At 41.9% G+C, this 71,328-nt stretch overlaps 2 protein-coding genes across 2 annotated transcripts; both read right to left on the minus strand.

Moving 5' to 3' along the window:
* Positions 1-8,129: 8,129 nt before the first annotated feature.
* Positions 8,130-29,781, minus strand: LOC136139178 (myosin-1-like). The gene is given in 42 exon segments (XM_065898065.1): positions 8,130-8,134; positions 10,148-10,289; positions 11,085-11,180; positions 11,281-11,385; positions 11,470-11,640; positions 11,731-11,853; positions 12,180-12,383; positions 12,471-12,779; positions 13,167-13,291; positions 13,383-13,548; positions 13,831-14,014; positions 14,762-14,958; positions 15,121-15,236; positions 17,027-17,147; positions 17,748-18,137; positions 18,217-18,307; positions 18,559-18,652; positions 18,655-18,700; positions 18,783-18,959; positions 19,047-19,289; positions 21,434-21,689; positions 21,785-21,921; positions 22,010-22,133; positions 22,424-22,541; positions 22,622-22,709; positions 23,771-23,841; positions 23,936-24,239; positions 24,366-24,536; positions 24,650-24,799; positions 24,890-25,008; positions 25,212-25,299; positions 25,302-25,352; positions 25,506-25,588; positions 25,591-25,608; positions 25,704-25,802; positions 26,451-26,514; positions 26,653-26,745; positions 26,832-26,946; positions 27,719-27,746; positions 29,068-29,221; positions 29,335-29,478; positions 29,578-29,781. Coding segments are annotated over 42 exon segments (5,784 nt in total).
* A 5,989-nt stretch (positions 29,782-35,770) lies between these two features.
* LOC136137948 (myosin-2) lies at positions 35,771-59,712 on the minus strand. The gene is made up of 38 exons (XM_065896360.1): positions 59,509-59,712; positions 59,276-59,419; positions 57,606-57,762; positions 56,615-56,642; positions 56,417-56,531; positions 56,238-56,330; positions 55,548-55,611; positions 55,330-55,428; positions 54,772-54,875; positions 53,966-54,104; positions 53,177-53,295; positions 52,939-53,088; positions 51,650-51,820; positions 51,214-51,523; positions 50,670-50,749; positions 49,726-49,813; positions 49,517-49,634; positions 48,743-48,866; positions 48,518-48,654; positions 46,431-46,686; positions 44,631-44,873; positions 44,341-44,517; positions 44,113-44,258; positions 43,939-44,029; positions 43,464-43,853; positions 42,187-42,313; positions 41,376-41,494; positions 41,038-41,234; positions 40,128-40,311; positions 39,881-40,046; positions 39,654-39,778; positions 39,180-39,488; positions 38,889-39,092; positions 38,435-38,560; positions 38,174-38,344; positions 37,986-38,090; positions 37,771-37,866; positions 35,771-35,923 (listed from the first exon to the last, which is right to left on the minus strand). The coding sequence occupies exons 1-38, from the start codon at positions 59,710-59,712 to the stop codon at positions 35,771-35,773; spliced, it is 5,829 nt and encodes a 1,942-aa protein (XP_065752432.1).
* Positions 59,713-71,328: the final 11,616 nt, after the last annotated feature.

Consider the following 71,328-nt stretch of genomic DNA (forward strand, 5'->3'; position numbering starts at 1 on the left):
TTATCTTCCAGGTCACTTATCCGTTCTTCTGCCTCAGTTATTCTGCTATTGATCCTATCTAGAGTGATTTTAATTTCATTTATTGCATTGTTCATCGTTGCTTGTTTCATCTTTAGTTCTTGTAGGTCCTTGTTAACTGTTTCTTGCATTTTGTCCATTCTACTTCCAAGATTTCGGATCATCCTTACTATCATTATTCTGAATTCTTTTTCAGGTAGATTGCCTATTTCCTCTTCATTTGTTAGGTCTGGTGGGTTTTTATCTTGCTCCTTCATCTGCTGTGTGTTTTTCTGTCTTCTCATTTTGCTTATCTTACTGTGTTTGGGGTCTCCTTTTTGCAGGCTGCACTTTCGTAGTTCCCGTTGTTTTTGATGTCTGTCTCCAGTGGCTAAGGTTGTTTCAGTGGGTTGTGTAGGCTTCCTGGTGGAGGGGACTAGTGCCTGTGTTGTGCTGGATGAGGCTGGATCTTGTCTCTCTAGTGGGCAGGTTCTCGTCTGGTGGTGTGTTTTGGGGTGTCTGTGGCCTTATTATGATTTTAGGCAGCCTCTCTGCTAATGGGTGGGGTTGTGTTCCTGTTTTGCTAGTTGTTTGGCATAGGTTGTCCAGCACTGTGGCTTGCTGGTCGTTGAGTGAAGCTGGGTGCTGGTGTTAAGATGGAGGTCTCTGGGATATTTCCACCGTTTAATATTATGTGGAGCTGGGAGGTCTCTTGTTGACCAGTGTCCTGAAGTTGGCTCTCCTACCTCAGAGGCAGAGCCCTGACTCCTGGCTGGAGCACCAAGAGCCTTTCATCCACACAGCTCAGAATAAAAGGGAGAAAAAGTAGGGAGAATTAGTAGAAGTATGAGTAAAGAAAGAAGGAAAGGAGGAAAGGAAGGAAGGAAGAAAGAAGCAAAGAAGGAAAGAAAGGAGGGAGGGAGGGAGGGAGGAAGGAAGGAAGGAGGGAAAGAAGGAAAAAAGACAGAAAGAAAGATGATACAGTAAAAATAAAATAAAGTATAATATAGTTATTGAATTAAAAAATATTTAGAAAAAAAAAAAAAAAAGGGACGGATAGAACCTTAGGACAAATGTTGGAAGCAAAGCTATACAGAGAAAATCTTACACAGAAGCATACACATACACCTTCACAAAAAGAGGTAAAGGGGGAAACATCATAAATCCTGCTCCCTGAGACCACCTCCTCAATTTGGGGTGATTCGTTGTCTAAAGGAGGGAAGGAAGGAAGGAAAGAAAGAAAGAACGAAGGTAAAGTATAATAAAGTTATTACAATTAAACTTAATTATTAAGAAAAAGAATTTTTAAAAAAAAGTCATGGACGGATAGAGCCCTAGGACAAATGGTGGAAGCAAGAGTATACAGACAGGATCTCACACAGAAGCATACACGTACACATTCACAAAAAGAGGAAAAGGGAAAAAAATCATAGATCTCGCTCCTAAATTCCACCTCTTCAATTTGGGATCATTCCTTGTCTATTCAGGTATTCCACAGATGCAGGGTATATCAAGTTGATTGTGGAGCTTTAATCCGCTGCTTCTGTGGCTGCTGGGAGAGATTTCCCTTTCTCTTCTTTGTTCTCACAGCTCACAGGAGCTCAGCTTTGGATTTGGCCCTGCCTCTGCGTGTAGGTCGCTGGAGGGCGTCTGTTTTTTCGCTCAGACAGGACGGGGTTAAAGGAGCCGCTGATTCGGGGCCTCCGGCTCACTCAGGCCGGGGGTTGGGGGATGGGGGTAGGAGGGGCACTACGTGCGGGGCGGGCCTGCGGCGGCAGAGGCAGCGTGACGTTGCGGCAGAGGCCGGCGTGATGTTGCACCAGCCTGAGACCCGCCGTGCGTACTCCCGGGGAAGTTGTCCCTGGATCCCGGGAACCTGGCAGTGGCGGGCTGCACAGGCTCCGCGGAAGAGGGGTGTGGAGAGTGACCTGTGCTCGCACACAGGCCCCTTGGTGGCGGCAGCAGCAGCCTTAGCGTCTCCCGCCCGTCTCTGGGGTCCGCGGTTTTAGCCGCGGCTCGCGCCCGTCTCTGGGGTTCGCGCTTTTAGCCGCGGCTCGCGCCCGTCTCTGGAGTTCCTTTAAGCAGCGCTCTTAAACCCCTCTCCTCGCGCACCAGGAAACAAAGAGGGAAGAAAAAGTCTCTTGCCTCTTCGGCCGGTGCAGGCTTTTCCCCGAACTCCCTCCCGGCTAGTCGTGGTGCACTAACCCCTTCAGGCTATGTTCAAGCCGCCAACCCCAGTCCTCTCCCTGAGCTCCGTCCAAAACCAAAACCCGAGCCTCAGCTCGCAGCCCCGCCCGCCCCGGCGGGTGAGCAGACAAGCCACTCGGACTGGTGAGTGCCGGTCGGCACCGATCGTCTGTGCAGGAATCTCCCCGCTTTGCCCTCCGCACCCGTCGCTGTGCACTACTCCGCGGTCCCGAAACTCCCCCCTCTGCCTCCCGCAGTCTCCGCCCGCGGAGGGGCTTCCTAGTGTGTGGAAACTTTTCCTCCTTCACAGCTCCCTCCCACTGGTGCAGGTGCCGTCCTTATTCTTTTGTCTCTGTTTTTTCTTTTGCCCTACCCAGTTACGTGGGGAGTTTCTTGCCTTTTGGGAGGTCTGAGGTCTTCTGCCAGCCTTCAGTAGGAGTTCTGTAGGAGTTGTTCCACGTGTGGATGTATTTCTGGTGTATCCGTGGGGAGGAAGGCGATCTCCGCGTCCTACTCTTCCGCCATCTTCAAGGTCCCCCCTAGACATTTTAGATAATATGTTGTAGCAACTCTGGGTACTGCCACCATTCTCAGGGCTTGTTAGTTTTATTTGCTTATTTATTTTTTTTAACTGGATGACTTATTTTAATGAAGTTTATTTCCTACCGATAGTCTTAAACCTCTGATGTTACTCCCCTAGAAGTGCAGTTTTGGTATGCCTACAGTCACCTTAGGATGGCAGTGGTTTTGATAAAGCTCTTTTTCTGTCTTTTCCTGACCACATCTGGCTGTTAAACTCCACTAATTTCTGGCTGATTACTTTATTGTTTTTAATAATGCCCTTGGCATAGATTGTTCTACAGATTAATCCAATAAAATTCTGGCTCCTTTAAAAAAAATAGTTTCTGAGGTCAGTGTTTGATATTTATTCTTACACCTGTAGGATTCCTCCTAACTAGTATTCCATAGTGTCTCCTGAATGCTAGCTGGCCTACAGGTTAACCTGTATCATGCATCTTTCCCAGTTTCCTTTCACAACTTCTGCTGTCCTTGAGAGTGAAGTTAGGCTTGAACTTCTCTGCCCTCTTTTGCAAATGAAATCAGTTCCTTTGGGCAAATATTAGGAGCTCTCTGTTTTATGACCTGCTTCTCCCCTCAGGCAGAGTCTCTGAGCCAAGGCTTTGGAGCTGGTGGTAGGCACAACTGTTAACTTCTCTCCTAGTGACACTCCTACTCTAGGAGCTGAGCACTTGCTGGTGCCTGAGGTCCTCTTGGCTTATCCCTCTTGGAGTGGAACCAGCACCTTAGAAAGCAGATGTAGGTTTAATCAGGGCCTCAGTGCTCTAAGCACACTGGATCCGTGAAAGAGCCTTTATTCCATGAGGGATGGCTGGGAAGGAGAGAGCCCCCACCTCATGACTGCACTTTCCAAGGAGTTAGCCTCAGAAACATGTGGCTGGAGGGAGAATGAGAAATACTGATGTCTTGTCCTTCCTGGGAAGAAAGTGCTCTGTCTGGGAGCAGCCTGTGTTCTTCTTGGCTTTAGTAATTGGGAGTGGAGTCCCTTTTTCTCTGAGCTGGGAGGGTGGAAGAGAGGAAGTGACCTTGATTCAGATACTGCAGACCCTTAGGGACTTCCCTGGTGGTCCAGTGGTTAAGACTCCACACCTCCAATGCAGGGGTTGGGGAACTAAGATCCCACATGCTGCGTGGCAAAAAAAAAAAAAAAAGTCACAGACCCTTACCTTTCTTACAGAATTTTTATAGATTTTCTTGATAGACATTTCTTCATTTGCTGTTTTCCCTTAGGACCATTTCCGAAGGCTTTCAATATTGTTGTTTTTAAAGTAGTTTTCACCAGTTTCACTGGGCAAAGGGTCAGTGGGACTCCTCAGGCTGTCTTGCCAGAAATTGGTCCTTCCTATAGTATTGGTGTGTGTGTGTGTGTGTGAGTGTAGGTGTGTATTTCTTTGCGTGTCATTTTTGTAGTTGCTTTAGCTATGTATATAGAAAACTTACCATTGTCTTCTTTTGTTGTCATATTATCAGTTCAAGTGAAATATAGAAACTTTACCTCCCTATAAGTCCCTTTACTCTCCCTTATTTATTGATACAATTGTCTTAAATATTTCCTCTCACATATATTTATAGCCACATCAGACAGTGGTATATTTTTGCTTCAATCATTAAACATAACCTAGAGAACTTAAGAAGAGAAAGCCTGTTGTATCTACTACTATTTTTGATTCCTGTGTTCTTTCCTTTTTGATGTTCCAGGGTTTCTTCCTTTATTGTTTCCTTTCTATTTAGAGGACTTTCTTTAGCCATTCTTTTAGGGTAGGTATGCTGATGACAATTTTCTTAGTTTTCACTCTTCTGAGAATGCCTTGATTTTCCTTTCATTCCTGAAGCATATTTTCTTTCCTGGGCACAAAATTCTGGGTTGACAGTTCTTTTCTTTTAGCACCTGAAAAATATCCTATCACTTCTTTCTGGCCTCCCCAGTTTCTGGTGAGAAATTCTCGATTATTTGAATAAATGGTACCTTTGGCTGCTTCCAGGGTATTTTTCTTTGCTTTTAGTATTCAGAAGTTTATGATATGTCTTGCTGTGGATTCTCTGAGTTTATCCTATTTGGATAAACTCCTTATTAAATCTGTAGGTCATGTCTCTTGCCACATTTAGAACTTTTCAGCCATTATTTCTTTGAGTACTTTTTCACTCTCTTCCTTCTCTTTATCTAGGACTCTGATAACATGAATGTTATATTTTTTTGTTATGGAGCCACAGAGCCCTTAGGGTCTGTACATTTTTCCTTTCCATTTTCTTTCAGTTCTTTAGATTGGGTTATTTCTGCTCTGTATTCCAGTTCACTGATTCTTTCCTCTGTCCCCTCCACTTTTCCATTGAGCCCATTTATTGAGTTTTAAAAATTTGTTATTTGTCATTGTTATTTATTTTTCATTTCTAAAATTTCCATTTGTTATTTTTAGATCTTCTGTTTCTTTGCTGAGACTTTATATTTTTACATTTGTTTTAAGCAGGTTCATAATTGCTCCTTGAAGCATTTTTATTGTAGATACTTTAAAATCTTTGTCAGATAATTCTGATATCTCTATCATCTTGATTTTGGCTTTTTTCATTCATTTATCCTTTTTCATTCAGTGCGAGATCTTCTTAAATGGTGAGTGATATTCAACTGAAGCCTGCACATTTTTGTATTATGTTCTGAGATTTTGGATCCTATTTAAACCTTTTATCTGGTTTCCTGTGACATTGTTCTGTCAAGGTAAGGGGGGTGGTGGCACTTCAGTACTTCCAGGTACAAGTCCAGGTTTCCTTCTGTTGACACCTGAGAGGGAAGTCTCCTTATTATCCTGAGTGGGGATGGGTGGCTCCCATGTGTTCTCCTCTGACACCACAGTTGGGAGGTGATGGCCTCATTACCACTGGGCAATGGTGAAAATGCTGACTTTCTACTAGGCCTCCTCTGACAGTGAGAAGGACAAGAGGTGCCTTGTTGTTGTCTGGTGGTTGAGAGTCAGGGATCCCCATGTCATTTTTTTTTTTGAAAAATATTTGGTAGCATGGATACATGTTCACAACACAATCTTAACTGAAAAACACAGCATATAACATTTTTTTCTTCCTACTATAATGCCTGCTCACTGTAGTAAGTCACATCACATGTTGTAGTAAGTCAGTATCACCCCATGACCCAATTAATGTAGTCAGTGTTAACAATTTGGTCAGTTTCCTTCACACCTTACTTCATGCTTATATAAACATATACACAATTATATACATATATACAATATGTTTTTAATTTTATTAATCTATTTATAGATTTTAAAAGTACTGGGTGGAATCCAGTACTGTATGGAATCCAGTACTTTTAAAATCTATAAGTAACTTGGATGGAATCCAAGTTATTTCTGAGAAATTGGATGAGGAAATATTTTTTTATTTTTCTGTATTTTCCAAATTATCTATATAGAACATTAAAAAAACACTGAGTGAAGCCATACCTGAGTTAACCAGGTATTTTTTGTTTTGTTTTGTTTTTTTAACATCTTTATTGGGATATAATTGCTTTACAATGGTGTGTCCGTTTCTGCTTTATAACAAAGTGAATCAGCTATACATATACATATATCCCCACATCTCTTCCCTCTTGCATCTCCCTCCCTCCCACCCTCCTTACCCCACCCCTCTAGGTGGTCACAAAGCACCGAGCTGATCTCTCTGTGCTATGTGGCTGCTTCCCACCAGCTAGCTATTTTATGTTTGGTAGTGTATATATGTCCATGCCACTCTCTCACTTTGTCACAGCTTATTATCCTTCCCCCTCCCCGTATCCTCAAGTCCATTCTCTAGTAGGTCTGCGTCTTTATTCTTGTCTTGCCCATAGGTTCTTCTGACCATTTTCTTTTTTTCTTTTCTTTTTTTAGATTCCATATATATGTGTTAGCACACGGTATTTGTTTTCCTTTTTCCCATGTCATCTTTACTGGCACCATTTGTGGGGTCCCATTACTGGCTAGCAAGCATGAAAGTCTCATCTTCCTTGAATGCTGTGAAACTGTCTAACTTCCTCAGTGCTCTTCTGGGCCTTTCTTTATACCACTGTTGGAACCCTGCTTTCATTCTGCGTTCTTATTAATTTCTGTCATTGTCATCTCTAATGTGGGGCTATAGTACATCATATGTAATTCCTTTGTGAAATACTTGGTCATGATATAGAGCTGTGGTTTTCAGAATGTAGTCCCTGGACCAGCAGCATCAGCATCACCTGGAACTTGTTAGAAATGCAAATTCTTGGCTCCAACATGGACCTACTGAATTAGGAACTCTGGAAGTGGGACCCCAAAATCTGTGTTTTACCAAGTCCTCCAGATGGTTCTGATGCATGCTACATTTGAACACCACTGATGTGGAGGTTCGCATAATCCCTTGGCTCATGAGGAAGGATGCTGGAAGTCTTAATGCTCAGAGTCACCCCTCAGCAAAATTGTTAATAAATGACCTTTGTGGACACATTTTCTTATCTCCCCCTTGCCCTCTCTCAGGGTTGCCTTCCTTCAGGCACATCTCAAGAGACCTCTTTCTTTTAGATACTTTCTTAGTTGAATAGCCAATAGTTCTAGCTAGGGTATTAGCTGAAATTAGTATATTTTCAATTTAATAAGAGATTAAAGTGAACATCCTCCAAGATGCCAAGTATTCAGTCTCTAATAGGAAGCTATTTAGATATAAGATTGATAGACAGGGAGGTAATGTTTTGGAGTAGTGTTTGGAGGTAATGTTTTGAGATTTCTTCTGTTCTTGGTATCTCTTGGTTATGTGAACAGTTATGAATTGAGTCAAGGGAAGAAGATTCATGGTATTTCCAAGTATCAGTATGTCAGTGGTCCCAGATTTTGCTTTCAGTGACCATGGCCTTTAAGGCCTCAGAACATAGAGTGGTAAAGAAACTGGCCTTAGTATAAATTCTTAGGAGATTTTATTAGTTTAATGATACCTGGCTGGATACCAAAAGCACTAGGGCATGGTTGTCTCTGCCTAGTTCCCTATGTGTATATTTTAAATAGGTTCATCAATAAGTTAGGGAAAATGTCCCTTGCCCTTTGTAACTTTTCACAGTCTTCTCCCAGTCTCAATTTCTTTCCGATACAGTTAGTCTAAGTGCTACTTATCAGGGAGGAATCACTTAAACTACCTCTATTTTTCCTGATTTAAAGTTGGTTTTGGAGACAGCCTTCTGCTCTCTCCTTGCTTGTATCCTGTTTAGGTTCTCTTATCCAGTATCAATAGTTTAGAAACAGTTCCCAAATCTCAATGATCCCTCATATCAATTAAAGAAAATACAAAGAGTGTAATAAGTATTTATAGATGATCATGTGTGGTTTTCTTGTAAGATATAAGGAAATAGGTCTATGAATCACTTAATCTGTAAGGAAGATGAAGAAGAATATTAACTAGCATAGTTGTGACTCCAAATCCTTGCTGCTTTAATCAGGGACCCCAGAGTAATTGACCCCTAGATAATGAAATCCACTCTCAACTCTCTACATAAGCAATTATTTAAATAGTTAGGAGACAGAATAATAAAGCAGTTGCCCATTGCTTTTGAGGTCAATAGGTTAACTCTACAGAGTTTAATTAAAATTTGATAATAAATGCCTACTCTAGGCAGGATATTTCATTAGTCTTCATTGTGACCTGGGTAAAATATTCCTTATAATTATTTTCTACCCCTTTTAAATTCTCTTCTCATGAAGCAGGCTTCTTACTGCTAATTGGGATTCTCACACCGGGGAAAGAGATTCCCCAAAGCAGCCTCCTCATTAGAAAGGGACATCCACCACTGTAAAAGAATAAATTGGTATTCAACTATCTTATTTTTAAAATGTCTACACAATGAAGCCAAATTGTAAGCTTTAAACAAGTATCACTGCTCCCCATCCCCCACTTTGGCAATAGCTATGATAAAATTTCAGTCACATTCTTTTTGATATTAAGAAATTATTTTTCTGGTTCCTGCTTAAAATATGTATGGTACTGAGAAAATTCAGGTTCCTTGGTAAGCAGAATTGTATGTAGAAATTAGGTCAACAGGAAGATTTATCTAAAAAGTTCTGTCCTTTTTCTTGGAGAGGTATGTAGTTCAGAGGAAAAAAATTTCCCCCCAGATGGAAATAAAAATCTATAACCACAAAGTAACTGGGAATGCTGTCAAACTGTCTAACCTCCCCAGTGCTCCCCTGGGCCTTTCTTTATACCAGTGTTGGAACCATGCTTTCATTCTGTGTTCTTGTTCATTTCTGTCACTGTCATCTCTGGTGTATCTCATTTAAAAAGCCTCCATAGTATTTATAGGCTCTGGTCTTTCCTATCCTCCTTCATCCTCCACACTACTGCCAGAATTGCATCACCTCTCCTTCTTGTGAAATTTGACCGGTTAGATACGTGTCCTAATTCCTTAGCCCTGCATGTGAGGCTGAACCCCTCGTAGTCAGGTCTCAGCTTCTATCTCTGGCCTTCTTGGATGCCCTTTGTTCATGGAGCCTCTGCGTCAACTACTCTGAAATCTCATGCTTGTTTTCTCTTCTTAGAATGACCATTTCCTTTTCTCTTTCACATGATAACTATTTACTCCTCTTTTGGGAGCTAATTCCATCTCCCTTGAGAAACCTTTCTGGATTCCCCAGGTTCACATCTCACGCTATGTTATTACCACACTTTGTTTTCATGCTTCTCTCAGAGTACGCATATTGTACCAGCATCTGTTTGAATTGCTATCACTTGCTGGCTTGAGCTCTTCAAAGCAGGGATGGTTGTCATATCCTTGGTACCAATTTCTGTACAGACATGTTCTTGATACTCAATAAAATTGGTTGAATGGAATTGAGTATCCATTAACTACCTTGGCATCCTCTTAGAGCACTTCATTTCATTTGCCTTCTATTAAAGTTGGTTCCCTGACCACATTTGTTTTTTGTCATTGCCTCTGACTGCACACAGTAGGAGCATAACAAATGTTGAATAAATGAATTAGTTCTAGTAGCACTATTGAGCTTGTAATTAAGAGACACATGTATTTTTAGATTGCAAAATTCTCTGCAGATTTATTTCCTTGACATTACAATGACATGACAGTGACAAAGAACTTCACATTTTGTGCATTCCTTTGGTCACCTTTCAGCATTTGAATGAATTACTCTTCACTTATGACTTTTTTTTTTTTTTTTTTTTTTTTTTTTATTTTGCGGTACGTGGGCCTCTCACTGTTGTGGCCTCTCCCGTTGCGGAGCACAGGCTCCAGATGCGCAGGCTCAGCGGCCATGGCTCCCGGGCCCAGCCGCTCCGCGACATGTGGGATCCTCCCGGACCGGGGCACGAACCCGCGTCCCCTGCATCGGCAGGCGGACTCCCAACCACTGCGCCACCAGGGAAGCCCCACTTATGACTTTTATGTGAACCTCCCGGCTCTTCACCCGCTGCTTGTTGACCTGCGACTCGGCAGCGTCGGCCCTTTCCTCGGCCTCTTCCAGCTTGTGCTGGATCTTGTGGAATTTGGCGAGGTTGACATTGGCTTGTTCCTCCTGAGAAAAGAAATGCATTTGAGAGAACAAGAAAATTTGACATTTTCTGATTCTTACTGCCTTTGTTACTAGGAGCAGCTATAGGATTTGCTTCATGAGTGAGAAAGCAAAAGGTTCTGTTCTTTGGTGATGTACCTATTTGGGGTAGGGCATCCCACATATTCACCTCTGTGTTGGTGGGCTTACAACCCCCTGTTCATTCTCTCTCACTTGACTCTCTTCCTGACAAACTTAAGATGCTACAGTGACAACAGGGATATCAAAGTAGCAGGAATTTGAATCAGCCTTGTTTCTGTGGAACAGACTTTAAAAAGTAGGCACTGTGGTAGTATTGGGTGTGGAGAACCTTAAGGAAGGTTTTAGAATTAACTGGATGAGAAAGATAACTGCAGCCAAATGGAAAAGAAATGTTCTGAGGTCGATTCACCATGAACTTAAATAAGGCTTAGATTCAGAGTGCTCATTTGCACAGCCCCTGTGGGTGCTGGGAATTGCTGGGAGTAGAGTGTTCTGGTTAGGGAGGGAGGTGGGTTGTAATCAAGAAGCATCTCTACACTGCTTTGTCTGGAAAACTGCTAGAGGTCTCAGAAGAAATGAACCTGCATCTCTAAGGATCCAATAATTAGTGGTAAGATTTTTTTCATTCTAAATAAATACTCATTTTCAAACCTAATTTTGTGTTCCCAATTTTGTGTTCTTTGCCTTAATGAAAGCCTCTTAAATTCTATGAGCTTTAGTCTCCACAAATCCTGGCCCTGCTCCTGAACCTTTCTCTCTCACCGGGGAGGTACTTACAGCCTCTTCAGCTTGTCTCTTATAAGCTTTAACTTTGGTTTGTAATTTGTTCACCAAGTCCTGTAGCCTGAGGACATTCTTGCGGTCCTCCTCAGTCTGGAATGAAAGAGGTAGAAAATAGTGTCATTGTTTGAAAACAACTCATTTTTATTTTCTTGAAAGCAGTAGGCTTGAATTATATGGTAAAGCTGGTCACCTAGTAAGTAAGTTCCTTCACTCTTCTCTCATGTTTCCGAAGACCCTTGACAGCCTCAACATTGCGCTTCTGTTCATTTTCAACCTCATTTTCAAGCTCCCTCACCTGGAAGAGGACAAAGGTGTTTAGCCACTTGGCTGTAACTAGCAGCATGAACAGGCTGGGAATTGAACAGGTTGAGAGACCCACCCTGGCCTCCAGCTTCTGGATCTGCTTCTTCCCGCCCTTCAGGGCCAGCTGCTCAGCCTCGTCCAGGTGGTGCTGCAGGTCCTTCACCGTCTGCTCCAGGTTCTTCTTCATGCGCTCCAGGTGGGCGCTGGTGTCCTGCTCCTTCTTCAGCTCCTCGGCCATCATGGCCGCCTAATTAGCAGTAAAACAAAACCAGTAGAGAGAGCTGAGACAGCCCATCAAGATTCTAGCTTGACCACCCCCGTCTGGCCCTCTGCTCACGTCAGTGGTAGCCTTGGCCTTCTCTTCTGCATTGCGAGCTTCTTGGATAATGTCCTCCATCTCTCCCTGGATTTGGGAGATGTCTGTCTCCAGCTTCTTTTTCGTGTTGATCAGGCTGGTGTTCTGGTTAAAATATCAAATTTAGAAATACTAAGTACATGAGAGCAAAATTACAATGTCCAATGTTCTAATGAACCCACAAACTAATTAATTAAGGTAACTAGTTAGTATCCCTTCTTGTTCCATAAATTATCTGAGTTGACAATATACTTCTATAAGACAGTCAACTCAATGTCACAGTTCATATAAACAAAAATATTGTTAATCCAAAGATATTTTAAACTTTAACCTCCATAAAACATTATGAATACATTTTTAGATAGTACTAAGATTTGAGCAAGAATTTCATTTTCAGTCCACTGTATTTTTTACTTTTATGTTATACTCACCTGGGTGTGCAGGAGCTGGACGCGCTCGCTGGCGTCCAGGAGCTCCTGCTCCGCCATCTTCCTGCTCCTCTCCGTCTGCTCCAGGGTGGCCCGCAGCTCCTCGATCTCGGCCTGCAGCAGGTTGGCTCTGGGCTCCACGATCGCCAGCTGCTCCTTCAGGTCCTCTTGGCCCCGGAGAGCATCATCCAGGTGGAACTGGGTATCCTGTGGAATGAACGATCATTGAGACACCTTGTTCTCAGGGCTGCAGTCACCCCAACTGCCCTGGGACCATCTCCTGAGCCCATTTACCTTGAGAATGGCTTGGGTGTTCCTGTAGTTCTTCAGGGCCTCAGCAGCCGTGCGGTTGGCGTGGTTCAGCTGGATTTCCATTTCGTTGAGGTCTCCCTCCATCTTCTTCTTGAGCCTGATGGCATCATTCCTGCTCCGGATCTCAGCATCCAGCGTGCTCTGCATGGACTCCACGACTCTAATGTGGTTCCTCTTCAGCTGGTCAATTTCCTCATCTTTTTCAGCAATTTTCCTGTCAACTTCAGACTTGACTTGGTTCAACTCCAGCTGGATGCGCAGGATCTTTCCCTCCTCGTGTTCAAGGGATGCCTTAATGACAGCAAGGGGTGACATTAGCAGGGAACGGAAATGCATAGTGTTCTAGAGATAGGAATTAGTTCCTACCTTTGTGCTACTATAACGCATCTTTATTCCATTGTTACAGAAATTTCTGCATTGTGGTGGTGTTGGTTTTGTATAATTCTGTCTCCCCAGCTAGCTAATACCCATGGGGGCAGGGCCCTTAACTTATTCATCTTTGCTTTCTCGGTGTCTAGCATACCATTCCTGATGTCCAGTTATGTTAGTTGTATGCATGGTCAATTTTCCATCCTCATATTTATTACCCAGAGTAAAAATTATTTTTCTTTTCTCTTGATTCACCTATTCTTGCATGTATTAGATCTTAATTCCTCTCAAAATGGTTTTAGAGTCTACCTCTGCCTCTTCTAAAGCAGCCTGAATTTCAGACTTTTCTTGTTCCACTTTTTTCTTTTTTTTCTCCAGTTCATTTATGTGTTTCCCTCCTTCTGCAGTCTGCTCAGTGAGGTCAGAAATCTCCTCTGTTCATGAAAAAAAAATTTTTTTAATTCATTCAGTGAGGGAAAACATTCTTTCAAATCTTTTGTTGAAGAAAAGGTAAAATGTACTCACGTTGCAAATTCTTGTTTTCCCGCTTCAAGGTTTCACGTTGGTCTAAGGATTCCTCATAAGCATTCTTAACCTTGAACAGCTCTGTGCTGAGGGCGCGGGAGGCCTTCTGGGAAGCTTCAAGTTCAGCATTAGTTTCTTCATACTTCTGTTTCCATTCTGATAGGACCTGAGGGGCAAGGAATGGTCAAGAAATTGAGTGGAGAAAGTTTGATGGGATGAAAACCATTTATTCTGGCAACTTTCAAACAGAGTTGAGATGATCGGGGACTGAAAAATAATTATGAATGAGAAGAGTAGAAAGCACAGGAGTCCCCCCTCCTCCCCACCTACTCATGGAGCTGGAGCTGCTGAGAACAGCCCTCGGATGGTTTGAATAGGCACATGGAAGGTGGGAGGCTCTCCTTAATCACATGTTGAATGCTGAGACAGAAACTGGTGCAGAACTTACCTTATCGAAGTTCCTTTGCTTTTTGTCCAGGGCTGCACAGGCGGCATTTGTCCTCTCCACATCAATCGTGAGGTCCTCGACCTCATTCTGGAGCCGCTGCTTGGTCTTCTCAAGGGAAGCGCATTTGGCATTCACAGCTTCTACGTGTTCCTTGGCATCTTTCAGACGCTGGGCCAGCTTCTTCCTAAAAAGTGAAATAAGGACAATAGAAGTGAATGGTCACTCAGAAACTCTTCTAAGGCATCCACCAAAACATTATAATTCCTATCTGGCTCTACATTATTCACAGAATAAATGACTAGATCTCTCCTGAAACTTTCTCTTGAATGAGGTCCCTTCCTTAAACTTTCTGTTGAATAAGATTCTGCCTCTTAAGTTCAGTCTTGAACTTTTGATTGCATTGAATATTTAGACCTTTAACAACAATATGTGTTATTTCTTATTACAGAGCTTAGTGTCTACTTTTTAGTCTTTAACACTGTATTCTTTTTTCCTCTACAAATAACCATGTTTTTACATCTCAAAAGGAGGAGCTGTGCTTTAAAGTCTGATTATTTTTCTCTTACATATCTGTCACCCTGGACCGATTTTTCCATTAATGGCTAAGAGGGAGGAGCAGCACAGGAGAGTACAATTGACTCTTATTTTATCTACACCTGTATGGATAGGATGATGTCAGAAGTTCCCCTTTTAAAAAATAATCATTCAGCTTCCTCTTGCCCTATGTCCTTTTTCCTTCTACCCTCTAAATTAATTTCTTTCCCTAGACAACCTAGAGTATTTGTTTTTCTTGCTTAGGTTTATGTCATGCATGATTTTTCGTAGGTTTTTATTTGGGGAGCAATGGACATTTGCCCATGTGGTATTTAATACCAAGTGCACTTTGATTGTTAACAGAGCTATTTTCATTTTAGGTAATTCTAGAACATACTTGGCCTCCTCCAGCTCCTCTGTGTGCTGGATGGCGTCCGTCTTGTATTTGGTCCTCCACTGGGCAACCTCACTGTTGGCCTTGGACATTGACCTCTGCAGCTCAGCCTTGGCTTCCTGCTCTTCCTCATACTGTTCCCGCAGCAGGTCACAGTCGTGGCGGGCTGACTGCAGGGCGTGGGCCAGGACGCTCTTGGCCTGAGAACATAGAGATTGGTGACTTAATTTTATATCTTTAAAGTGATGTTTAGTCCCTAAGCCCCTGTAGGCCACCAGAAGAAAATCTGTAGAAGTAAGCAGAAAACAATCTCAAAAGCAAGGATAATGACAGAAACAACAACAGCTGTAAGTAGGGCTAACCTTTATCTCCTCTTCAAGCTGCCTTTTCAGTTCTGTCTGTTGTGTGAAAGCCTGTTTGCCCCTCAAGAGCTGAGAAACTAATGAGTCCTTTTCATATAGCTGGCGTGAGTATTCACCTATAAAGATCAAGAACCAGAAAACTCAACCTTACTTTGGAAATTAAAGCTCTAAATTACAAACTGGAGCGGGGAAAGGGAGCTGGGTCTGAAACGTGATGGAGAGTGTGGATTTTAGCAAACCACCAATTTCCACTTCAACCCTGGTGAGGACATCTATGTGAAAATGAGAAGTAGGGAAGACTTTGAGGCAGATTACACACTTCTGAACAACACAAAAGATTTGGGGAGATATTTCAAATTATTTGATCCCAGTAGAAATTGGTGAAGAAATATGTGGAAAAAAAATGTAAAGCAAACCACCAAAAAACATTCCAGTGTTTTTTGTGTAAGGCAACAGTGTTGTACTAGTTTACCTTTCACTGAAACTTGATTGAAACAGAATTTATTCTTTGGAAAATGGGAGACTTTGAGCAGTTACCTCTGAAACGATGTTTGAAGGAAAATCCTGGAAGAATTTTTATATTAAGAAACAATCAAGTGTCTTTCCACCCCAAGAACGAGTTGGTTTGTGGATAACTAATCAGTTCTTAAACTAAGTGGCATTTAAATTTGTCTCCCATTCTTTAAGCACCATAATTCAGAAAATATACTATATAGTTGACCCTCGAACAATTGGGGTTAGGGGTTTCGATCCTCTGCATGGTTGCAAATCCGCTTATAACTTTACAGTCAGTCCTCTTTTTTCACATCCATGGATTCAACCAACTGGATCATCTAGTACTGTGGTATGTTTTTATAGAAAAAAAATCACGTATAAGTGGACCAAGCTGTTCAAACCTATGTTGTTCAAGGGTCAACTGTATTATGTTAAAAAGAGAGAAAACACTTTCAGCACCATTTTTGAACTGGTTACCTGTAAGCCTTATCTCTTTAACATTTAATAAGAATCACAGCTTCCATTTTTTTTTTCCGTACCCCTAAATTACTAGGAGTAAACATGTAATGAGGAAAAGAAACTACAGGGAGCATTCTGTTTATTTGTGAATACAGTTTTTCTTTTTCATAAAGTGTACTTATCAACTGTATAACAATCATAAAAGCTTTACTTGAGCCTTGTTCTAGAAAGAACAATATTTGAATATGAAAGAGTAAAGCGGTTCTCCAACAATTTGATCTACCTATTACGTTAATGGTCCAAATGACCCACAAAACAATTTCCATCTTGTTACCTCTCACTTGGGGAGGAGAACTTTGGTAGCAAGTTGGACAAGTTGATAGGGGGAGGAGTAAATGCAGAGACCCTCCTATTTGGATAATCAAAACTCTGTGTACCTCACTTGAATGCTCCTGGCTGGGTTGTGGTCCTGAATATTTCCCTACTTAACTGTGGTGCTACCGGCAATTGGCAAGACTTCAGGGAAAAGACTGGAGTAAGCGTTCTTGGACAGGTCATTTCATCACTACCATAATCCGAAATCTTTAAAATGGGGATAACATTACACAGACCAATGAGGGTAAAAAAGTAATTAACTTGTGGAAGCACTTTGAAAAGCAAAAGTAAATACTGTCAGGATACACTTTTTTTAGATAACTTTTAGACTAGAGTGAAATCTGCTTTAAAGTGTTAAAAAATAAGAGAGCCTGGGTCTCCATTTAAAAGAAAACAAACGCAAAACCAAAAAGACAGAAAGGAAGAAAGTAGTCCACGCTGGTGGTCAATAAGGTGTTCATATGAGCGGCACCTCCCAGGGAGGTCATATGTGAGCTCAGATAACTCAGTGTAGAGTTTTTCAGCAACTGGATAGCCAAGATAAGTTTATCATTCAAGGTCAACACTGGTAGATGGCCCACCTGCAGGCGCGCTCTCTGAGCCGTCAGGTCACTGAGCAGCCGCTGCTGCTCTTCCTCCTTCGTCGTGAGTTCACTCACTTGGTCTTCTAGAGCACGGCACATCTTTTCAAGGTTTCCCTGCATTCAAAAAGTGGTAAACGGCATCTTAAGCAAGTATTTGGACCATAGAAATTTGCAATAATCTAAGCATTCCATAGGAGCTGCAGTACTCATTTATTTTGAGAATAAACTACCTTTATAAAAAAAAACAACTGAGGCCTTAGTTTGTGATGGAAAGAGTAACAAGACACATAGTCTAAACCTACTGCCACGAAATTGCTTTGTGAAACTAAGCCTTTACTCAGTTGGCTTATCTGTGATATGAGAATAGTGATACTTGATGACTCAGCTCATGAAACTTCTTTGAGAAGCAGGTTATATGTTTGTGCTTAAGGGAAAAACAAAAAGCCTAATCAAGGTGAGGTGTTTTAGAAATTTCAAAATACATCATTGAATTGTATTTTTTATTGGAAAGAACTTGAGTTTTCAGGATGCATATTCTTTGGGGACAGCTATTCTCCTGTAAAGACGGAGCACTTGGCCCCATCACATGGGAGCTGCCCTTCCTGCGACCAGCCTCCTGCCATAGTCTCCTCCTGCCAGTTACTAGTGATTCTTGAAAGGCTCACTCACACCTGTCCTACAGAAATCTCTTTAAGACTTAAATCATGATTGTACCTTGGCTTTGGAGACAGTCTCCATGTTGCTAGCAAGGTCATCAATCTCCATCTTCATCTCACTCTTCTCCTTCTCCAGCTTCTGCTTGACCCTCTGCAGGTTGTCAATCTGCTCCCCCAGCTCGGCCACACTGTCCGCGTGCTTCTTCCTTAGCGTGGCCGCCGTGGCCTCGTGCTGCAGGGTGGCCTCCTCCAGGTCCCGGCGCAGCTTCAGGAACTCGGCCTCACGCTTCTTGTTGAGCTCTATCTGCGTGGATGTGACGCCGCCCGCCTCCTCCAGCCGCTCGCTGATCTCCTCCAGCTCCCGGGAGAGGTCTGAGCGCTGCTTCTCTGCTTTGGCGTGGGAGGCCCGCTCTGCCTCGATCTCCTCCTCCAGCTCCTCGATGCGGGCCTGGGAAAAGCTCAACGTTAGCTCCTTTGTGTTAGTATTTTGTCATGTTGAATGAAACTGATGGAAATCATGGACTTACCTGTAACTCCTCGATCTTCCTCTGCAGTTGAATGCCAAGTGTTTGTTCAGCTTCAGTTTTGCTCTGCAGGCTGCTCATTTCAAGCTCTTTCCTGTTAGGAGAGCAACACATTAGCTCATGCTCTGTCCTCTTGCCAGTCTTCTTCTCTATGTGTAACTGAACGTTTTTGTACTGCTGGTGTTGAGGAAGTGCTAAGTGCATGTTTTACAAGTCAGTACTATACCATTTTCATTAAACACAAAAGTTAAAGATGTCATTATTTGTTTTTTTCTGTGTGCTGCGAAGTAATATTTTTGAGATCCAGACAACGAGCAGGTTACAACTGAATTCTCTCATACTCACTTTTGGAGTTTTTCATCAAGTTGCTGCTTATCATTTTCTATATCCATTGTGGATTCTTGGGCCAATTTTAGGTCACCCTCCAGCTTCCTCTTGGCTCAAAGTCCATGCGCAGTTTCTTTTCTTGTTCCAGAGATCCTTCAAGCTAAATGTAAATAATGTTGAGTCGTAAGGATTGCTTAGCTTCCCTTTGAAGAAAATAATTTCCTTGATAATCCTAGACGTACGTCATCCACTTGCTGCTCTAGCTTGGCTTTAGCTTTGTTCAGGGTGTTCACTTTGTCCTCTTCTGCCTGCAGGTCATCCAGGGTCTGCTGGTGGGCCTCCTGGAGGGCCTTCTTTTCCCTGGTCAGCTTAGCTATGACTTCGTCCAGGCCTGCCATCTCTTCTGTGAGGTTTTTCACCTAGAAAGGTTAAGGAAGAGATTATCTCTAAAGCAGCTTAGTTAGATGGCAGAGTCTCTATATGCTGTATACAAATATATTTCATACCTTGTTCTCTATGGCATGTTTCTCCTTCTCAGCCTTGGCCAGTGTCAGCTCAAGGTCATCTGTGTCTTTCTTCAGTTGCGAACATTCGTCCTCCAGTTTCCTCTTCTTGGCCGTCAGCTCAGCATTGATCTCTTCCTCATCGTCAGCTCTCTTAGTCACCTCCTTGACCTTTGCCTCAAGCTGGATTTTGGTTTTGATCACCTGGTGACATCTATCTTCTGCATCAGCCAAGCTAGCTGTTTCCTGAGAAGGGACAGTAGACACTTTAGATCTTGTTCTGTGGACATTTTCAGATTTTATTAAGATTTTGAAACCAAACAAATAAATGGTGCTTTAAAGCTTTTGGTTAATTTTTATTAGCTTTCCATCATTTAGGAAATATTTATTGGGCACTCCACTTATGGCACTGGAGATTTTTAAAAAAGGAATTTGTCATAATTCCTGATGAATTTATAATAAAATTATACTTATTAATGATGGGGTTCAGGATACACTATCACAAAGTATGGTACCTTGGCATAATGAATATCTTAAGCTAAAGGAGTTTGAGAAAAGAGCAGAAATAGGAAGCCCACCCTGACCCATTCCCCTCACCCTTCTTCCCTGAAACAGGTCATAAAACTTCCATGTGGAAGGTCCCCTCCCTGTACTGGGAGGAAAGAAGACATTCTTATCACAAGAGGTGGGGAATTTAGGACTGAGAAGGCTGTATAAACAAACCTTGTTAAACTAACCCTTATCTTCCTAGTTATTTCTTCAGCACTTACTACCCCAGTCCAGACCCCTTTGTCTTGTCAATTCTTCACATATTTATCATTTCTTTGTCTAAAGGGTATAAAAGCTCCACGCTCTGGCCACTTCTTTAGGTCTTTATTCTCTTGTGAAGGCTCCCATGTACACATAAAAATTAAATAAAATTTGTTTGTTTTTCTCCTGTCAATCTGTCCTTGTCAGTTTAATTTTCAGATCCAGCCAAGGAACCCTAAGAGGGCCAAGGAAATTTTTTTACTCCCCTGCATGATAACCTGTGTTTAATGTGTTAGTATATAACTTCAGTTAGTTTTCTTTATTTAATATTATTTTCCAGAAAAGTTTAGTATATGGAAAGCAAAGAAAATGGTTGGGTATTTAGCAGAAAAGTGAATTAAAGGGAAGACACATGCTACAGTGACAGAGTGGGTGGAATTAATGGGAGCATGTGGAAGAGCTAAGGGGAACGGAACATTTTAGAAGGTGGTGCTAGAGAAGTAGCAAGCGTGTTTCTCAGGAGAAGAAATAGGAGTTGGAATATAAACCCTCTGAGGGCAGGGACTGTGTCTCTCGCTCAAGGTTGTATCCCTAATGCTTGGAACTTCATGAAATATTTATTAAATGGGTAGTTGATAGAATAATGTTGAAAAGAAGTCATATTATTCTGAGAAGAGTATACTTAGATCAGTTATACTGATTATACTTGGATCATATTATACTGAGAGAAATTAACTTCCATACAGTTGTCTCTTGATTCTTGACGGTGTGATGAACCCCTCCTCAATTTGGAAAACCATTGTCTCCATAAACCACAAGGAAAGTCACAGTGCCAGCCTAGGTATTTATAATTCATTTTTCTTTAATTTTTCTAGTTACGTGTCTAAAACCTGTGCGCCCACTGGAACCAGTGCAGATTCCCTTCTAAATTCAGAGAACTAGAGAGTAGCTTTCAATGTTTCTGTTGTTGATTTCAGTGGTGGCAGCTGAAATTTTCTTGTCATTTGGGTCACAGAAATGGGTTAGATAGTGGTGTTGATCGAATATTTCTTCTCAAGCCTTTGGATATTTCTTGGGACATCAAAACAAGAACATCAGTACTATTTCTCATGCTTTGCTTAATTGACACTATTTATAGAAAGTATTGCCATTATCTTTGCGATGATCTTATTCTTTCAGGTCCTAGAGACTTTCTAAAGATATAGTTGAGAGGGAAATTGCCAGGGGACCATAGATTTTAAAATTCAGAATATGGGTTTCGAGTTGATACATTCTCATCATAAAGTCTCCTCGCTCTTCACTGTCAACATCGTTCTTTCTTCACTGCTCTTATTTGCATTTTTCAGCAGGGAGAATTTTAGGGAACAAAGATCACTTTCTTTACTGCCCATATTTTGCTAGGAGAAACAACAGGGGGAAAGGAAAAATGCTTTTATTTTTCCCTTCTCAACAGACAGGAATCCTACCACAGAGCTTTTCAGTAATATTGTATATGAAATTTTATGGAACATTCTGAGGAGTTGTGAATTAAGAAAGATTGATAATCAGTCCCTTAATAAGGTGGAATTTAGACTCTCCCCTAGCAACTGCTGAATTGAAATTTTAGCGTCAGATTGCAAGCAATGGCTTCTGATACTCACAGATTCAACCTGGAGCTGCAGGTCATTTTTCTCTTGCATCAGAGTTACTATTTTCTCTTCAAGTTCTTTCCATTTTGCCTCTGACTTAGCTACCTCTTCCTTGGTCTTCTAAAATCCTTCGTTCATGGTGGCCGTCTCCTTCCCTGTCTCTGCACTCTTGAGGAGGGGCTTGATTTTGAAATATTGCTTCATCCAGGGCCAGTCTTTCACATTCATGAAAACACGAATATTGTACTGGATATAGAAGATGGACTCTCTGTGATAGGAACAGAAATGTTCAAAGTCAGGTATAACAGGAAACAGAATTAAAAGGCCTAGGCTGATGGGGTTTAGTAACATTTCCTATTTTACCTCTCCTCCACCATCTTCTGGTACTCCACTCTTGCCAAGAACCCTCTGCACCTGGCCTGGGTTCGAGTAATCAGATGGGCCAGCTTGTCATCTCGCATCTCCTCTAGCAGCCCCAGAAGGCCAGCTTTGAAAAAGACCTGTGCATGGGCAGAGTTGCAGATCAGAAACTTTACATAGACTCCAAAGGGACAGGCATAGTGTCTGGTGGGCCTTAGAGACTATTACCTTGGTGTGACCAAATTTATACTGGGTGTGGTCAATGTCGATGGACCCAAGGAGCTTCTCAGAAGCCTTCTTGCTGTCAATGAATTGTCCTTCAGGGATTGCACTTGCATTTAATATCTTGTGTCTGTTTGAGCCAAACAAATAAATGATAGAGCTGTTGTCACCAACAAGAAATCTTCCTGCCTTATTATAGAAACAACTGTTGGGTAGTCTAACACAGATGAACAAGCGATCATAGCTATCTCTTTATCTAGTCTTTGTATATTCAAAGGGTGTCAAACTTTTGGTATAATACGGAGTCTGTTAAATTCGTTGCTCTTCAATTTTAATAGAATTTATAAAGGATAGGATTATTTCATTGAAAAATGAAATAACAGGAACCTTGTAAAATAATTCACAGTGAGAAAGTCTGACCTGTGTTTGAAGTCTGCATACAGGATTCTGCTTGGGAAGCCCTTCCTGCAGACGAGGATGCCCTCCAGCACACCGTTACACCTCAGCTGTTGCAGGACAAGCTCATGCTCCATGGCCCCTAAAAAGAGATACATTTTCCATATAATAGTCTGATGAGAAGTTACACTGGAGCTTGTCTGGATATCAGAAGTGTCTTACCAGGGGCTTTGGTTTCACTGGGGACGATGTACTGTACAAAGTGGGGGTGAGTGCTCCTCAGGCTGGTCATCAGCTTACTCACATTCTCCTGTGGAACCATGTGAATATTTGGTTAAAAATACACTATTTTTGTACATTCATATTTATAGACATAATTATCATGGTCCATGATACTGTTTTAATTTCAATGATTAGTATCCAGATTGAATTTGCAGATATCTCTGGAAATATCTCTATTTTCCCTATCTTTGTGCATTATAAACTCGCTGTTGAAGTGGTTATTCATTCCTGTTGAATTTCCTAGCATATGTTAAAGTTACGGCATTTTAACATATGGAAATACTCTACCCATAATCTTTTGCCCAGATAATATGGTCCAATTTACAAAAAACTCACAGTCTTCTTCCAGCTCTCCCATTTCTTTCTTTACCCAACTTTCAGTTGTATCTGCTTCTCTAGCACATGCTTACTCCTTATAATTACGTAGCTGTGTCTTCCTGCTGGTTTCATAGAAAGGGGCCTTTTAATGCCTTGTTCTGCGAATTGGCAGAAAACGGACAGCCATCTTGCCAATGTGAGAGGTTTTCCACCCTATGGAAATCCTGATCTTTCAGAATAACTAGAACTTCAGTTATTACAGATAGGATTGTCAAAAGATAAGTAAATTTTCCTTAAAAAGCTATTTCTTATCACATCTGATTTCTTATTTTCTTCTTTAGATCAGCCTCCAAATCCTACCACTATTTTTCTATCCTCACCTTTCACAGTCTACTCATTTCAGTCTTACGCCAATATACACCTAAGCACCTACCCCATTTGGACGCTCCCAAAGAAAATCTCATGTTTTGCTTAATCTTCTCCCAGAAGAAGCTTTTAAGTGTCAAATGACCTTATTTCCCAGCCCCAATATTGAATTTTACCATCTCATACTGACTCTGACCTGGCACCTGTGTCTCCTATATACTGAGCTATCTCTTCCAAGCTACCCCACACCTTCCTGTGAGAGTCAATGCTACCACTACCTGCTGACCTGCCTCCTGGAGCCACATTTAGTTCTAGAATCCTTGCAAGATTATTTACCCTTCCCCACATAGTAAAGTAAAATTTAACTTCCTGAACCTAATTAGAGAGAGAAAGTGAAGTTTGTACCCTGAAGACAACTGACATGGTCTGGCAAGAAGAACCCTTCTTCTTGCCGCCTGTCTTTGTACCGCCACCCTCTAAGGGGAAGAGAAATCACAAGCACTCATAGTACAGGCTTTCTCTGCCTCAGTTTTATACATGAAGTAAAAGATTAATTCTGTTGATAATTACCTGCTTCAGATGTTTCCTCAGAGAAAAGGAAAGCCAGAATCTTCACTGTGGAATTCTGGTACAGCCCAACCACCATCTCGTTCAGGGGGTCCTTGTTCTCCAGCCAGCCGGCAATGTTGTAGTCCACAGTGCTGACGTAGCACACCAGGGAGAAGTGGGCCTCAGCCCTGCCTTTAACCACCTTGGGCTTCTGGAACTAGACAGACTTTCCAAGATGCTGGTCATACAGCTTGCTCTTGAAGGAGGTGTCTGTGGCCTTGGGGAACATGCACTCCTCTTCCAGGATGGAGAAGATGCCCATCGGCTGGAAGCAGACCACAACACAAAGTTACAATTTTATATAAGCATTTTTCTTTGTCTATGGAATTAAACAAGGTGCAGTGAATAATTTAGTTCTCACAAAACATAGTTTCCAAAACTTGAAACGGACCTTCTCGATGAGCTCCATGCAGGCGGCCAGGTCCATCCCAAAGTCAATGAACTCCCACTCGATGCCCTCCTTCTTGTACTCCTCCTGCTCCAGCACGAACATGTGGTGGTTGAAGAACTGCTGCAGCTTCTCGTTGGTGACGTTGATGCACAGCTGCTCCAGGCTGTTGAACTGGGTATTTCGAATACCAAAGAGTCTGAGTGAGTTTGGAAAATCCAGTGGAGACTCAGCAGACACAAAGCGGAAGGGTGCTTTGAGGCTTGTCATTGATGCAAACAACTCACGTCAAAGATGTCAAAGCCAGCGATGTCCAAGACCCCGATGAAGTACTGCCTGGGCTGCTTGGTGTCCAGCTGCTGGTTGATGCGGGTGACCATCCACAGGAACATCTTCTCGTAGACGGCTTTGGCCAGAGCGCCCACTGCATTGTACACCTTCATAGACAGAGTAATGATCGTTGCTGTTATTAAAGACGTGTCCTGAAGGCCTGGGAAGTGTGAGATTCACAGAGGTTGTGCCATTACCTGCTGCACATTCTGGCCTTTGGTGACATACTCATTGCCGACCTTGACCCTGGGGTAGCAGAGGGCTTGGAGCAGGTCAACAGAGTTCAGACCCTAGAGAGAGGCAACCTTGTCAGCAACTGCAGAGACACAATTCAGACATCCAACATGACCCACTATGACCCCACCGTTCCTAGAGGCAGAGTAAGGAATGAATCATTCCTGTGTGGGGTTATATTTGTATGTGGCCATCATATGCTCAGGTGCAAAGGAGCCATGAGTTTGGAGTGGGCTCATTTGCCTCTATTCTCTCATTTAACCCAGGTGGAGGTTCATTTGGTACCTTCGGTGCCATCTGGCTCTGCTTGCTCCTCACGCTGCTTTTGCTTAGATTTCAAGTTCCCATAATTCATTACTGCCCCCGTGAGAGATTGTAGTTGGACACTTTTTCATCAGAAGAGAAGCCTAGGATGTCAGTGGCACTCTACCAGGAGAGATGAGAGGGCAGAATTAGGGCACAAGGCACTAACTTATTTAGAAGAACTTATACTGTGTCCTTATTCACACCTACAGCAGGTTGTCGTTGTCATTTCCATACACAATGACTTATTTTTAAAAAACTGCATGTGTAACTGACGTCTGTGGCCATCAGCTCTTCTCGGTCATCAGTGCTAGGGACTGTGACCTCCCCTTGACTGACGAAGGCATAGTCATATGGGTGGTGGTGATCAGGAGCATTTCTGGGTGCACAGAATTCAGGGTGTATGGTTTACGTTAGAAGGTGTGCTAATAAAAACATTGGCTTCTAACTTAATAAATTTAAGCTCTTTCATACCAATTAGTTCTGGCTTCTTGTTAGACATGATCTGATAAAAAATATGGTAGCCTCTTTCTGCCTTTAGCTGGAAAGTGACTCTAGACTTCTCCAGAAGATCTGCAATGGAAAGTAGACATTGGATTAGTGGGAAAAATGATAAAGTTCCTGGAATGATTTTGGAACTTGGGTTCATAAATCTCACTGGCCCCAGGAGATGTCAGCTGAATGGTCCCGTGGGACATCGCATATTACGTCTCCGCCACTGTGGTTGCTCTTGCCGCCTCTAGAAGGAAACTGAAGTTGCCCGGCTCAAGACATATTCATTTCTCATACGGAAGATTCTTGACATTTCAAATATAATTGATTCTTGATAACCTGTTCCTCCTCAGGGTCTCTCCTCGCTTTATAACAGGGGTTACTAAGAGCAACATTTATCAAGGCTCACGCTAGGAAGAAATCACATACACTAAACCCAAGTTATATACCCCCAGTCTTAGTTTTTTCTTAGAAAAAATTGAAATTTCTTCTGAGGCTGGCATCCTTCAGATAAGCCCAGCAACTCCTGGCAGTTTCTAGAGCACCGTTGGCTCCTGACTGAAGTGGATGAAGCACACTGTGGGCTCTGGTTAAGACCGGCATTACCCACAGGCATGTTTGGCAGTGACTGGTGTTTCACAGGCTCCAGGCTCAGCAGGAGCTGTAAGATGTTCCTCCCAACCATCATTTGTCATTCCTGGATTCTATTTAGGAGGTCCTGTTACTCACATGTTTCAGTATCAGCAGAAGCCAGTCTCCCCGTGGTACCGAAGTGGATCCTGATGAATTTCCCCTTGCAAGTGAAAAAGATGATGTTATATACAAGACTGTTAGCACACGAGTAAAAAGAGATTGAATTAATAACTCAGACAGCCTTCTCTGGCATTTGAGAGGACACCTGAGAAAACCCTTTGGTGACCCACAGACTTACAAAGCGAGAGGAGTTGTCATTCCTCACGGTCTTGGCATTGCCAAAGGCCTCCAGCAGGAGGTTGGCACTGATGATTTGATTTTCCAGAGTCCCCTGCAAAGGCAAGAGCAGTCCTCACATGTGGGGCTCGGGAGTTTCTTACTTGACAGCTTGGATTCTGACATGGCAATCAGACCCGCCTGCATTTTGCCAGTAGTAGCTTCCTCCTTCCTCTTCTCCCTAGTGACTGCAATTGTTGCAAAGTACTGGATGACACACTTCATGTTCACAGTCTTCCCAGCCCCGGATTCTCCACTGTCAAGCAGTGATCAAATATGTGTGAGAAATTAAGCTCTGTGACAAAGGAAACTACTTCCTCCATTAGCATTTACTCTTATGTGCCTGTCTTTATATGTCTTTGTCAGAGTCCCCTAGGTCTTTCTCTTCAGGCCACATTTAGCCCATATTTCTGTTGCTTTGCACTGATAAACATCTGAGACAGTCGATCATTAATCATGTAGCACTTACTTCTTGAGTGCTTAAAATGTGTTAGGCTCTCTTCTAGGTGCTGAGGCCGGGCTTCAGGGGTCTAAGAAGCAGCTCCTCAAGCACTATGTAGTAAATGAAACAATTAGTAAAAAACTCTCTGAAGCAATGCATGTGTTCTTCAGCTTCCTTAGACTAAAGATATTCCCAAGTTAGGTCTTTGAAGGAATAGACATTCCTCAAGTAGGCCTTGAAAATGAACCACTGGTAACGTTCGCAAACTGCCCAAACTTCAGAAGGTGTGTGTGCTCACGGTCCGGTACTGGGTTCTGGCCATGTGTGGACATGGTGTTTTATATCTCCTAATCCCTGGCAAGCTCTGGAACTTTTAAGAATGGGCTAGCAAATGATGTAATTTGCGACATTGTTATTTTATATTTGGATGCAATCCAAGCCCTGTAATAAGTGATATTAGCAATATTTAGTTCCAGGCTGATTATGCCATTGCTTTACTATGGGGCATGAACTAATTTCTTCTTTTGGATTGTGATTTTCCCAGTGAAAATAAAATAGGAATAAGTCTCAGAATAATAATACATATGTGATTAAGATAGACTGATTCTCTCAATCTAGAAGAAAGACAGTGGACAGTCAGCATATCTACTAGTTACACAAACAAAACTTTCTATAGGGAAGCACTGAGGGCATTGAGCGTAAGTGTCACACTCAGTGGGGTTTTTTACGTATATTATTGTAAAGTTACATGTGGTGTTGTTATTATGTCTCTTACGTTGGGGAAGAGAAACATTAAAATGTGTAGTGTTTTAAACTCCTTATGCCCCACAGGAAGTGTGTCCTTCTGGTTTAAAAGACAGAGCAGGCTTCCCTGGTGGCGCAGTGGTTGGGAGTCCGCCTGCCGATGCAGGGGACACGGGTTCGTGCCCCGGTCCGGGAGGGTCCCACATGCCGCGGAGCAGCTGGGCCCGTGAGCCATGGCCGCTGAGCCTGTGTGTCCGGAGCCTGTGCTCCGCAACGGGAGAGGCCACAGCAGTGAGAGGCCCGCGTACCACAAAAAAAAAAAAAAAAAAAAAAAGCAATCCTTTCCATAGACACATTCCCTAATTGTCATCTATAGGTTCCAGTGGCCTGCTCTTTGCTAATGAATGCATATAACTGAAAAATGCACAATATTCTAAGGATTTGGACTGTATTTCATAGTTCAAAATAGTGTTAATCAGGCCAAGATTGAGATTTAGTTTCTAAATGGATCAATTACACACACACAAACACGCACACGCACACACACACACACACATCTCTGTCTCAAGGTCCCAGACTGCAGCCCTAATTCTGATCAGCTTCCCAAAAGCATGCTGTTGGGTCAAAGAAAGATCAGGTAAGAGAGAGTGCCTCAATCAGAATAAAGTCCTTTTAAGGGGGACAGTGACAACTTCCTTTTGAATGAAGTAGTCCCCGAATACCATTTTCATTCAGAGAGAGGCTATTATCTCTGAAATGGGTTCTGATGACTTTAAAGGTGTAACAATACTTCTTAAAGTATCTAATTCAAAATCAACAAGAAACTTAGGTACTAAAATGATTGAGCGTATATTTTTCATTGAGCGTATATTTTTCAGACAATACTATTCAGCTGTTAATTTAACCTTTTTGTTACTTAAATATATAAAATCATATCTGTCTAAGCAAGGAGAATGTAAACAAACATATTAGGGTTGGAGTAGTAGCATAGTCTGGTAAAATCGTGGAGATAGAATCAGGAGAACTGAGTTTTAATCCCCACTTGACAATGTGTACCTCTCTGTGCTTTAGTCACCTCTTGTGTGCAACTAAGGGGCTGGATTTGAGTATTTCTAAAGGTCTTTTTAACTTTTCCATGTTGTAATTATAGGTGGTGAAATAATTTGTATGAAAAACAGTCAGGCCACTCACCAGTCAGCATGAACTGATAGGCGTTGTCAGAAATGGAGAAGAGGTGGGGCGGGGCCTCCTGTTTTTTGCCTCTGTAGGCAGCCACCACCTCTGGGTTGTACACCGGCAGCCACTTGTAGGGGTTGACGGTGATACAGAAGAGGCCTCAATAGGTCTGCATCGTAAAGGAAAAAAAGGAATATAATTATTTCATGGGGACCTTCATAACATACTATTTTTCAAAATATTAACCACCTGCGTGAGCAGAGGCCGTGAGAACAAACTCACGTAGATCATCCAGGCTGCGTAACGCTCTTTGAGGTTGTACAGCACTGCTGGCTCGTGCAGGTGGGTCATCATGACCATGTCCTCGATCTTGTCAAACTTAGGAGGGTTCATGGGGAAGACTTGGTCGTCTTTCACAGTTACTGTCTGTCAAGTCAAGTAAGAGAGGCCAGGTCAACAAAGGAGTGTCAGCTCCCCTAACTGGCAGTGGGGCCCAGTCTAATCCCCTCCAGTTGTTTTACTCACAGCTCCAGCTTCGGTCTTGGCTGTCACCTTCCCTCCTTCTCTACTCTGCACGGTTGCTTTCACAAAGGACTCCTTAGAGCCTACCATGAAGGTTGAGGACTTGGCATCAAAAGGCCTATTTTGGGCCTCCACGCGCTCCTTTTCAGGCATTCGGAGGTAAGGAACAGCCTCCCCAAAAATGGCCATCTCAGCGTCAGAACTCATGGCTGTGGGTTATTGATGGCAGCCAAATCAAAGACACTGCCTGGCAGAGGAAGTAAAGATATTATAGAAAATCAGCAACTGAGCCATTCGATTCACGTTAAAAAAACCCACGACATTATTCCTTGACAAGTTGAGCACTAGCATCTTTTTGGGTATGGTCAACTCCCTGGCTTGGCTGGAGGTGAAATGTCAGTCTGTGTTCTGTGCCAGTGGTGATAGATACTTATTCTTGCATTTGGAAAGAGACAGTTGTTTCTGGCTCATCTACTGTGTGATATTGTAGCTCCTTTCTCTGTTTCGTTTGCATATTAATCTTAAGAAGCCTCCTGTCATCAGCTTATACAGAACACCATGCTAAGAGGACTGCGGGATTTCTCCAGCTCTTTCACTTGTAGTTATTGTCTTCCAGTGGGATTATAAGCACCTTGCAGACAGGGAGTGTTTTCCTTCTACGGCACCCTTCTCACCTCTTAGAACACATGTTGGGTATGGGGAAGGACCAAAGTTGGCTTAATAAATTAAAACATCAACAGAAATATGTTGCTAAAGTTATAGGAACTATTTAGTACCTGGTGAAAACCTTTTCATTATAGATTTGGGATTTACAAGGACTACCTAATAAAGGAAAGCAGAAATGTGCTTTCTGCACTCTCTCACTTCATCCCAGCTTACCCTTCCCCCTCCCCCTCCCCGTGTCCTCAAGTCCATTCTCTACATCTGCGTCTTTATTCCTGTCCTGCCCCTAGGTTCTTCAGAACCATTGTATTTTTGTTTTTTTACATTCCATATATGTGTGTTAGCATACGGTATTTGTTTTCCTCTTTCTGACTTACTTCACTCTGTATGACAAACTCTAGGTCCATCCACCTCACTACAAATAACTCAACTTCGTTTCTTTTTATGGCTGAGTAATATTCCATTGTATATATGTACCACATCTTCTTTATCCATTCATTTGTCGATGGACACTTAGGTTGCTTCCATGTCCTGGCTATTGTAAATAGAGCTGCAATGAACATTTTGGTACATGACTCTTTTTGAATTATGGTTTGCTCAGGGTATATGCGCAGTAGTGGGATTGCTGGGTCGTATGGTAGTTCTATTTTTAGTTTTTTAAGAAACCTACATACTGTTTAAAAAGATATCTTTTCCAGGAAAACTCAAAAGCACTTGGGTTATCTTCTCAACATTTTTCTATTCAAACTACAGTGATTTGGATAGCATAAGTAAAATCCTTTATTTTGCTAAAAATGCTCACATTTTTCATATTATATTTTTTAAAATGTCCATTTTACAGAGTGTGAAACAATATGCAGTTTTCAGCCACTTTTCCAAGGCAAGGATTCAATCCATTCTATTAATCCATTTAGACAGCATCTCAAGGTTTTTTATATTATATACAGCGGTGAGTAAAAGCTGTGTATAGGAAATTTATTGATTTGGCCGAAAAGTTTGTTCAGGCTTTTCCATTAAGATGTTATGGGGGCTTCCCTGGTGGCGCTGTGGTTGAGAATCTGCCTGCCAGTGCAGGGGACACAGGTTCGAGCCCTGGTCTGGGAAGATCCTACATGCCGCAGAGCAACTGGGCCTGTGAGCCACAACTACTGAGCCTGTGCGTCTGGAGCCTGTGCTCCATAACAAGAGAGGCTGCGATAGTGAGAGGCCCGCACACCGCGATGAAGAGTGGCCCCCTCTTGCCGCAACTAGAGAAAGCCCTCGCACAGAAACGAAGACCCAACACAGCCAAAAATAAATAAATTAAAAAAAGATGTTATGGAAAAAACCCGAACGAACTTTTTGGCCAACCCATACATTTTTCTCCGTAAATGAACAGTAACACTGTGAAATGTTGTATTGCATGTTGTAATTCAATTATTTAAAATACAGTCTGTAATGCTGGAAATGGAAAAAATTGTATCTAAAAACTCCTAAAGATTCTGAGAAAGCATTTTATTTATTGCAAAAGATATAAATTAATGAGAACCAGTTTATAAAGTCTCCCTCAGAGTTTTTCAAGGGAAGCATGAACAGCCCTGAAATTGAAATGCTTTTATTTTATAACCTCCACCCTACCCCAGCCCCCGACCACTCTCCAAGCCACTGCAGATTTCTTGCTCCCTGCGAGGAATGAGAAAAATCAGTATCTTACCTTAGAGGTGCAACCTTGAAGTGGGTCAGAACTGTAAGAAAAAGAGCAAATTTCTTCTCATTAAATGCTAACAATTCCCAATAATAGCATGAAGGATTCTGAATTAAGCAGGAAATGACTGGGAACAGCAAAACATCTAATTAAAATTGCCGCGTAGTAAGTTGGTGATTCCCTGGAAGGGCTGCCATGGGCAGTGCGGGCCAGGATGTGTGGCATGCGTGCAGGCAGCCAGGCATCCCTGTTGGCCCTTCAGACAGAGCCCTGTCCTCACACACACTTACCTCGAAGCTTTATGAGGAAAGACAAACCATACTCATTCCAAGGGTACTTTTATAGGGTCAGATATAGGGTCAGACTTTTCCAAGGGTCAGGAAAACACGTAGCTTCCTCCTCTTTCTTAAATCATATTTGGCAAAACGTGTTTTTGACGATGAAGGTCTCCCAAGTATAATTCCCCTCATATTAAAGATGTTTGGATATAAATAGAAATATTTCTTCTCACATTGGGTTGAGTGTATAAATCAATCTACTATAAATAATTTGAGTTGTTGGCAACCTGGAAGTGACTGCCTTTGGAATAATGTAAGGTGTTGTTTCAAAGCCAGCTGTGATCTGTATTCCCTGAACTTCGCTGCTTGCTGCTCTTGTGTTTCGCTGAATTGCCCACATGTAGTCTTTTCAACTGCCCACACAACTGCAGATATTATACTAGGGAGGAAAGTTTCTGCTCTTTACCAGAGAGTCAGAAAAAGATTGTTAGTTTCTCCCAAGAAACCATGATTTTTTTCCCCCCATTTATTGTACTTTTTCAAGGATGCTTGGAAATTTAATTTTAAAACTTGCTTCATGAAGAGCAGCTAAAGATAGACAGCTTCTTTGTTTCCTTCAGTCAGTCGCCTCTGATTCATTGTCAGATCATTCCACGGCTTCGCCAAGCTGGGTGGTCCTACTTCTTGCACTTTTGTTTTTTAAATGTAAGTTGCTTGTGAAATCTCTTTTCCTCTGTGAAACTCAACATAGGAACAAACTAGAAAACAGGGTATTTCTCTGTCTAATGATGCAGCATCTGTGACTTCTCCATCAGTTATCCATGGTATATATTTCACATTTTGCTTATAAACAATACCTGCATGTTATTTTCTATTCTGATGTTTAATTTAAAAAAATATTTGTTTTATTGTCTCTGTGGTCTTGCATCTCTTATGTCAGCATTGTCTATCTGGGACTGAGACAAAATTTGCTTAATATACCCTGTATTGCAACCATTCATGTATTATTGTACTTATATTTCAGTTGATTTAATGGAAAGAGGCTGCCTTCTGAAAGCAGATATCTGGAGACACTGTTTGTAATGGTCACAGGATTTTATTGCTGTAAGGGACTATCTAATCCATATTTCTCAGTTCACTAATAAAGTAACTGAGATTCAAAGAACAGAAGAGAGTTCACAAATCACACAGCAGTGGAGACCCTGGTTGCCTGATTTGCAGTGCAGTGTGCTTGCTGGTAACACTCTTCTACCTCAGTAGGTTAAAGCTATCAGGAAGGGTCTTCCAGAAAACATGCGTCTGAGAGGGGCTTTCCTAGCCAACTCTTAACCTGCTTTGTGACCACAGGAACATCATTTTATTTTCTTAGACACTTTCTTTATCAGGCATCTGCAAAATGTCACAGTGTTCTCAGAAAGAGAGAACATTTTAATAATGCTGTCACTAGGATTTGATGGGAATTTTAAGACAGCCTTTTGACTGCTCCGGATAGATTCTCCAATAAGTAGAGAATAGATGTTGGCTTTGGTTATTACTGCCAAGTTCTGAGGAACTTAAGCATTTACGGGTGACATGGGAACGCAGTGAAGGGGGCCAGTGCAGCGAGGAGCAATTCCAGTCCCTTCCTAAGGCCAATGTGAATCCAAATTATCTGTGAACCTACTTCCACACATCTAATTAAGTCATTCTCTTGTAGGACCATTTAAACCAATATACTCTTGCTTTCTATTCAGAAGGGAAGTCACCATTCAGTTTTTCCTTTACGCTGTCCAGGAAGGCTATATTTTTGGCTATGCATCGCAACTAAATCCAGCTTAAAAAATCTTGATTCTCAGGCTTCCCTGGTGGCGCAGTGGTTAAGAATCCGCCTGCCAATGCAGGGGACACGGGTTCGGGCCCTGGTCCAGGAAGATCCCACATGCCGCGGAGCAACTCAGCCCGTGCACCACAACTACTGAGACTGTGCTCTAGAGCCTGTGAGCCACAGCTACTGAGCCCGTGCGCCACAACTACTGAAGCCCACACGCCTAGAGCCTGTGCTTTGCAACAAGAGAAGCCACCACGATGAGAAGCCCATGCACTGCAACGAAGAGTAGCCCCCACTCGCTACAAGTAGAGAAAGCCTGCGCGCAGCAACAAAGACCCAACGCAGCCAAAAATAAATAAATAAAATAAAATTTTATTAAAAAAAAAAATCTTGATTCTCTCAGGAAGCTCCTCTGAGTAACTCAGATTGCTACCATAGCTAGTTTTTGCACCAAATTCATATCATACGTATCATTATGTGGGTTTAATATACATTTGAATAATTTATTTGGGGATCATATTTTATCAATACTTTTTTTTTTTTTTTTTTTTGCGGTATGTGGGCCTCTCACTGTTGTGGCCTCTCCTGTTGCGGAGCACAGGCTCCGGACGCGCAGGCTCAGCGGCCATGGCTCACGGGCCCAGCAGCTCCATGGCATGTGGGATCTTCCCGGACCGGGGCACGAACCCGTGTCCCCTGCATCGGCAGGCGGACTCTCAACCACTGCGCCACCAGGGAAGCCCTATCGATACTTTTATTCATTTATTTTGGCTCTTTACCTGATTACAGGGGGCCATGAAGTCTGAAAACATACTTGCCTATTGATAATAATATATAGAATAATAGTTCCTTTGTCTCCAGACTTTATAGCCACTTTGTAGCTTTCATATGGAGAAAGGTCACATCTCACTGTTTCATGTGGTACCTATTATCCAGTGCATATACTATGAATATATTGTATATATTACATGTATTAATGATGAAAATCTTCCTGTGCTAATAATACTACATTGAATTTGTATTAGTTATTAAGCAACTAGAATTAATGATATAGTTCAGGAGGCGTCCCCTGTGTGAAAATGTAACTAGTGCCATCCTTTGTATAGACCTGGAAAATAGGTTCATGTTAGGGGAAGCAGGAGCTTTCTAAGATCCTGCTATACCCCACTATTAAGGAAAGGTTAGAAATAAAAATAACTTCCGTATTCCTGTGCATCAGGACAGGCTTCCCTGATCAGTGACAACTTTATGGTCTTAAAGTATTACTGTAGACCTAAAATAAAAGCAAGTACATAATTCCTTCTTAGTGGCAGCTCAGATGTGATTGTGTGATAGTCTTGTGATTATTCAAGTTTTTTTTTGTTGTTTTTTTTTGCGGTACGTGGGCCTCTCACTGTCGTGGCCTCTCCCGTTGCGGAGCACAGGCTCCAGACGCACAGGCTCAGTGGCCATGGCTCATGGGCCCAGCCGCTCAGCGCCACGTGGGATCTTCCCAGACCGGGGCACGAACCCATGTCCCCTGCATCGGCAGACAGACTCTCAACCACTGCGCCAGCAGGGAAGCCCTCATTATTCAAGTTTTGACATCGCTTCAGGAAGAGAGAGAGAAAAGAAAAGACCAGTCTAAGGATATTGCTTGCACAGTGCCCTACGCTCTTTATTTCTTTTGCAGTAGGGCAGGATAGACAATAATTACAGAGAGAAATGACCAAAGACTTCACATTTTGTGCTTCTCTCCAGTCATTCCATAGCGTCAGGACATGATCACTCTTCACTTATGACTTTCGTGTGAACCTCCCGGCTCTTCACCCGCAGCTTGTTGACCTGGGACTCAGCAATGTCAGCTCTTTCCTCAGCCTCCTCCAGTTCATGCTGGAGCTTGCGGAATTTAGATAGATTTGTATTGGATTGTTCCTCCTGAGAATAAAAATGGAATTGTAAGGCACCCATACCGGGCATCTTTCTAGACTCTGTAGGCCTAAGGGAAGAAAGGACTTGCCATCTGCAGAAAAGTTAAAATACCCAGTGGGAAACCTTATTGTCTTACCACCTTCTGAATTTTGCTTATCATTAAAATTAACTTTATGATTTATTTGGGGCTTCATGTCTCATAAATAATCGCAACTCTACTTTTGCAACCAAAAGGTGGAAAAAAAATATGTACTACAATTAGAGTAAGAAAAATATAAGAGCAGAGGGCAAGGATAAAATCATGCTTGTTAATGCTTGCTGGAAGATGACTATTCGCTTGAGTTAGATATTCTTTATCATTAGGATGAATTTCTTAATACCTTCTTTATGTTGAAATAAATGTGGAATTTTATCATATAGCATTTCGGCACATTTCAAGACAATCACTTTTTTTCTCCTACTTTGGATGTAATGATTCTATTGACAGACTCCTTAATATTAAGTAATCCTTACTTTGTAGGAATTAAGCCTATTTAATCACTGATGGACAGTCTCCTTAATATTTATTTAGTTATTCTTATTTGGTTGCACCGGGTCTTAGTTGCAGCAGGCGAGCTCCTGAGTTGTGGCATGTGAACTCTTAGTTGCGGCATGCATGTGGGATCTAGTTCCCTGACCAGGGATCGAACCCAGGCCTCCTGCATTGGGAGCACAGAGTCTTAACCAGTGGACTGCCAGAGAAGTCCCGACAGTCTCCTTAATAAAAGTAAGGGTTGCTATAACTATACTCATGAATAAAACTGCCTTTAGTATCTTCCCCCCTATTCTCTTTTGGACAGGTTTTGGTATGCAGGTTATGCAAGCTTCTTAAAATGATTTGGAAATCTTTTCATCTTTTCCCATGCTCTGGAATCAGGGATTATCTGTTCCTTGAAATTTTGAAAGACATATCTGGACCTGAGTCTAGTTTCGGAAGTATTTCTGAAATAACTTATTCAGCCAACTTAGTAATTTATATTCTCTTATTTCTTTAAGATTTTAACTGTCTTAACAGATTTATATTTTACATTTAAAAATAACTTTTCTACCTGTATGGTTTGTCCCATTTCTCATTTGTAATGTTGTGAGTTTGTATTTTCTCTCATTTTTTCCTTGATTAATCTAGTTATAAGTGTATTTATTTTATTAATTCCCTAGATGTTAGTGAGATTATCAAATTAGAAAATAGAATAATCTATTAATTTCTACCTTTATCTTTATCAACACCTCTTACTTTTGTTATTTTATTATTATTTATGATTTCTTTATTGGACTGTCAGTTTTCTTCATTTTTTAAAATTCTTGATTCATAATGAAAGCATATAAAGCAATGAATTGTCCTTCAAGGACAGCTTTGGTTACATTCTAGACTTATAAATTCTAGATTTCTTCCTTGAAATTTTATTTACAGTTAAAAATCATTCAGTAATTATGTTTTTATTTAATTTAATCCAAACGTTTTTTAGGAAAGTTAGTTTTTTAACATTTAAGTGCTCGAAAATTTTTGTTTATATGTTCTCATTACTTTACAACTTTATCACACTGTGGCTAGAGAATGTGGCCTGTATTATTTCTGCTTTGAAATTTTTTGAGGTTTCTTTGTGGGTTGAATGTTAACTTTAAAAATCAATCTAGTAATATTACAGATAGTAAGCAATGAGTTAAAAATACGCAAACGTTTTTAAGAAGTACACAGTCTTCTATGAAGCAAACAGCTTATTTACTACAAGAAGTAAATAGTAAATCTAATTATTTATTTATTAGTTTTTCTTAAGAGAGGACTTCTCCCTTCCCTCTGTCTTAAGGATACTTACAGCCTCCTCAGCTTGTCTCTTGTAAGATTTCACTTTGGCCTGAAGTTTATCTACCAAGTCCTGAAGCCTGAGTATATTTTTCCGATCTTCTTCCGTCTGAAAGATGATAAAAACCACAGGGCCTTACTTCAAAAGCACATGACTGTTGTATCATCTCATGTGAGTGTTTCCTGTATATGCAAGGAGTGTTTAGCTGATAAAAACGGTTGCTGTACCTGGTAGGTGAGTTCCTTCACTCTCCTCTCATGTTTGCGCAGGCCCTTGACAGCTTCCGCACTACGCTTTTGCTCACTCTCAACCTCTCCTTCCAGCTCACGCACCTGCGAATGAGTAGGCTCTTAAGAACTTTGATCCAGTAAGGCATTGGGAACAAATGGAAATAGATAGATATTGAGAGACCCACCCTGGCCTCCAGCTTCTGGATCTGCTTCTTCCCACCCTTCAGGGCCAGCTGCTCAGCCTCGTCCAGGCGGTGCTGCAGGTCCTTCACCGTCTGCTCCAGGTTCTTCTTCATGCGCTCCAGGTGGGCGCTGGTGTCCTGCTCCTTCTTCAGCTCCTCGGCCATCATGGCCGCCTAATTAGCAGTAAAACAAAACGAGTAGAGAGAGCTGAGACAGCCCAATAAGATTCTAACTTGACCACCCCCGTGTGGCCCTCTGCTCACGTCAGTGATGGCCTTCTTGGCCTTCTCTTCTGCATTGCGAGCTTCTTGGATAATGTCCTCCATCTCTCCCTGGATCTGGGAGATGTCTGTCTCCAGCTTCTTTTTCGTGTTGATCAGGCTGGTGTTCTGGTTAAAATATCAAATTTAGGAATACTGAGTACATGAGAGCAAAATTACAATGTCCAATGTTCTAATGAACCCACAAACTAATTAATTAAGGTAACTAATTAGTATCCCTTCTTGTTCCATAAATTATCTGAGTTGACAATATACTTTTATAAGACAGTCAACTCTGAATGTCACAGTTCATATAAACAAAAATATTGTTAATCCAAAGATATTTTAAACTTTAACCTCCATAAAACATTATGAATACATTTTTAGATAGTACTAAGATTTGAGCAAGAATTTCATTTTCAGTCCACTGTATTTTTTACTTTTATGTTATACTCACCTGGGTGTGCAGGAGCTGGACGCGCTCGCTGGCGTCCAGGAGCTCCTGCTCCGCCATCTTCCTGCTCCTCTCCGTCTGCTCCAGGGTGGCCCGCAGCTCCTCGATCTCGGCCTGCAGCAGGTTGGCTCTGCGCTCCACGATCGCCAGCTGCTCCTTCAGGTCCTCCTGGCCCCGGAGAGCATCATCCAGGTGGAGCTGGGTATCCTGTGGAATGAACGATCATTGAGACACCTTGTTCTCAGGGCTGCAGTCACCCCAACTGCCCTGGGACCATCTCCTGAGCCCATTTACCTTGAGGATGGCTTGGGTGTTCCTGTAGTTCTTCAGGGCCTCAGCAGCCGTGCGGTTGGCGTGGTTCAGCTGGATTTCCATTTCGTTGAGGTCTCCCTCCATCTTCTTCTTGAGCCTGATGGCATCATTCCTGCTCCGGATCTCAGCATCCAGCGTGCTCTGCATGGACTCCACGACTCTAATGTGGTTCCTCTTCAGCTGGTCAATTTCCTCATCCTTTTCAGCAATTTTCCTGTCAACTTCAGACTTGACTTGGTTCAACTCCAGCTGGATGCGCAGGATCTTTCCCTCCTCGTGTTCAAGGGATGCCTTAATGACAGCAAGGGGTGACTTTAGCAGGGAACGGAAGCATTCAGAAGTTTTTCTGCACATGTTCCTTCCACTAATTTTGTGTTATTTCTTTTTCTGTTCAATATATGTGGCTAGTCCTAATTTTTTTTGAATCTGTTTACAATGCACATTTTTGACATGTACCTCTGCCTCTTCTAAAGCAGCCTGAATTTCAGACTTTTCTTGTTCCACTTGTTTCTTTATTTTCTCCAGTTCATGTATATGTTTCCCTCCTTCTGCAATCTGCTCAGTGAGGTCAGAAATCTCCTCTGTTGTTTGGGTAAAAGACAGGTAGAGGTTTGATGAGACAGAGGACATAAGAGGAAGGTTCCTCCAAGGCATGAAAATTATTGAAAGTGAAAGGGACTCACGTTGCAAGTTTTTGTTCTCTCGTTTCAAAGTTTCTAGCTGATCCAAGGACTCCTCGTAGGCGTTCTTCATCTTGAACAGCTCAGTGCCAAGAAAGCGGGCCTCCTTCTGAGCGGCCTCGAGCTCGACATGAGTTTCCTCATACTTCTGTTTCCATTCTGCCAGGACCTGAAACACCCATCAAGAGTGGTTACCTCCTGGAAAGGATAGAGGACAATGGTGGAGAGCAGAGGCTGCTGTAGAAACTACCTTATCGAAGTTCCTTTGCTTTTTGTCCAGAGCTGCGCAGGCAGCGTTTGTCCTCTCCACATCGAGCATGAGGTCCTCGACCTCATTCTGTAACCGCTGCTTCGTCTTCTCAAGGGAAGCGCATTTGGCATTCACGGCTTCTACATGTTCCTCAGCAGCCTGCAGCCGCTGGGCCAGCTTCTTCCTTGAAGATTATGTATGTTTGTAGAAAGAAGTGAACCAAACCAAGAATTATGAACTATTACCATGCTGAAAACTATGGGGAACTTCATATTAAAAATATCCATTCATTCACTCAACAGATATTGATGAGCTTCTTTTATGAACCAGGTGCTGAGTACACAGCAGTGAACAGGACAGAAAAGGTCCCTGCCTCGTGAAGCTTCCAAACAAGTGAGAAACAATAAGCAAGTGAGAAAATGCATAACAACATATTGCAGATATAAGTGCAGTGAAGGAAAATAAAATGGAGTGTGGCATGGCCAACTATTCTGGATACTCAGGGAAGTCCTCTCCGAGGAGGTAACATTTGAGTCAAGATCTAAAAGAAGTCAGAGTGAGCCAGAGGGAGATCTGGGGGGAGAGTATTCCAGACACAGAGGGGCCAACAACTGCAAATACCTGAAGCAGCAATGAGCTTGGTGTGCTTGGCAACCAGCAATAAGGCTGATTATCTGTATAATTACTTGTTATTCTTTGTTTCCTTTGTTTCCTAGCCTAGAGTTGAGGCTAGGAGGGTAGTGATGGTGTTTGCTTTATTCATGTCTTATTCTCAGGGCCTGATAGTGCCTGGCAAGTAGGAGCTAATTAATGAACATTTGTGGGCTAATTCACTGAATCTTCAAAGGTTGTGTCTTTCTGATTCAGCATCCAGTGTTCTCTGCACATTCTCTCCTATCTGTGCACATACTTGGCCTCCTCCAGCTCCTCCGTGCGCTGGATGGCGTCCGTCTCGTATTTGGTCCTCCACTGGGCCACCTCGCTGTTGGCCTTGGACAGCGCCCTCTGCATCTCAGCCTTGGCTTCCTGCTCCTCCTCATACTGTTCCCGCAGCAGGTCACAGTCGTGGCGGGAGGACTGCAGGGCGTGGGCCAGGGCGCTCTTGGCCTGCGGAGGTAGTTACACCTTCTTTTTACTGTATATTTAATTGTTTAATTATTAAGTTTCAAAACCTTTTTAAAGTTGGTGTAATGGACTCCAGTTAGGGTCAGGTTAGGGGAAAAAAATGAGTCTTGCAACGATAGTTACCTTTATCTCCTCTTCAAGTTGCCTCTTTAATTCCTCAGTCTGTTGAGTAAATGCTTGCTTGCCCCTTGATAACTGAGACACCAAAGATTCTTTTTCATCTAGCTGACGTGAAAGTTCACCTGATAAGCAAAAGAAATGGCACCACTTTTTAAAGCAAAGAAAAAGTTTTGCAAGCCCATATTAGAAATAAGTTTAAATTCTCAACACCGCCTTCCAGTTGAGTACTCAGATGATTCAATTCTCTGTTGACACCTTCATGCTAACGTCAAATTTCTCATTTTTATGGTGAAACTTACATATTAACCTGAATGAATAAATACAACTTAAATTCTCTTTGTTCTCTCCATAACTGATTCTTTCAGGGTTATATAATATCGTGCAAAACCTGTTGATAACTGTCAAAGACAGTAGCTAAAATGTCTAATTCTACATTGTCCCTGTTTCATAAGACATTTGAGGGACTGGGTTATCCATTGCCCTATTCAGGAATTTGGTTCACTCTGATCTAGATAAAAAGAAGCTTAGTCTAAAACAGAAGCCCTGGACCCATGCTGGAGTGACTCCTGATACCAAGCATCCCCTCCATGTGACCAAATCCTCAAGGCCTTTGTGGAGCAGAGCTTGACCCAGTCCTATGGAAGTCTTCATCTCCAGCATTGTCCCCAGGTGACCTTGCATGTAGGATGAGAGCCTGAGCTGTTTGGTGAATCACACATATTCTCAGTTGCTTTTATTAGGCTCTCACATCACGATATCAGTTGTTTTTGACCACATCATCTCCACTTTTAGGCCTCATAGAGGAGAGAGTTACCAGATTCTGTCTGCAGGCGTCCCCTCTGAGTTGTCAGGTCATTGATCAGCCGCTGTTGCTCTTCCTCCTTCGATTTCAGCTCGCTCACTTGGTCTTCCAGGGTGCGGCACATCTTCTCTAGATTTCCCTGCGAGAGAAAAAGTAGAAGAAGCCAATGAAGACATTTTAATAATATTTTGCTATGGCTGCAGTTTCTTCTAAAACAGAAAAATATTTATTTTGACATATAAAATAAATTTTCTTATATGTAATACAATATATTAGAATTTTTTCTATATATTTTATGATTGCTGTCCTAAGTTGAAACTATACATTGGGGTTTTTAAAAAGCTAATTGTGAAGCTTTGTTCAGTATTCCAGGCATACCTCATTTTGCTGCTCTTCACAGGTAGTGTGTTTTTTTTTGTTTTTTGTTTGTTTGTTTACAAATTGAAGGTTTATGGCAACCCTGTGTCCAATAAGTCTGTCAGCGCCGTTTTCCCAATAGCATTTGCCCACTTCGTGTCTCTGCATCACATTTTGGTAATTCTCACAATATTCAAACTTTTTCATTATTGTATTTGTTACAGTGATCTGTGATCAGTGATCTCTGATGTTACTACTGTGACTCGTTGAAGGCTCAGATGAAGGTTAGCACTTTTTTAGCAATAAAGTATTTTTAAATTAAGGGATGTATATATTTTTTAGACATAATGCTACTGCACACTTAATAGGCTACAGAATAGTGTAAACATAACTTTTATATGCACTGGGAAACCAAGACATTTGTGTGACTTGCTTTATTTTGATAGTTGCTTTATTGTGGTGGTCTGAAACCAAACCCACAGTATCTCTGAGGTATGCCTATAATAAAAAATTTAAAGATCATATACTAAATTTAAGATTTTGTGAGAATTGAATGGCACGTTTTCTAAAAGCATGTTTATAAATAATTGATTGTTTTTATGTACCATGAAACTTTGCTTATTAGATAATTGAGAATTTTGGAGACCTGTGTTCTCCAGTTGGAGAACAAGAGAACACTCACAACCGATGCTCACTGCTGGTGCTGTCATTTGTTAGTAGTGTCATGGGGCCAATGTGCTTATTAACTTCTTTGAATATTAGTTTCTTCATATGATTAAGTGGAAATAATACAGATACTAACATCTTTCTTGCTTACCTCCTGGATTACTACAAAGGACAAATGACATGTTGTGTGTAAAGGGCCCTGTGCAAACTGTGACATGCACATAAAGGGTCATTGTTGTTAATAACTATTTCTCAGACTGCGGTACCTTGGCTTTAGAGATCGTTTCTACATTGCTAGCAAGATCATCAATCTCCATCTTCATCTCACTCTTCTCCTTCTCCAGCTTCTGCTTGACCCTCTGCAGGTTGTCAATCTGCTCCCCCAGCTCGGCCACACTGTCCGCGTGCTTCTTCCTCAGCGTGGCCGCCGTGGCCTCGTGCTGCAGAGTGGCCTCCTCCAGGTCCCTGCGCATTTTCTGGAACTCGGCCTCCCGCTTCTTGTTCATCTCAATCTGGACTGAAGTGGCCCCGCCGGCCTCTTCCAGCCGCTCGCTGATCTCCTCCAGCTCCCGGGAGAGGTCCGAGCGCTGCTTCTCTGCTTTGGCGCGGGAGGCCCGCTCTGCCTCGATCTCCTCCTCCAGCTCCTCGATGCGGGCCTGGCAGTGGGGAAGAGCTCAGTTTTAGCCTTTTTATGTCATAACTGTGCCTCTTTGGGCCAGACGGATGGAAATGTGAACTTACTTGCAGCTCTTTGATCTTCTTCTGCAGTTGAATGCCAAGTGCTTGTTCATCTTCAATCTTGCTTTGCAAATTGCTGATTTCGAACTCTTTCCTTTTTGCAAAGTAGCAAAGGATGATAGTTGAGTTCATGTGCAACATTGGAAGCAAGTTCATAAGCAATTCTTTCATACTTACTTTTTGAGCTTTTCATCAAGTTGTTGTTTTTCATTTTCAATGTCCATTATGGACTCTTGGGCCAACTTGAGGTCACCTTCAAGTTTCCTCTTAGCCCTTTCTAGGTCCATGCGAAGTTTCTTTTCTTGCTCCAAAGACCCTTCAAGCTAAATACAAATAATGTTGAGTCAAAAGGATTGCTTAGCTTCCTTTCAAAGAAAATAAGTTCCTTGATAATCCTAGACTTACGTCATCCACTTGCTGCTCTAGCTTGGTTTTAGCTTTGGTCAGAGTGTTCACTTTGTCCTCTTCTGCCTGCAGGTCATCCAGGGTCTGCTGGTGGGCCTCCTGGAGGGCCTTCTTCTCCTTGGTCAGCTTTGCGATGTTTTCATCCAGACCTGCCATCTCTTCTGTGAGGTTTTTCACCTTAGGAAGTAAAAACACTTTGCATTACATGTTACATTTCGGTGGCTTCAGTTTTATGCTTGTATTCCCTAATAATAATAAAAAAGTAAACTTTCCTTGTATACGTTTCCTACCTTATTTTCTGTGGCATGTTTCTCCTTCTCAACCTTGGCCAGTGTGAGCTCAAGGTCATCTATGTCTTTCTTCAGTTCCGAACATTCGTCCTCCAGTTTCCTCTTCTTGGCCGTCAGCTCAGCATTGATCTCTTCCTCATCCTCAGCTCTCTCAGTCACCTCCTTGATTTTGGCCTCGAGCTGGATTTTGGTTTTGATCAGCTGGTCACATCTTTCCTCTGCATCAGCCAAGCCTTCAGCTTCCTTGAATTGGCAACAAAATCAAAATTGGGAAGTAAGAATGAAGTATTTCACAATGATAACAGTGTAAATCACCACTATTGGTTCTTTGGCTTAAACTTTTATGAACCACCTGCTGTGTGTGATGCAGGACACTTCACATTGTGAGAAAAACAAAATGTATCAGATATTGTCTTGTTCCTTTAGAAGAGTATATTCTACAGTAGATTAGAAAGCTTAACCCCAACAAGCTACCATTAATTCAGAAACCAGTTAGTGACATAAGAGATCAGGGAAGTTGTATCAGATATGGTTTCATGAATGAAGTGGCATTTGAGTTGGGCTTTGAGAATGGGTAGGATTTGGTCTTGTAGAAATGAATATATTGGGAGAAGGATCAGGAGGAGAGAAAGGGTTCCAGCGGGAGAAATTCTGGATGGAGCCACCGCTGAATTATTTCCCTTTGTAGTCTTGGCGGATGATCCTGGTTAAGGTGCTCTAAATTCTATTTGAGGCATACAGTGATCAAGAAATTCCTACCAACCTATGTTTCTACTTAAGAGGGTTGGGGGTGGACAGGAAATGAGAGAGAAATTGATAGATACATTCATCAGTGAGACTCCATATCAGTCTCTGAATACAGAAAAGAATAAAATGTGCTGCATATAGCCAGGTAGTGAGTATAGTGGTGTAGGACAGAGTCTAAGTGATTATCTAGGGACAAGAGAAGAGAATTCAGGATAGATTTGAAAGGGGTGGGGACAGAAAAACAGCTCTTTTCCCTTCTGTAATCTAAAAGAAGGAATTATTACACTGCCCAAACTTGACAGAAGAGACCAATCTTAATCAGCAGGAAAAACATACGATTTTGTGATGAGTGAATTATACCAGACTCCAAATGAAAGACAGTCTTATCAATTCCATTCCAGAGCTAAGGGGAGCAATTCTAAAATACTTGGTCTGGGAGTAGCCGCAGGCTGGATGGAGGGAGAGAGCTGGGGGTAGGCAGGGCAAGTTAGGTACTGATGCAGCAACCCGGGTGTGATGTGCTACGGCACTGACTGTGGAGATGGGTTGGAAAGAGCAAATCTCAGTTTTGGAGATCAAAAACAAGAATTCAATAAAAATTGATGTAGAATACTGTCATTTGTCAGCTATACAGCTGTGATTTAAGACCCATAGACATATAGACATCTAGAAGTTCAGGGAAGTTTCAGAGAAAACAAATCACTCTCTCCATGCTATCCTCTCCTTAATATTTTATTTGGGCTAGCTTCATGTTAAAATCACTTTCAAGGACTGTCTTCATAGGGAAAAGAAGTTGTAAACCCTGTAGTTTGATGAAATTGTACAGAATGGAAGAAAATGGTCAGTTCTAGCTCATTGCCCTGGTTCTGGTTTGGGGGCACTTATTGGGTGATGAAGGAATAAGGACTTCATTAGTACCATCAGAGTGCTTTAACCTTCTCCCTCCAGTGAGTGTCTCTCACACTGACTACCCAACTCCCTGCCTCTAGTTGTGGCTAGAGTCATAGCGCTTGCGTCCTGATTAGCAGTGCACAGGATGATACCACTACTTACGGCCTGAACTTGGAGCTGCAAGTCATTTTTTTCTTTCAACAGTGACACCATCTTTTCTTCCAGTTCCTTCCTTTTTGCCTCTGACTTGGCGAGTTCTTCTTTAGTTCTCTCGAACTCTTCCTTCATGTTGGCCATCTCCTTCTCCGTCTCCGCACTCTTCAGCAGGGGCTTGATCTTGAAGAAGAGTTTCATCCAGGGCCAGTGCTTGACATTCATGAAGGCTCGGATGTTGTACTGGATGCAGAAGAGAGACTCCCTGAAATTTAATTGATGCAAATTAGATATTGTGTGGATGATGAAATGAGATGAAATCTTGGCAGTGAGAGTTGGAGGTTCTGCATTCCACCATGTTCCTCACCTACTTTCAAAAGCACAGATGAAAGAAATTATATTTGAGGATGGTGGTCAAGGACTCATTAATCATTCCTTTCTCTACGTTGGTGCTTCTCAAACTTTGGTGTGCATAAGAATCATTAACCTCTTTTTTTAAAATTTATTTTATTTGTTTGGCTGTGTTGGGTCTTCGTGTCTGCGCGTGGGCTTTCTCTAGTTGTGACAAGCAGGGGCTACTCTTCGTTGCGGTGCGCAGTCTTCTCATTGTGGTGGCTTCTCTTGTTGCGGAGCACAGGCTCTAGGCGCACGGGCTTCAGTAGTTGTGGCACGCAGGCTCAGTAGTTGTGGCTCGCGGGCTCTAGAGCGCAGGCTCAGTAGTTGTGGTGCACGGGCTTAGTTGCTCCGCGGCATGTGGGATCTTCCCAGACCAGGGATCGAACCCGTGTCCCCTGCATTGGCAGGCGGATTCTTAACCACTGCGCCACCAGGGAAGTCCCTCATCTAGTGTCTTGATGATCTCATCTCATCAAATACTGGTTCCTGGACCCTTTCCCCAGAGATTCAGATTCTGCAGATATGAGGTGGGGTCTAAAATTCGCATTTTTAACAAGTTTGCAAGAGATGCTGATGGTGTAGGTCCAAGGACCACCCTCTGAGAAGTACTGTTCTGCTTTAGTGCTTTGCAAACTTTCCTACGTGAATGCCACTGAGAGCAGTGAAGAGGGAACCAGACCCCTCAGGGATGTGGGGCATGGGATAAAGGGACTCATTAAAAACTCAGAATTTCTTTGAAAAATCTCTGGTTTTATATTTTAATGTTGTATGATTTTTGCATTCTACTCTAATCTCATCACATTTGTTTTAATCTAAATTATTTTTAAAAATTAATTACCTTCATATATGGGCAATTAATTGCCCCAATATATATCTATATGTATCTACATATATCTCTCTCTATAAATATATATATAGGTTCATGACCAAACTTATTATTTTTAATGAAATAGAATACAGTAAAAGATATTAGCAGAACTACAGGTGATAGAAAATCTGTTCCATGTAAATTATTTATATATTTACACACACATACATGTATGCATGGATATACAGGTGGCAATATAAAATGCATTTCTCCCTATGGATCCCGTTCATATGCGTCCTGCAGTTTGAGACACCTGACTCGTAGTCTTAGAACTCTGTCCCTGCATCACATTAGATCACTAAAAAGCCAGGTACCTCGGTGAAATTGTATTAACTTACTGAAAAAATATTTTTCACCAATTTTGCCCTTAATAATTTAAATCATAATAGTTCACTAATAGAAACGATCAGATGAAGAAGTTGCTTCTGCATGTTGAGTAAAACCACTGTTGAAAATACTGTCTGCTATGCAGTTCAGTGTATCTTATTTAATGATCTACCCAGTAAATTCACATTAGAACCAAATGCTAGGGCAACACTTTGTCTCTGCTTACTCAATGGTATGTTTTCTCTTGTTAGATAAGACGTACATCTCTCTCTTTTTTATTATGCTTCCCTCTCTTTTTTATTTTTTACCCGAGCATTCGATGTATTCTGTGGTGATGATTCCTACCTTAACTTTTCTGGTACATGTATATCTATCTCCACTTCAGCATCAGACTCTTATTCATCCCTTCTTGCTCTGGTGGCCTTATCATATCTGAGCCTTAACTGTAAGCCACCTCAAATATGCTTCTGAAGGGTGTGAGTAGACAAGCAATATGTTTGTATACCTCCTCTCCACCATCCTCTGGTACTCCACTCTTGCCAAGAACCCTTTGCACCTGGCCTGGGTTCGAGTAATCAGCTGGGCCAGCTTGTCATCTCGCATCTCCTCTAGGAGCCCCAGAAGGCCAGCTTTGAAAAAGACCTGTGTGTGGGCAGAGTTGCAGATCAGAAACTTTACATAAACTCCAAAGGGACAGGCATAGTGTCTGGTGGGCCTTAGAGACTATTACCTTGGTGTGACCAAATTTATACTGGGTGTGGTCAACGTCGATGGACCCAAGGAGCTTCTCAGAAGCCTTCTTGCTGTCAATGAATTGTCCTTCAGGGATTGCACTTGCATTTAATACCTTGTATCTGGTAAAGTAAATATAGTTTTTTAAAACTTGGTTTATTGGTGAGACTAGTAGTAGCTAAGCATTAAATGATCCATTAAAAAAACCCAGAGCTTTAAAACAATTATTCTTTCTTCGCAGGAAGGACATTGTATACATAGATGGTCAATCTAGTATCTACTGTCTATTTTTATTCCATTTTACCTTCCTGCACAGTTGCAACTTTCCTTTCTGCCTCATCAGACCCTGTTCTCAGGAAAGTATTCTACAGTTTTGTTCCCATTAGTGTGTAGGTGAGCAACACAATGTAACATATTATCCTTGCTGGATGCATTTGCTGTTGGTAGTGCTTCCCTCTACTGAGGTTTTGGAAGGATTAAATGAAATAATCCAAACATATCAAGCACTCAAAAATGGTTGTTCTCATAATTATTGACGTTAATGTAGACATCTATGAGCTAAGCCAGGAGCATGGTAGATCCAGTGAAAAGTCTCTAGAGTGCTTAGTATGTGGTATGCCTGTGTTTTAAAGGTGTTTTGAGGCTTATAATTTTTTACTCTTTTTGTAGCAAATTAAAAATAACAAAGGCATATTTTTCACTAAACCGTTTTGCTTGCACTAAATATATTTACACTAAACTCCAGGAAACACCATAATTAGGAGAGTCTGACCTCTGTTTGAAGTCTGCATACAGGATCCTGCTCGGGAAGCCCTTCCTACAGATGCGGATGCCCTCCAGCACACCGTTACAGCGCAGCTGGTGCAGGACAAGCTCATGCTCCATGGCCCCTAAAATAAACCCATATTTATTTCACGACAGAGTTTCGTTAAAAGGAGGTATGGCAGTCATGCTTTGTGCTTCCACTCCAGAACTTCTTACCAGGCGTTTTTGTTTCATTGGGGATGATGCACCGCACAAAGTGAGGATGGGTACTCCTGAGGTTGGTCATCAGCTTGTTCAGATTCTCCTGTGAAATCAGGGAAAATCCTGTTATCTGAGATTTAGACACGGTTATGAGCACGTGGTGATGTCTATAAAATCCATGTCCATGGCTGAGTTGAACGATCCTTCTGGACCATTTTAACTTAAGGTACCACCTTGGTAAACTTTTCCTGAGGTGCAGTTTCCTCCTCCACACCTCTTTCTCCACTTGAGTTGGCAGGAGTTACACATATAAAGCAGGCTGTCAAGTGATTCTTCTCAGTGTATGCAAGCACCGTCCTCCTTCCTACCCTTGTCCCTGGCCACCCACATACATTGACAAAGCCATTGCCTCCCCATCCTGAATGGTCACCCTTCTACTAAACTCTGTGGTTCTCCAGGAAGGAAATACAAGCCTACACTACATTTGGACTTATTCTCATAAATATAGCTTCCCCTTTCCAACTCTGTCAACTTCTAGGGCATAAAGATTATCTATAAGGGGAACAATCCTACCGGTTAAATTGAGAATTGACTAGATTATGAACATGGATACCGTATTAGGTTCCTTAAGGCCTAGCTGTTAGATTTTTGTTAGTCCTACTGATGATTTAGTCTCTGAGCGCATGCCATTGCTTATTTGCATGACTCAACTAGATTATGCATAGCAGAGCATTACGTTTTATAACATTTCCTATAAAATATTTTTTATTATTTGGCTTAGCATGAAAGATGACCTGATAATTTCTGAGTCATTTAAAGCTCTTCTCTTCAAAGCTAGATGAACAGAAGCCATTAGTTAAGGTCAGTCCTTTCCTAAATGACTTGTGGAGAGAAGGCTTTGTGCTTTTAAAAACTAATTCCCAAAATAACAAGAGTGTCAAAAACAGTTTCTTTCTTACTCTGAAAAGGGCAGACACGGTCTGGAAAGAAGAGCCCTTCTTCTTACCACCTCTCTTGGCAGACCCACCGCCACCCGCCTCTGGAGAAAAAATAAGAAAAGGTGTCATTCAAACATAGTTTTGAATTGACAGGGCTATTTCTTGCCTATTTGTTGATTTCTGTGCTCACATGGAACATTTTTCCAACACAGATGACCTCTCTGTTTGAGCCTGAATGAATCTTATGTGTCAACTAAGTGTGCATCCACTTTTCAGTGGTACTCAATAACCAGCAGATATGGAGGAAAAAGCAGGAGAGAATCATAGAAGCCAAGCCTTTTCATTGGTTGAGATGTTGAAAGTTCCTTTCTGGCTCTTTGCAGTAGGGCCTCCATCAGTGCTGGAGTGAATGTATAATCACAATGCAGCCTACTTACTCAGGACTTGGAGGCACAATAGATTTGGCCCTGCAGTACCTCAGCCTAGGCTATGATATCACTAGCCTCAATCTAACATCACATTTTGTAATATCAGGAGAACATGTTGGGATTTTTTTCATCATTACCTGCTTCAGCACTTTGAGCCCCAGAGAAGAGGTAAGCTAGAGTCTTCATTGCAGACTTCTGGTACAGCCCAACCACCGTCTCGTTCAGGGGGTCCTTGTTCTTGTCTAGCCAGCCAGTAATGTTGTAGTCCACGATGCCAGCGTAGTGCACCAGTGAGAAGTGGCCCTCGGCCTTGCCTTTAACCACCTTGGGTTTTTGGAAGTTGGCAGACTTTCCAAGATGCTGTTCATACAGCTTGTTCTTGAAGGAGGTGTCTGTGGCCTTGGGGAACATGCACTCCTCTTCCAGGATGGAGAAGATGCCCATCGGCTGGAAGCAGACCACAACACAAAGTTACAATTCTATATAAGCATTTTTCTTTGTCTATAGAATTAAACAAGGTGCAGTGAATAATTTAGTTCTCGCAAAACATAGCTTCCAAAACTTGAAACGGACCTTCTCGATGAGCTCAATGCAGGCGGCCAGGTCCATCCCGAAGTCGATGAACTCCCACTCGATGCCCTCCTTCTTGTACTCCTCCTGCTCCAGCACGAACATGTGGTGGTTGAAGAACTGCTGCAGCTTCTCGTTGGTGAAGTTGATGCACAGCTGCTCCAGGCTGTTGAACTAAATAAACGGATGCGTACGGATGCGTTTACTTTTCTCTTAGCAAATTGAGCAGTTTAAGATATAGGGCTTCTTGATTTAAAAATGTAGAATGGCCTTTAGATTATGGGTATCAAAGTCCTTGGGGGGCTGTGAAATCTACTGGTTTTCTCTGCTGCCATTTTATACAAAATCCTAAATCATCATCATTATTAATTCTCCTTTCTTGCACTTGCTTAAACTGACTCAGGTGTTTTTCTGAGTTCCTACTTAATCGTTCCATGTTTATTCCCATCATCTCCTGCATTTTCTGTTGACTCATTTAACAGCTAATTTGACACCCATTAGAAGCTGACTGGGAGGAGTCTGTTGTGTGGAAGCCATCATGGTCAGCATTGCAAGGGAGCGATAATTGCCACCCCTACTCTTTGATGTGAAGCGAAAAAAATCAAGATTCCAAATATTATGTACAGTATATTAACACACACTCATATTTTTTAAAAGCCAAAATGTTAACATTAACTAGATATAAATAGTAGAATTAATATGGACTCCTTTTCCTTCATTTTCCATGATTTCTCCCATGCCTAAGTTTTGCATTTATAATTAGAAAAAGATAAACTTCTTTAAACTATAAGCAGGAAAAATGTGTCTTATAATCAAATATGAGTTTTTATCCCATATCACATTGATGAGAAGAGTTCCTTGCATTGAATTTATTAATGCTGACTCTAAATTGCTGGCCTTCTCTCAGTTCTTATTATCTGCCTAAGTGTTTCTGAATGCTTTCCCTACCATATATTCAGAGCATATTATGCACTGCACAGGTTTATTTTTATATTTTTATATTAACCCCACTTTGCATTGTGGGATTTTTAAACCCCTCACTACAACAACCTAATTCCCAACTCCCTTTGGATCATGTAGCAAGTTAAAGAGTCCTCATTAAGTAGCTTATTTCTCATAGAAGTGGGATTGCCACTACAATAAATGATTAGCTGCCCAATCACTGTCTTTTAAATGTTAGCATAACTTTTTGACATTGGTAATAAAAGGTTATAATATTTACAGATTTCTTCTTATTGATGTTTCCATTGCTTTACTGTAAAAAACCCCTTAGCAACGTACTACCAACTCACATCAAAGATCTCAAAGCCAGCGATGTCCAAGACCCCGATGAAGTACTGCCTGGGCTGCTTGGTGTCCAGCTGCTGGTTGATGCGGGTGACCATCCACAGGAACATCTTTTCATAGACAGATCTGGCCAGGGCGCCCACTGCATTGTACACCTTGAAAGACAAAGGTGTATCCCTTGAGGTTCATAGAGGACCATAAAATGCTTGCATCCCTGGCTGTGAATTTGAATTATGTACCTACCTGCTCTACAGTCTGGCCTTTGGTGACGTACTCATTGCCGACCTTGACCCTGGGGTTGCAGAGGGCTTTGAGCAGGTCAGCAGAGTTCAGACTCTGGAGGTAGGCTGCCTTGTCAGCAACTGAAAGGAAGAAAGGATAGAATGATGTTATTATGGCCCAAAGCAACCCGCTTCCTCAAATAAAAAAAAATTTTTTTAAGCTACAGGCATTTTGTGCAGTGTTTTCAGAATATCTTTTTGAGTATTCTTGCCCATTTTTTTCACTAAGTTCAAGACCTTGGTTATGGGTAGTATTCCCTAAAGAACTTCAGAAATTGTAGGGACATATGTCTAATACCCATGCCGGACATATCTTACATAGATATACTTTCAAATGCAATTCTTGGAAATGAATTTGTCTTCCGAGGAAAGCTCAAGGGTAACAAGTTAAGAATGTGATTTTCAGGCTTCCCTGGTGGTGCAGTAGTTAAGAATCCACCTGCCAATGCAGGGGACACAGGTTCAATCCCTGGTCCGGGAAGATCCCACATGCCGCGGAGCAACTAAGCCCTTGAACCACGACTGCTGAGCCCGCGTGCCACAACTACTGAAGCCCGCGTGCCTAGAGCCTGTGCTCTGCAACAAGGGAAGCCACTGCAATGAGAAGCCCCTGCTCACTGCAACTAGAGAAAGCCCGCACGCAGCAATGGAGACCCAATGCAGCCAAAAATAAATTAAATAAATAAAATTTTTTAAAAAAGAGTGTGATTTTCAAACAAACGTGAAGTCAGGTGGATGACTCAGTTGATACCTTCAGTGCCATCTGGCTCCGCTTGCTCCTCACGCTGCTTTTGCTTAAATTTCAAATTTCCATAATGCATCACAGCTCCCGTGAGCTTGTAGATAGAGATCTTCTCATCATTAGTAAAGCCCAAAATATCAATAGCACTCTGCCAACACAACCAATAGAATAACTGTCAGGTTATGATCCATGACCTGGATCAGGTTAATATGTTTAATCCATAACCTGGATCAAGTTAACATTATTGTGTAAACTATAACTGTCAGGTTATGATCCATAACCTGGATCAGGTTAATATGTTTACTATTATGTAAACCTATGTCAGGTTAATATGCTCACTATTAGTAGTTCACATTTGGATAATTCCTGATTTGTTGGTCAGACTGAGGAAACTACCAGTACTGATGGGAGCAAGGAACTCCTTAGATTGGGTGTCTAGGGAGCTAGTCAACTGGAAGCCAGCACAGAGCATTGGAATCACAGGTGCATACCCTCTGAAGATGCAAAAAGTAAACTTAAAATAGAGAACAAGGATAGTAAACTTATTATTTTGAGAGGTGGTATGGATTTAATGCAAGTAGATTATAAAAAAATGGTTTAGGGAAATTCAGAAAGGATAGCTCTTTAACAGACTATCATGAGAAAGTGAGATGTTGCAGGGGCACATCCCGGTCTTTTCAGTTGACTCCAGGTGGCACATCCACGTCCATCTTTGAATCTTCTTTTGTGATTTCTACGAGAAACTGAGGATTTATCTAGCGGGACCGTTGCTCTGACCCCAAATAATCATTCTAATTTTCTTGTGTTCTACTTACATCCGTGGCCATCAATTCTTCCTGATCGTCAATGCTGGGCACACTGATCTCCCCTTGACTGACGAATGGGAAATCAAATGGGTTGGTGGTAATCAGAAGCATTTCTAAGTACATGGAACAGAGAAAAGGTAAGCAGAAATATCCTCTTCATTAAAATAACAGATTTCTAGACAAATTCTAAGGCACTAGGATGGAAAAAGCCATGATATGTTATTGCCCAATGAAAAAAAGAGATTACGGAAGAGCATGTAACTGTGATTCCAGTTACTGTATGTATGTATCTATTTGTAAAGATATATCTACAGAAAATGACTGGAATGATACCAAGTGTTTATAGTGATTATTTTCATAGTGATAGGATTTGGAGGTGTTATTTTCAGTTTTCCCTTTGAATTTTTATAATGAGCACACATAAATTTTTACCAAATTTACAAAGCTGTTTTCAAAATCAAGACAATATGTACAGTTGACAAAATTCCATCGTGGAATACTGAGTTGGACCAGGCATTGCTAGGTGCGGGTGTAGTAATTTTGGAAAGGAATTACGACGTTTCTTACCAATTAGTTCTGGTTTCTTGTTTGATGTGATCTGATAAAAAATATGATAGCTCCTTTCAGCCTTAAGCTGGAAAGTAACTCTAGACTTCTCTAACAGATCTGGAAGGAAATAAATAACAAAGAGGAAAAATGTAAAAATTCATATGAGATGCAAATTTTAGTCAATATTATAGGTCATAAGAAACAGAAATTATTGTAAGGTATATGCAAGCACTTACATGTTTCAATATCAGCAGAAGCCAGTTTTCCTGTAGTGCCAAAGTGGATTCTAATGAATTTACCCTTGAAAGAAAAATTAACATTACTACTTTGGTTTTGAATCATATCAAATCTTTGAAAAACTCGAAACACTTGAAGTGCTAACATTTTAATATTAAATCAATTCAGAGACAATTTGTTTCAGGTAGAAAAAGATGTATCTCCTATTTTTTAGGTAAAATAATTTTATCTTTAAATTTTAAAAATTGTGGATAATTGTAAATAGTGAAAGATGAACTCAGATATAGGGTCATACATCTTTTTTTTTTTTTTGCGGTACGCGGGCTTCTCACTGTTGTGGCCTCTCCCGTCACGGAGCACAGGCTCCGGACGTGCAGGCTCAGCGGCCATGGCTCACGGGCCCAGCCGCTCTGCGGCATGTGGGATCCTCCTGGACCGGGGCATGAACCCGTGTCCCCTGAATCGGCAGGCAGACTCTCAACCACTGCACCACTGGGGAAGCCCGGGTCATATATCTTTTTAGACAGGACTTGGATCCATGTTATTACATGCTCAGAGGAAAAGGAAAGAGCCATGGTATAATATAATTAAATTGGAATGGAATGAAAAAGACTCAGAGAATGTATTCACAAACATCCCGTAAATTTTGACCAGTGAGCAGTGTCTGTAATAGTGTCCAAGAGACTTACAAAGCGAGAGGAGTTGTCATTCCTCACGGTCTTGGCGTTGCCAAAGGCCTCGAGCAGGGGGTTGGCACTGATGATTTGATCTTCCAGAGTCCCCTGCAAAGGCAAGAGCAGTCCTCACATGTGGGGCTCGGGAGTTTCTTACTTGACAGCTTGGATCCTGACGTGGCATTCAGACCCACCTGCATTTTGCCACTAGAACCTTCCTCCTTCCTCTTCTCCCCAGTGACTGCAATTGTTGCAAAGTACTGGATGACACGCTTCGTGTTCACAGTCTTCCCAGCCCCAGATTCTCCGCTGTCAAATAAAAACCAAGTCAGTAGGGGTCCCAAAGCTGGTAGCTATTGCAGTCATGAAAAGAAAGCATCAAATCTACTTACGTGATCAGGATTGACTGATTCTCACGGTCTACAAAAGAGAAATTAAGGAAGGTTAATACTGCCTAACATCTTACGTAAAAACCTGAACGAACATTTTGGCCAACCCAATATTTGTAAATGGAGAGTACATAATATGGCATGGACTTAGTATTTTTTTTTTTTGCGGTATGCGGGCCTCTCACTGCTGTGGCCTCTCCCTTTGCGGAGCACAGGCTCCAGACGTGCAGGCCCAGCGGCCATGGCTCACGGGCCCACCCGCTCCGCAGCATGTGGGATCTTCCCGGACCGGGACACGAACCCGTGTCCCCTGCATCGGCAGGCGGACTCTCAACCACTGCGCCACCAGGGAAGCCCCATGGACTTGGCGGCCCTAGGCCTAGCACCTTTGCCAGCACCGCTCTCTGCTGCTCCCTGTGCCCACCCCTGCCGCACGTTAGTGTACAGACTGCATTGAAACAGAGCGCTGCAAAGAAGCTGTAGACTTTCTCTTTTTATACTCCACCACTAAATACTCACCGAAAGTGGACTTTGGGGTTTTCAGGTGGATTTAGATGACAAGTTAGTAGCATGTTTATTGTAGGTACAAGAAGTAATGAAAAATAGGCATTAGAGATATTTTTAGTGCATGAGAAGGAGTAAATATGGTAAAGGTGGTAGCTTTGGAAATAATCATGGCCTTAGTCATATTTTTAGGGAAAGTGAAAAGTTCATTTTGATGTTTTACTCTCTCTGAAGGGGAAATCTTTCAGCCCTTTCCCCAGGGTACCTTTGTACCTTAGACTGACCTAGCTGAGACAATATTCTAGGAAAAAGATGTATGGTATAACTGTTTTAATACCAGATACACCTTAAAATCTGGAGTGTGTTTAGGTTGGTTCTGGGCAAAGGGCAATAGCATTTAGGGGACCACCTCAAAGAGTGTGCTGAGACGGGTAGAGTCTCTTTCTCCTATGGTTCTGTTCTAAAAAGATGCACAAAACATCCAACTCACCAGTCAGCATGAACTGGTAGGCGTTGTCAGAGATGGAGAAGATGTGGGGCGGGGCCTCCTGGCGCTTTTTGCCTCGGTAGGCAGCCACCACCTCAGGGTTGTACACCGGCAGCCACTTGTAGGGGTTGACGGTGACACAGAAGAGGCCCGAGTAGGTCTATGCAAGGGAGTAAGAAAGAATAACTAGCCGAACACCTTTTCTGTGATTTGTGCAATTAACTCATTAAATGAATTTTCACTAAAAGGAACACTTTAATTAAGTGCTCTACATGTCTTCAAGGCATCAGCATGAAAACTAGTTGAAAGGTTCAACAAGACAGCAGAATCCTTGAGGGAAGGGACTATAGCTTAGACTTCTCATTATTCCTTTTGGGATTTGTCACAGTGATTTTCACATAGCAGGAGCTCCAAAGTTTTGGGGTTTTTTAAATGTAGTATGAGACATCTTTTACTGTAGTTTAGAAAATGGGCATATATTTCCTTTGTAGCATTAAGATATTCAAATTCATAAAAACATAAATTTGGTACCTAAGTACTCAACAATATGGAAAATCTTCTTAAGATACTGTGATCCAGTCATTTAAAAAGGCACACATGAAGGTATGCAGCAATACTGGGGAAATATTTGTAACATACTACTGAGTTATAAAGATACAGAACACAAAATGATGTAAATACATTATGATTACAACAGATGGATTTCCAAAATCTTTGACAACTGGTCTAGGATAAGTACCAACCAATCAGAATGGATGCTGACTCTAAACACCAGGTACACTTGTGTAGGTGTTGTCCAGCTGACTAGTAGCAGCAGCTAAACTATACAGAAATGACAGGAATTCCTTGACGGTCCAGTGGTTAGGACTCTGAGCTCCCGTTGTAGGGGGCGCGGGTTTAATCCCTGGTCAGGGAACTAAGATCGTGCAAGCTGTATGGTACGGCCAGAAAACAAAAAACAAAAAAACCCTATACAGAAATGTCAGCCTAACATAATAGATTCAATTAGAAAGTACTACTGAGTTTGTATTATGTGCAAAGCCTCTGCAAGGCCCTAAGAATGAAACATAAATGAGATGTTGTTCCTTGAGGAACTTTCAGTCTATGTAGGAGACAGACATGTAAATGACTGATGGTGGAAAAACATTGTCAGTGTTATTGCAGAGACAGAAACAACAGGACACGACATCCAGCTTTGCCTGGGGAAGTTGGGAAGTTTTCATCAAAGAGGCATTCCACACAGAAGGGACCAGAACACAGAGATACAAATTGTGGTTATTTTGGAGGAGTGAAAACTGGTCTTTAGAAACATTATTTTTAAGTGTTAATACATGAGTTTATATTTTCCATCTGAATGATTCTGCATCAGGAATGGGGATGAGGGGAGATGTAAGCACGTGGTTGAGATATAAACAGTAGCTGCTCTAGCGTTTGTTCAAGGGCTCTTTGGCAAACCCAGTCCTTGTGGACAATGGCCTTGCCCGGCTTTGGATGAGAAGACAAAGGATTACGTGCCAGCTGTTGGGTTGAGCCTTACAGCAGCAACCGTGAGCCTTTTAACTAGTTACATTACTACTGAGAGTGCAATGAGTCACTACTTGTAACCCATTTATACTATAATGGGCTGACAGGGTTCAGTGATAAAGCCCACTTTGGGGGTGGGGGGCACTCACGTAGATCATCCAGGCTGTGTAACGCTCTTTGAGGTTGTACAGCACTCCTGGCTCGTGCAGGTGGGTCATCATGGCCATGTCCTCGATCTTGTCAAACTTGGGAGGGTTCATGGGGAAGACTTGGTCATCTTTCACTGTCAGAGTCTGGTAAACAGGAAGGGTAACTGTTTGTCAACTGAGTGACCACACAAAATAATCAGTAGAATGTGGTTGGCTCCTGGGACTCTACTCACTGCTCCTCCTTCGGTCTTCACTGTCACTTTCCCGCCTTCTCTGCTCTGGATAGTCCCTTTGACAAAGGATTCCTTGGGCTCGACCACAAAGACAGATACCTTGGCGTCAAAGGGCCTATTCTGGGCCTCAATGCGCTCCTTTTCAGACTTTCGGAGGTAAGGAGCGGCCTCCCCAAAAACGGCCATTTCCTGGTCTGAACTCATGGCTGCTGAACTCAGAGGTCCTAAAGGAGATGAAACATTTCATACCAGAGATTCCGGATTGTCATCGATATCCATAAATCTCTATCTTGATGCTATTGCATAGGCCCAGTTGAAAATGCCATCAGGCAGGTGCACTGTGCTCCATGCTACAGTTGTTGAAACAAACACGTTACAAGGACTCAAAGGCATCAGGGGTCACTGGTACCCAGCATTGCACACAGTGGCTTTTTTCTTCTTTCATCCTTCAAGAATGACATTCTAATAAGAGGGCTGGGTGGTGGCCTCGCATGCTGCTAAGGAGCCTGTGATCTTGGGTTGCACTTGATCTTTCTGAGCCTCAGTGTCTCCATCTTTAGAATAGGGATTATAATATTGCCTTTCTGAATCCACAACCCCTGAGATAGAGTGAAGACACTTTGAAAAAGAAAAGTTAAAATAATGACTGAGAAAGCAAATTGAAATAGTTGAGGCTACTAGATGTAAAATGTCATTTATTGTAATGCAAGAGAATTATATTTCCTGCCATATAGTGTAAGAGAACTTTATGTTCTCCGTGAGATGTTCAGCTAGAAGTACTCAAGTTCAATGGATTTGGCGGGGGGTCGGATTATAATTTTGTTTACTATTTTTTTTTTTTTTTTAGCTGGGTGCTTAGTAGAGTTTCTCTAACATAATTTCTTTGCATATTAAATCCAGTTAATCAGTTTAACCCAGTTAAACTAATTCAGGATGAAAGCCACAGCAGACATTATCCTCATTCTTCCACATTAAAGTCTCCCTCTGCTATTCCACATTTCCTTCCGAAAGAGGCAGGCTGCGGCTGCCCCATTCTGTGTTGTCAGCAGGTTGCCGGTGGCATCAGTAGAATGAAAGGTTTAGCAGAGGATGCTACTTCAGTCATTACATGATCAAGTTACTTGAAACTCATTTTAATCATCTCCCCACCAGTCTCTCTCTTTAGAAATGCAGTGTGCAGTAGTGGGGCAGACTAACATCTTTACTAGCTATGTGACAAAATTTCATAGTGTTTTGGTTTCATACAGCACTCAGCACTGGATAAAGTAACTTTTAAAAAGTCTTTAAAGAAGTAAAAGAAGCATTTTCCTAGGTACTTCTTATTTGTTAGATATCATGTTTGCTAAATGAATTCTAAAAGCAGGACACATTTTTATCAAATTTGAGATTTTTAGCCAGGGAATCTTAGCGCAGATTTTTTTTCCTACAGAAACAAAATAATATTCTATTAACAACTATTCTCTTGCAAAAATATCGTCCCACCAGTGCCTGAGTCCTAAGACTAGGTGCATTGCTCTAAAAGGCAAGTCCTCCGTCTCCTTCTCCCACACCTTCCCTGAAATACAGTTGTTAAGGTATATTTCCTGAGACAATCACTTTCTCAAAGGTTGCTAAATGACACAAATCTGTTCTAGAGGTTCTCGCCTTCTCCTCCAGGGACTGGTTAGTCCAAATCTTACCTTGTTAGCAAGTGAGAAGATGCAGCCTGGAAGTGAGACAGTTCTATAAGAGAAAAGGAAAAAGTACTTGATTAGTTAACCAAAAAGAAAACAAAGCAAAACAAAAATCCCATTTGTGGCATTACTTGCTGTTGTAAACAGAAGGCAACAAAAGTAATGGACGTAAAATGTGCAGTATCAGAAAGAGCAGTACCCCAGCCAGCAGCTGCAGCTGACACTGGGCGGTGTAGCTAGCCAGTGTTCCTCCTGAAAGTCCGGTCCTGTTCCCACTTACCTTGGAGCTTTTTAAAGCAGGACGAGTCAGCCTCATTCCAAGGGCTCCTTTATATGGATAGCTATGGAAACAATGCAGCTGCTTCTTCTTTCTTAAGTCAAAAGGAATTGTTTGGCAAAAAAAGTCTTGGCAGTCTTGTATCCCCACATAAATCTCATTCATGTTAAGAATGGTTGGATATAATTAGAAATATTTTTCTTATTGAGTATGTGGATAAATCTCTTATGGATAATTTGAGAAGATGATCTGAAAGGAAGGTTCACGCTGGTGGTTAAAGGCAGTGGCTGGGCAGCCAGAATACCTGGCTTCTCTCACAAATTCCTCCTGGCCTTGCTGGGCATGCCTTTTGGGGTTGTGTTGCATCACTTTACATACTTAACAGATTAAATGATAGAAATAAAGGACAAATATTTATTTTAATTTTGTGAGGGTTAATTTTTACCTGTCGATCTTTTTCTTCCAGCCCTGCAAAATTAAGCTATGTGCCTTGAGCGATTTAAAAAGAAAGCCCTCTCTTCCAATATTCTTGTAGTTTTGGGGATACCCTTACTCTCTCACTGTTCTGCTTTTGCCCAAGCTAGTCCTTACACAGCACACTATTTCCTGTCCACCTACTCATTTGACTTGCCTGCAAAAAGAAAGGCTGAATATTTAAAGGTGCTTTTCGGGAGTACTTTTCAATATTTTTCATGTGAGCACACTGGAGAAAAAAAATGATAACCTTCATGTAGCGTGCTAGAAAAACGTGGGCGTGATTTGGTTATGTATATAAATAAAGGCCGTGGTGAGAACGTGTCTTTATTTATGTAACATAAATATAATATACATAGCATTAAGGAATATATTAAATACTGAATGTGTCTAAAACTTCCAATTTTCTTTTTTTAATCTTTTAAGGAGAAATTTCAGCTAGGTGCCATGAACAAAACTTATTTATATCTGACTTTGTACTTGAAGTAATGACACGTTTCCTGATCAGAAATTTTTAAAGAGGGCATAGAGTATGTGCATTCTTAATAATTCACTGTGGAGAAACTTTGCCCAAGAAGGCTATAAAAATGTAAAACCATATATATATATTTTTTTACAACTGTTGAAATTGTATTTTAAAAATTTATAGTTTTTCCTTCATTGACAAATATAATGCTGAAATTTGTAGGATAATGAGAATAAATTTTGAATCCACTTGAACTCCTTTTTTATATCAAATATTTCAAAAGATGATGAAGCCCTAATCTTTAAAACGTCCACGCGTTAGAGGATTCATCCTGCATCTAGGTTGGTCACTACTGGAAGGGCACATCGACCACAAATACACAGAAGTGTCTGATAGAGTCAAAGGCCCAAATTTGGAGCTCCCACTGTGAGCTGTTTCCACTAAGACAACCCACTTGGCCTTCCTATACCCCTGCGCGGGCTGGCTGCGCTCTGGCTGCACGCCTTGTTCCAGGCATCCTGGAACATCAGCCCTCCCAGAAACTCCAGGGGTCTCTTGCCTACAGCTGGCGGCATCACACTCTCAGCTGGCTTCTGACGTACATGCCTTCTTGGTTCCACTCAGCACACGCTTAATGCCACCACTGTACTTGCCTGCTTTGAGGATTGTAGAGTACGCTGTCATGTCACACTCTAACGCAGCCCAGGCTACCCTCTGAGGAACCCCTGGCTAACTTCTCACAGCTAGAGAGCACCTCCCAAGGCACTGGCCTCTCTGCCCATCAGCCACCCTGTGACTGATGGGATCAACATTGCCTGGCACCTCGGTAACCTTTTTGATGCTAAGATTCACTGGCTGGCAGCTCTGCTTTGAGGTGAGCTGTGATTCTATTACCCCATACTAAGCAGCCATTTTTACTGCTCAGACCAATATTTTGATATGTCTTGTTCTATTCCTGATGCCCGTGGGCATTTTCTCTATGCTTTATTAAATATTTCCTGTCTTATGTTGTTTACAAAATGCCCTCCATTTTTAAGGCATGTCATGGTTATGTATTCTGCTTCCTCGGTTTGTAAACTCCTTTGGCAGATACCGTATTTACTCACAGAAGTGTCGAACATATATATATATATATATATATATATATATATATATATATATATATATATATATATATATATTTGTGTGTGTGTGTGTGTGTGGTACGCGGGCCTCTCACTGCTGGGGCCTCTCACTGCTGTGGCCTCTCCCGTCGCGGAGCACAGGCTCCGGACGCGCAGGCCCAGCGGCCATGGCTCACGGGCCCAGCCGCTCCGCGGCATGTGGGATCCTCCCGGACCGGGGCACGAACCCGTGTCCCCTGCATCGGCAGGCGGACTCTCAACCACTGCGCCACCAGGGAAGCCCTAACATATATATTTTAATGTAAAGAAGAAAATGCAAAGCCTCATTGCCATTGGTTGAGAAATACTTCTAATTGTTCCCTTTGCTATGTGGCTCATGACTTGTCCCTGGTTGATGTTCTCTGCGAACTAGGGCTTAGGGAATATGTCAGCCAGGATAATCTGCTTTTCCGTTCCGCAAACAAGTCAAAGACACACATATTCTTCTGGAATTTTTCTTGATTTCACCAATATTTTGGCCACTGTTCTAATGTGTCAGGAGCTTTTGACTTTGTTGCTTACCCCTTGGGATATGTATCACACTTGGGAATAGTGACAACTCGAGAATAGAAGGAACTCAAGAGTGAATACTTAAAGAAGGTCCCAAGGGAATGGCAGCCACTGACTGTCTTCAGAAGGTTATAATTTAGCTGGGAAACTAAAAAAGCATAATGAAGTGGCTTGGGTCACCTTCTAAACAGTGTGATTGCAGGTTTAAAAGTACAGTGTACAAGTTCTTTGCAGGGAAGGAGTCATATTTTAGGCATCTGTTTGATCTTCATCAACACCTAGAATGGTGCGAACATATAGAAAGTGCCCCCCGATTCCAGCTTACAAATTCCCGATGTTCCGAGTTTCTTTAACCTGATCATTCTTGTTCCCAGCAACAAATTGCAATCTGGATTTGACTTGAATACACACAAGCTGGGTATCCTTGGGTATTTACTAAACCTCCCCAGTAGACTCCATTTCCTGATCTATAAAATGGATAATGAAGTGATACCTCATAAAGGTGTTTGAAGGATAAATAATACGATGCCTTAAAACTTAGAGCAGTGTCTGGCGCCCATTATTAATTCCATAGATATTAACAATTGTGATTTCTATGCCCCCATCTTTTGTTACTTCTTACTGTGAACTCTCCGTTGCAGTGAAGTAGTTTCCTTTCTGATTCATGTATGAAACAAGACATGCTTGTTTCACCGATTATTTCAGCTACCCAGTAAACATTTTCAGAACATTCCTATATGCCAGGCTCTTAGGTAAGCTCCCCACTGCCACCATGGAATGTCTGCCTCTCTTTTGTATCATTCACATATCTCATGTATAATCAAAATCCAGCTCAGGACTTACCCAGACATTTTTTGCAGTTATCCTACCTGCTAGAGGAAGGGTAGTTTGGTCTGGAAAGAGACAAGCTGTTACATTAAGATAGTTGTGAAGAAATGACGGTCCAGTCTAGAGAGTTGGTGGTAGAAATGCAAAGAAAGAATGCTCAAGAAACTGGTTAACTGGTGCTTTCCTGGGGGAGGAGAAATTAACGTTTGGTAGCAGTGTCGAAGGGAGACTGAGGTTTCACACTATACCTTTCATACCTTTTGAATTTTTGTGCTGGGTGCATGTTTAATTGCTTTAGAAATAAAAAGTGATGATTTGTCAAAAGAGGATCCCTCTAAAAAATGTAACAAAGAACGGATGTAATTGAAAGAATTGCAACCACAGAATTAAAGAGATAAGAGACAGAGGAGTCGAGATCCAAGAGGTAAGTGTTCAGTGGCCACTTCTCTCTCTCTTGTGTAGACTAGACTCCACCAGTCAGCATGTTGAAAACTATGGACGTTGAGGTTGTTTTCTAGGAATGTGTTGGCTTTCTGGTTCAGATTGGTCCCTTTGTACTAGCAACCCACATGTGTAAAGTCCCATCAGTAGAAATCTGCACTTCCAAGTGTCTAGTCATAGAATTTCCTGAGAATTTGCTTTATAAAGAAAATGGGGGCTTCCCTGGTGGCGCAGTGGTTCGGAGTCCACCTGCCGATGCAGGGGACACGGGTTCGTGCCCCGGTCTGGGAAGATCCCACATGCCGCGGAGCGGCTGGGCCCGTGAGCCATGGCCGCTGAGCCTGCGCATCCGGAGCCTGTGCTCCGCAACGGGAGAGGCCACAACAGTGAGAGGCCCGCGTAATGCAAAAAAAAAAAAAAAAAAAAAAAAAAAAAAAAAAAAAAAAAAAAAAAGAAAATGGCTATCAAGAGGCCTATGGGAGTGCTCATAATTCATAGTTATTGAGAGAGATGGTGAGGGTCATTCAAAAGCCATTTATAATTTGGTTTTGTCACGTATTACATGGCTCTTTTTAGTAGTTGCGGATTGAGTTTTGAAATAATACATTACTTAGTCCCAATTTAAAATAGGTGTGGGAGAGGGAAAGTTTGTGTCTGTGAGCGTTGGTGGGTAGAATTGTTCAGGAAGTTGCGGGAACTGTGCTGTGCTAAAACGCAGGAATCCAAAGGCTTGTATGTAAAGCATCCTATTAAACGCTTAGCAGAGAAGAAGGTGGGCTCTATTTGGTGCCTGACACCCAGCAGTTCCACCAGCACAGAGCATGTAATCTGTGTGTGGATGAGGGAGTTTGGTGACCCTTCGTGGAGAAATTTCAGAGAAGAATAACTAACTCCCTTAAGACTAAACCAATGTTCGTTTGTTTTCCTAATGACAAAAGTAATATCGGTATGTGGACATTCTAGAAGTTTGGAAAAAGAACAACAAAAGAATGAAAGTCAAGATAATTTCTTAATGGTGGAATTAGAGAAAAATGTATTCACTTCTGCACATCTCAACATTCACTTACCAACTTGTATCAGGTTAATTTAATTATGCAATTAAGAGGTGTAATAAGTATGTTTTGGTCTCAATTATTCTCCTGTTTATCAAATAGTAGACATCAATTCATGTTAGTCAAATGATTAAAAATAAACGAACATTATTTTCGTAATGCCACTATGTTCATAGCATTTTACAGCCTGTAAACATCTTATGGGCATTATCTTTTGTCTTTCAAAGCTCTGGCATGTGGATGGGGCAGATAAACTCTCCTCATTTTATATTTGAAGAACCACGATTCAGAGGGTGCATGAAATGGCTTGCCTAAGCAGAGTGGAGCTCAGATCAAGGATTCCTGCTCCACTTTCCATTGCTTTTAATGCCTAATATATGTAACTCTGATTGCTGTTCATTCTAGAACTGCTCTAACTCCTTTAGGTGGACTATTAGGATGTAAGTCAGTAAACTGCTAGCCTTCACCAGACATCTTACAACGTTCTGGGGAAGGTAAGAGGATATACTAATATAAATTTACCAATAGTTATTCTGGAATGCAGACAGTTTTAAGTGTGCACCCCCAGAGGAGATGGGATGGAATAGTCCTTGCCCCCAACCCTTTGCTACCCTGTTCTCTCAGTCACCTGGAAGTTGCTGCACTGACTGTAACAGTACACACACATTTCTTTAGTGCAGGGATGGGATCTGGTAGAGGAATGAGGGAAGGCTTCATAGAATTGACATCTGAGATGGTCCAGGAAGGAGTGGGTAGGATTTGACAGGTGGAGATCCAGGAAGAAAGAAATTCTGGGTGCCAGAACAGAAACAGAAAGAACAGAGGCGGGAAGAGGGGAAGCCTGAAGTCTGTCTGAGGAAGAGGGAGCTGTCTTGTCTGATGCCAGCCGAACAGATGTGTGAGGGAGACGTCGAGGGAGACAAACTGAGACTAGATTTGTCCGAAGCTGTTTCTGCGACTGACCCATTCAGAATGAAATGTCTTTTAATCCCAAACTGTAAACGAGGCTGACCAGAGCACCTGCTGCAGGAGCTTTCTGCCTTTGTCCCCAGACCACTGACCCCCTGCCATCCCGTTTCCTTATTTTTCATTCAGTTCTGCACTGTGGTTGGTTTTCCATCCCCCATATCCATACTCACCACAATTGCCTTTCACTGTTGGGCTCCTCTTCTGCCCTTGCTCTGGCCTTGCTCTCTTCCTCCCTGGACCATGCTTGCTTATACTGTCAGGACACCTAACTCCTCACCCTCTCCCTTGACTAGGGATGGCCCTTTCGCCCACTGAGGCCTCTCAGAGCTGGAAACAGCTGTGACTACTACTCAGCTCCTACGCTGTCTTCCCAAACCCACTCACAGCATGTGACGGCAAGGGGCCTTGAAGGCTAGACACAAGAGTTTGACTTGAATAAAATAGATATTTAGTCCCCCAAGTATGGGGCTATTAACCAAAACAATACTCCATGAATTTAGAATGCTGTACCATTGAGTACTAAAATCATCTCACACATGGTTTAAAGTAAAATCTACCCAATGTTTCTCTGAGAAAGTTTTATTTTATTTGACTGTGAAAAGATTTTTAAAGTCAGTTTTTAGGAATGGAAAATGTATTCAATTAACCCAATCTTGTTTTCCTTTGTACCAGTTGCAAGGAAAAAAGCTCAATCAAAATAATTTTTACTCTGTCCTACAAAGATCATCCCCCTCAAAAAAAAAAAGAAAATTTAAAAAAGAGTGTGAGTTTGGGGTGGGAACAGAATCCTCATGGTCAGTGGAGGAAAGATTCCTGCTCTTTCTGTGAACTGGACATTTCGAGGAGAACCTAACGTGATTCAGCTTCCTCAAAACTGCTGCTTTTTGTTTGCTCTTGGCTTGTCCCAGTTGAGCAGCTGGTCCAGTGGACAGGCGTTGATGAAAACAAGGCTGAGCTCCAAGGCTAAGGAGTATTTTTAGGTCTCGAGGTAGAAGGTTTTTTTATTTGAAGGAAAGGATGATAATGTCATCCAAAGCACTAGTCTTGTGCAGAAGCTGGCACTTGGCAGGACTCGGGAAGCATACTTCAAAAGGAATGCAGCGAAAGGCCAAGCATTGAGAGACCAAGTGCTGTGGAGGAGACCCAGTTGTTCTTCTGGCCTGTCCGAAAACCTTGACGGCAGATGTTTGAGTGGATTTTCTCATTCTTTGTCCCTTTTATAAACTGTCAATGAACACAGGCATTTGCTCTGTTTTGATTGCCCCATGGGAGACTGAAGCCTCATGTCCTGTATTTTTCCCCATTGAGCAATAAGAATAAACATAACCATTGAAACCCCCAAGATACATCATATCCTCATGGAAAGTGTTAGCTGGTCAATCTTGAACAATCCTGAAAGTAAAAATTATATGAATGGATTGAAGATTGGATGCCTGTGTGTGTACACACGTGGGTGTATTGTGTGTTTACATGTACCCAGCACGCATGCATGTGCTTAATAAAAAGTGCCCTGTGCAGTCAGGAAAAAGGCAGGAATGAGAGCTGTTCAAGACTCATCACAGGGTAGCTGGGTGGTTAGATAGGCCTTCTACCCTGAGGTCTTACTAGAACAAATGATTCTAACTTAGCATTCAGGAAAATCAATAATGTAGGTGAAATAAGGAAATTGAGCTTCTAGGAACTGTCTTCAATTGAATCTTCTGATTTTTGTTGAGCTACTCAGGACCCGTGGGCAAAGGCTTATGAACAAAAATTCTTTATCTGCAGACTGCTTTTAACAATCTCTGGTATCATGGGGAAGTTCTTCCAAAGGTGCCATAGACCAGCTTTACTCAAAATGTGTCCTGAGTCCAGCACGACTGAAGAGAAAGGGACTTTGTGGTCACATAAGCTTGGGACACGCCGCCTTCCATGCCCTTCTCCTGAAGAGTGACTGCACATTGGCATGGATGAAGGCTCTTAGCATAAGTGTGACTTTATTGTTCTAAGTTTTTCATATACTTATTTAGCTATGGGACTTTTTTCTTTCCCACTTTGTACTTGCAGCATACTGCTAATGGCAGAAAGTATTTACACAACACATAGCTGTTCCTGAACTTGATTTTTCTGTGTGTATGTCATTAATTACATCAGAGGTAATCAAAGTGGAGTCTGTGTGGACAGACCGCTGTATGTGGTCAGTCACCTGGGAGCTAATTAGAAATGCAGACTTGGGCCCCCCCCCCACCCGAGACCTACTGAATCAGAATCTCTGCAGGTGGGGCCCAGGAATCTATATTTTCATAAACTCTCCTTGGATTCTTATCTGTACTAAAGTTTGAGAAGCCCCAGGGCAGCTGTTCAGTCAGAACTGAGGCCGACGATTACGTGTCTTAATGACAACCAATCCGCCATACCTTATGGATTCTCTCCTTGGCTTTTAAGCCCTCACCCAACCAGTCCAAACTTAGTTTACTTTTATCCCGAGCTCCACACCCTGCTTCCCTGTCTCCTGTGTGTACTCTGTTCTCACAGCCAGCAAGCCTTGCTAATGCTGTCTTCGCCTGTTTTTATGCCACAGACCCCTTCTCAGAATGTTTTTAAATGCATACAGTAAAATACGTAAAATTTCGAAAGAAACTGACACTGAAGTTATACTGAAATAGTTATCAAAATATTTTGAAAGCTGTGTTGCTAAAAGAAGCAAATATATTTGTACTTCATATAAGATCTAGAGGCAGATCTGTAACTTATAATTTCAAAGTGGTGATGTCTGTAATATCTTGTAGATATTTTGAAATATCTACAACCACTGAAGTATGATATGAAAATATCTATGAATTCTTTTGGTGACAAAGTCACACGTACCGCTACTAGTAGTGCAGTTTGTCACCACAGTTGAAGGAAATGGACTCTAAGTTAATTTTCCATGATTAACTGGCCAATTTCTGACTGCCTCTCCAAACACCACTTAGTTTTCAAGACCCAGCAGATTTTTTCACCCATTCCAACCTCCACTGAGAACACATATTTCTGGAGTTTTTGTGTAAATAAAACAATAACACCCAGCAAGGCACTGCAGCTGTTCATAAAATTCGACTTTGTGTTTTATCTCTCCCATCTCAGTGTAGGTTTCTTGGAAGCAGGGACCGGGCTTGTGCTTCTTTTGAAATTGCTTGATCAGCGGCAACCAACCCGGCGACGGGCAGATGTACTCTAGTGGTTCTCAAACCTGGACACACATCAGAATTATGTGCAGATGCTTGGGTCCTATGCCCTAGGCCAGTGGTTGTCAAAGGGTGGTCCCCAGACCAGCAGCATCAGCATCACCTGGAAATTTGTTAGAAATGCAAATTTTTGAACCCTACCCCAGACCTCCTGAATGAGAAACTCTGGAGGTGGAGGGACAGCAGTCTGATTTTGATTTGCACTAAAGTTTGAGAATCACTGCCCTAGGGATTCTGATTCAGCAAGTATGGGGAGGAATTCAGGAAACTGTATGAAAAAAGTACCATCATTCAGTAAACTCCATGAGGTGAAGGGTATGGTTTAGTTTTGCTCACCATTCTTTCTCCAGTACCTGTCTCAGTGCCTGAGACATATGGTCAGGACTCAAAATTATTTGTCAAATAAAAGAAAGAAATGTGGTGTTTTTGAAGCCCACTGATTAAGTAATGAACAGCTGTATGTCTTAGTGTCTGGGGACTTTTATAGAGATTAGGTCGAGCAAGCCTTTTGGAAGATGAATATTCTCTCCCTGCCATCTATTGCAGGGCAGCATCAACTGTTTAATAAATGATGCACTTGTGGCTCATCTAATAGTTCTAGCTACTGATTTAAGTTGTGGGAGAATTTTGAGAAACAAGGCTTAAAAAGTAAAAGTGTTCAGCAAGTTAAATTAAATTTTGCATTTTTTCTTTCTATCAGGAGAACTTGCCATGTTGAGCTTGTTACCAAACCAAACTGGGTCCATCGCCTGACGTGCAAC

Source organism: Phocoena phocoena, chromosome 19 (assembly GCF_963924675.1).
Source record: "Phocoena phocoena chromosome 19, mPhoPho1.1, whole genome shotgun sequence".
NCBI classification, from domain to species: domain Eukaryota; kingdom Metazoa; phylum Chordata; class Mammalia; order Artiodactyla; family Phocoenidae; genus Phocoena; species Phocoena phocoena.

Bases quoted from the DNA above. Each gene is read 5' to 3' on its own strand.
- LOC136137948 (XM_065896360.1), bottom strand. From the start codon at position 59,712: ATGAGTTCAGACCAGGAAATGGCCGTTTTTGGGGAGGCCGCTCCTTAC. The intron at 50,750-51,213 runs GTAATGATGAAA...TTTTTTCTCCAG, and splicing joins GGCTCAAAGTGCTGAAGCAG to AGGCGGGTGGCGGTGGGTCT. The intron at 44,030-44,112 runs GTAAGTATGAAA...CTTTGCAAAAAG, and splicing joins CTTGATGAAAAGCTCAAAAA to GAAAGAGTTCGAAATCAGCA.